The sequence below is a fragment of the Brachionichthys hirsutus genome, chromosome 9 (assembly GCF_040956055.1).
Source record: "Brachionichthys hirsutus isolate HB-005 chromosome 9, CSIRO-AGI_Bhir_v1, whole genome shotgun sequence".
In the NCBI taxonomy this organism is placed as follows: domain Eukaryota; kingdom Metazoa; phylum Chordata; class Actinopteri; order Lophiiformes; family Brachionichthyidae; genus Brachionichthys; species Brachionichthys hirsutus.
Genome location: NC_090905.1, coordinates 2,305,849 through 2,376,152, shown reverse-complemented (window position 1 = coordinate 2,376,152; position 70,304 = coordinate 2,305,849). Strand labels below are relative to the sequence as shown.

The 70,304-nt window shown below is 43.9% G+C and overlaps 5 protein-coding genes and 1 non-coding gene across 7 annotated transcripts in view; 4 read left to right on the top strand and 2 right to left on the bottom strand.

The window, feature by feature from the left end:
* Positions 1-7,210: 7,210 nt before the first annotated feature.
* Positions 7,211-7,284, top strand: trnan-guu (transfer RNA asparagine (anticodon GUU)). Its single transcript has one exon. It is a non-coding gene; the product is annotated as a tRNA-Asn (tRNA).
* Positions 7,285-15,103: 7,819 nt separating this feature from the next.
* On the top strand, positions 15,104-17,399 carry dmrt2b (doublesex and mab-3 related transcription factor 2b). The gene is made up of 3 exons (XM_068743850.1): positions 15,104-15,466; positions 16,053-16,140; positions 16,574-17,399. The coding sequence occupies exons 1-3, from the start codon at positions 15,104-15,106 to the stop codon at positions 17,389-17,391; spliced, it is 1,269 nt and encodes a 422-aa protein (XP_068599951.1). The 3' UTR covers positions 17,392-17,399.
* An 18,396-nt stretch (positions 17,400-35,795) lies between these two features.
* Positions 35,796-36,806, top strand: cfap144 (cilia and flagella associated protein 144). Of its 2 annotated transcripts, XM_068743351.1 has the most exons (5): positions 35,796-35,814; positions 35,900-36,013; positions 36,196-36,255; positions 36,383-36,486; positions 36,556-36,806. In XM_068743351.1, the coding sequence occupies exons 2-5, from the start codon at positions 35,911-35,913 to the stop codon at positions 36,652-36,654; spliced, it is 366 nt and encodes a 121-aa protein (XP_068599452.1). In that variant the 5' UTR covers positions 35,796-35,814; positions 35,900-35,910; the 3' UTR covers positions 36,655-36,806. The 2 variants fall into 2 exon arrangements, with proteins under 2 accessions (XP_068599452.1, XP_068599451.1); XM_068743350.1 differs by lacking the exon at positions 35,796-35,814 and having other exon boundaries at positions 35,872-36,013.
* Positions 36,807-36,937: 131 nt separating this feature from the next.
* Positions 36,938-39,562, bottom strand: ebna1bp2 (EBNA1 binding protein 2). Its single transcript, XM_068743348.1, has 9 exons — positions 39,392-39,562; positions 39,059-39,142; positions 38,627-38,799; positions 38,395-38,518; positions 38,167-38,256; positions 37,845-37,920; positions 37,636-37,726; positions 37,390-37,561; positions 36,938-37,308 (listed from the first exon to the last, which is right to left on the bottom strand). The coding sequence occupies exons 1-9, from the start codon at positions 39,485-39,487 to the stop codon at positions 37,261-37,263; spliced, it is 954 nt and encodes a 317-aa protein (XP_068599449.1). The 5' UTR covers positions 39,488-39,562; the 3' UTR covers positions 36,938-37,260.
* Positions 39,563-55,695: 16,133 nt separating this feature from the next.
* Positions 55,696-56,394, top strand: LOC137899843 (transmembrane protein 125). The gene has a single exon (XM_068743888.1). The coding sequence runs from the start codon at positions 55,696-55,698 to the stop codon at positions 56,392-56,394; it is 699 nt and encodes a 232-aa protein (XP_068599989.1).
* A 2,280-nt stretch (positions 56,395-58,674) lies between these two features.
* ap1m3 (adaptor related protein complex 1 subunit mu 3) overlaps positions 58,675-70,304 on the bottom strand; it is a 16,702-nt gene continuing 5,072 nt past the window's right edge. Inside the window, exons 2-12 of the mRNA XM_068743330.1 lie at positions 69,881-70,037; positions 69,272-69,339; positions 68,881-69,011; positions 65,907-66,054; positions 65,517-65,643; positions 62,696-62,838; positions 62,390-62,461; positions 61,995-62,153; positions 61,507-61,632; positions 61,027-61,102; positions 58,675-59,093 (exon numbers count right to left, since the gene is read on the bottom strand). Of these exons, the coding sequence (XP_068599431.1) occupies positions 59,071-59,093; positions 61,027-61,102; positions 61,507-61,632; positions 61,995-62,153; positions 62,390-62,461; positions 62,696-62,838; positions 65,517-65,643; positions 65,907-66,054; positions 68,881-69,011; positions 69,272-69,339; positions 69,881-70,037 (1,230 nt within the window). The 3' untranslated portion in view covers positions 58,675-59,070. The remainder of the gene's footprint in view (positions 59,094-61,026; positions 61,103-61,506; positions 61,633-61,994; positions 62,154-62,389; positions 62,462-62,695; positions 62,839-65,516; positions 65,644-65,906; positions 66,055-68,880; positions 69,012-69,271; positions 69,340-69,880; positions 70,038-70,304) is intronic.

The following is a 70,304-nucleotide window of genomic DNA, read 5'->3' as shown; positions in this document are numbered from 1 at the left end:
AGGAGACCGAACCCATTTGTTCGGGTCATTCGGTCTGTTTGTGGCCTCTTTCGCAGGTCCAAGAGCTCCGAAGAGCCATCCAAGTCCTGATGAGACGTTTGTGGCGTGTGCCCCCGCTTCCCCGGCTTGCAGGTCATAGGTGTTGCAGCGCCTAGGACAGCTGGCTATGGGTGAGAGGCGGGGTGCACCCTGAACAAGTCGCCAGGGCACCGATACCGGACTGACTACAGATGAGTCCTTGTGGAGACTCTCCTCTGACTTCCCATTCTCTCTCTCAACACAGCCAGTCAGACAGATGGCCGTCCCCATGAGCTTAGGTTCTGTCCAAGGTTTCTGCCTGTTAAAGGGCAGTTTTTCCTTGCCTCCGTTGCCAAAGTGCTTGCTCTTGTGGGTCAAGTTGGGTTCTGTCGTTTCCACGTAATTGCGTCACAAATTCACGAAACACAAATGAATTGAATAAAACATTTAAAGGTTGCTATTATCGTCTCGTCTATTATATTGTTCTGTATCTGTAATAACTACTTGCAGTTCTCTGGTGGTTCTGCTGGATCCTAATGGGCTGTCAAAGTCTCGGCTCGATGATGAAACTATTAGAGGCGGCTACACCCTGGGACAAGCCGCCAGTTCATCGCAGAGTCATTGGCATGTTCTCCCCATGTCTGCGTGGGTTCTCTCCGGGTTCTCCGGGTTCCTCCCACCCCCCAAAACATGCTGAACATAGGAAATAAACACTTTGTTGTGTTAATACTAAACCCGCTCATTAATATTTATTTGAATTAAACAGCTGATGAACTTCAGATTTTTCTAATAAACCTGAAACAATCAAGTGGGTCTGAATAATTCTGCTCCGGAACACACAAGTTGGACTCCAGCCGCCAGAGCGCAACGCTAACAGGCTAGCTTAGCAACGCGCACGACCCGAGCCCGAGCCCATCATCAGCGGGTCCGAACAACGCGGAACTCGGCAGAAGATCAAACGGTGAGGAGGCGTCGGAGAGGTTTAACCGCCTGGGTCCTTCTGTCAGAAGCCATCAGCAGCAGCGGCGCCACACAGCACGTTAGCATTTAGCTGAGCAACTTACCGGAGCGGCTAAATGGGTCGAATCCCAAAAGCAACACTTTCATTAGACAACAACCAAAAGACGAGTGTAGATTCAACGCGTCGGTTCTCAACCTGCACCCCGGTAGTAGCAGTAGCTAGCTATTAGCAGCTTCCTCAGACCGCCAAGGTAGACCACTTCTGTTAGCGTTAGCGTTAGCTAGAGGGCTAGCTGTTAGCGCGCATGAGAAACCAGGGCAGCTTCTGGGCACTTATTCGCCGCCCCACTTTAAATGTTAACGACCCGCGTCAAGTTAACGGAGGGCGCCGCCACCAAACCGGGAAACAAGCCCGCAGCAGCGCGGAGAGAAAAGTGAGAAACGCCCCTTACTGGTTCGATGCGATCCGCTTTTTCGCCGCTTCAACTTTAATTTTTCACTTGTTTTCAGAGCAAAGCCGCGCAGCCTTCCTCCCGGGATCGTCGGGAATGATTCGTCGGGAAGCCTTATCGTGCCAGCCTTGTGAAACGGATGTGAGATCGGTTTATTTGATGCCATTCAGCTTAATGGAGCGTCTTGATGTGACAGTTATGAGGACATGAAGTCCTTCCTTACATCACAGATGCTTTTGGACTTTGTGCTGGCGACATTCTTGATGGTGCTTTTCCTCCTGAGGCCAAAGGACACTTGAAATGCAGACTTATCAGGCCAGAGGACACTTGTACCGTCAGCCCTCGGTACACTTCAGAGGGAATGTGCACCAGTCTGTCATGGCTGAGACATGTCACGGAATGCAATCTAATACATTTGTTCCAGTGTTTGATGACAGTGGATCGTTCTTGAAGCCACGGGCCGTGCACCCACCACGTATCAGTTAACCCTATGTGATGCTTTATATGTGATTAATCTATGTGTGTGTTTATTACAAAGTATGTGGAGATAAAGAAACGAAGCGTGTTCGAGCAACCTGTGTATTGTGAGCGTGCTGCATAACTCAAATATCTAACAGTCCCCCTGCTCAGGTGGCCCGAATGGGTCACCTCACTAACCTATATGTGAATATGAGTTTAAATAAATAAACATGTAACCTGTCATTATTGACTTAAATCTGATCATGGCTCTGTATATATATTGTTTCTTAAGAGAGAGAATTTAGTTTGTTATGATGTGTGCCTTAAGCCGTGGGCCTTCTCACGATTTTATTATGCTCGCATAATGACAATAAAGTATCTTGAATCTTGAATCTTGAAATCTTGAATCTTTCCCCTCACTTCATGACGAAAGGTAGAGAACCCGTTCCACCTGTTCTTATAGAGAATGCCCACATCACTGAAACTCCAGTCCACGTTTTTCCTGTGACCGCGCTAATTGTCGGTACCTGCAGCGTGTTTGAAGCACACAGAGCATCATAGAAGAGCTTTAGGAGAAGAACGTGAACGGATGGATGGAGAAAGGATAAAAGAAAGTTTATAAAGAAAGTAAGTTTATCACTGCTGGTAGTAACATTTAAGCCCTGTGCCACGCCCACAGTCTCCCTGAATCAGGTGCAGAGACCTGCAGAACCTGGAGGAACCTGCAGGTTCACGCACTGAATGGAACTCAGACACAGTGAAAAGAGAGTTACTTTTCTCTTGTGTGGGTAGGATGGCTGGCGAGCTTGAGTTAAGATTCTGCAGTAGATGCAGAGCTAGGATGCAGGTACGCAGGCCCGAATGTGAGAACTTCTTGAGTGGATCACAATTGAATGAACTTCAACACTCCAGCGTGAAAACAGAGGAGGTTCTGGTGGCCTGAAAACAGAGGCTGGATGTTCTCCCAAAGATATATTGTCTGTTCACAACCTCCTTGATTCAGACATGTTTCCCTCTATGAAGGTTCTACCCAAGTTGCCCTAACAGTGCCCGTAAGCAGATGCTCATGTGAAAGGTCCTTTAGTGCCGCAGTCCCCAACCTTTTTCATGCCACGGCCCGGTGGTTGGGGACCACTGCTTTAGTGCACTGCGTCGGATGCACTGCGTCGGTTGCACTGCGTCGGTTGCATTCCTGGCTGCGTCAAACAACGAGCCAGAAAAGACTTCACAGTCTTGCAGTCATGTCAATTGAAAAAGACGAGCTTCAGAATCACAACAGAGTGATCGACTCTTAAAAACAGACGGCGTCCTTTGATGCTTCCATCCACCAAGTAACTTGTAATTTGTGCCATTTTTTATTGTTAATGCTGTAAACATTCTGTTACTGTTTAAACATGTTTGTTGTTGCATTGCGGGGGCGATGGTGGCGCAGGTGGTCGAGCGGGTTGTCCTGTGAGCAAGAGGTTGGGGGTTCGAGTCCTGGCTCTGGCACATGTGTACACTGTCGTTGTGTCCTTGGGCAAGACACTTCACCCACATTGCCTGCGTGAATGTGGTGGTGTTCAGGAGGGCCGATGGCACAAATCGGCAGCCTCGCTCCTGTCGGTCTCCCCCAGGGTAGCTGTGGCTAATGTCTTACCACCACCAAGTATAGAGTGAATGATTAATGCACAATGTAAAGCGTCTTTGGGTGCCCAGAAAGGCACTCTATAAAACCAATGCATTATTATTATTATTATTAAAAAAACAGATTGAAATAATAATAATGTATAATTTCTCAGCCCTTGTTAGCCGTTTGAGGTTTTGTGCTCGTTTGCTACATTTGCTCACATCCTGTGCATCTCCTGGGGGCTAAGCCCCCCCTGTCCTTAAAACCTAGTGACGCCCCTGGCGTGAAGCATCTCATCTGAGGCGGCAACGCGTTGTGAAGTCCGTCAAGGTGACCGCCATCCACGCCGCCGGAGGAAAAAGCAATTAGAAAATAGTATGCGAAGTTCATCTCAGTGCAACAGTGGTGTGTTTGTTTGAGCGCATAAATCACCGTGTTTCAGATTGGTATCTTTTCCCCTTTCTGCCTGAGCAGCGAGCCCCCGGGAGGGGAAATATCTTTAAGCTGAATTCTGAAATGCAATACAAGGTGAACGAAGATTCAAACGGTGTTTCGGTTGCTTGAAACTTTTTGACATCCAATGCTCTTGCAACAAACTCCAAATCTGACATGTTGCACGTGATGTATGAGGTCAGAGGGTCTTTCAAAGCAAATTGGTCGCAGGGGATGGGCCAGACTTTAAGCAGCTCTCACAACCTAATTGAACAGCGATACAATCCAGCTTCTTATTGTTTTTTATTCATAAATATTGAGGGCGCCGCCGCGCATTAAACGATAACACATGGTAATTCAACAAAATTGCTATTCCTCCCTCGAGCTTTGGCACACAGATGGTCGATATCTCCAGAAGCAAGAGACAAGAAGAGGATAGATGCAAATGAGTTCAAAGTCCAACTCAAGATCTGAAGGCAGCTCATGATTTCACTCAGTCACCCATCCCTCCATTGTATGAATTGTTATCCTCTAACTTTTGTCTTCCACAGCAGCTTGTCCCTCCATCCTTTATTCATTTATTTCATTTATTCAGTCACCCACTTCGCCCTTCTCTTTCAGTCTTGCCTTTAATGTGTCCATCCCTTTTTATCCATAACACACACATTCCCTCTTCATCAAGCAGCACCTATCTATACCCTTATTCCGCATTCCCCCCATACTCCCGTCTATCCCTCCCTCCTGCCCAGCTAGCATATGCTATCCCACATGGCCTTATTACCATTTCAAAGATGGACAGTGGGTTCTTACTCAGATCAGCGCTGCCTGGAAGTAACGTGGCTTTGAAATCTGGACTCTCGAGGAGGAGTTGACAGCATCGTAGATGCAACAGGAGAGGATGGAGCAGCAACGAGAGTCTTATTAGGCTTAGTCTGTCCTTTCATAGTCGTTCAACTGAGGAAAGAAAAACCTTTCAATGCCATACTATGAGTAAGGAACATGCCATCACTCATAACTGCTCACTGAGTAGCGATTGCTGCACATTGTTGTCGAGTTCAAGAAGTTTACAGTAAATTGATTTTTAAAATTCAACTTTCTTTAAGCCAACAGGTTAGCACAGGGGTGGGCAAACGTTTTGACTCGCGGGCCACAATAGGTTCTAAAATTTGACAGAGGGGCCGGACCAAGAACAGATGGATGGAGTGTTTGTGTGAGCTAAATGACTAAATGACACATGAAAGCTATTGCATGAAAGGATTTGGCCTTTTACAGGTAGCATTACAGGGAAAAGGTCAAAAAATGAGGTTTAATTATAATACAATTATATTTAATGATATAATTTGGACAAGTTCGGCGGGCCGGATTAAAAAGACCAACGGGCCGCATATGGCCCCCGGGCCTGGGTTTGCCCATGTCTGGGTTAGCATCATGACCTTGACATCGCTGCCATCCCCTGCACACTGTTGGTGTGTGTGCGATTGCATATATGAAATGTGTCATCGTCTATCCGTACACAACTGGAGACATGCCTCAGCTTTGTTTGCCATGGGGGGGAAGCGGCACAAAGTGTTCAGAGATATCCCCAGCATGAAGGCAAGCATTCCAGGAGCGTTTTTCAAATGTGTTTTCCGTTCCTGTTTTCGCTTCGCAAACGTGGGCGAGTGTGTGTGTGTGTGTGTGTGTGGGTGTGGGTGGGTGGGTGTTACTGTGTAAGAAGATGAAAAAACATGTTTCATCTAAAAATACTTCAACGCTGTCATTTCATACCTCAGATAGTAGCACTTCCTGTGCTTAAAAACACGGGGACTTCCTAGAATAAAGTTCTATACGAAATGACAACAACATATCTCTGGAACAGAGATTACTTTCGCCTCTTTTTATAATTGTAAGAAGTTAAAACACCTTACGACTGAAGCAAAATGTAGATAATGGCCAGAGGTGGATGCAAACAGCTTGTGGATCTTGTGTCATTTCAAAGGTTTCTTTATCCACATGTTACACAATGAATTTTGTTTTGCTAAATTCGTGTTTGAAAGGAAGACAAGAAAATGAGAAAATCCATTCCAACGCTTCAGGAAGAAATTGTTTTACCTAAATTTGCATGAGAAGCCGGTATTCAGATTTCAGCCATTAGCTGATTCACAGTAGATTAAAAAAAGGCATTTGCATTGAAAAAGCTCCCTTGCATATTCTTATTATTTTCTTTGTGCCGTGTGGAGTACAGGCGAAGCTGTCGGAGCGTTCTCTGTTCATATTCTAATAGTTGCATCATTTTGTGTCACTTTTTTTTGTCTTCGTAACAATGCATTTAATTAGCCATGCATGAATGATTGGGGGCATGCAAACCTTTCTCGACAAAGTCACACAAATGAGCTTTACACAGCTGCCGTTAGCATAGTAAATGATCAGCAAACAATGATGACAGGTTGGCTGAGATGAGAACACACTTGTCCAACACCTTGTGAAATTATAAAGACAGGCAAACTCACCTTACAGCAGCTAAAAGTTTTGATCCAAGAAGTTTAGGATGCACTCGACGTTTTCATCTGTCAAATGCAAGTTTGCATTTAAATAAAGGAGAGACATCCGAGCCACGTTTGTGTCTCATTTCATGCGTCTCTGTGAGCTTCCCTTTGTTCAATGGGTTGCTGTCCTGGTTAGTCCAACTTAAATCAGGAAGTGCTTCTTCTTCACAGCCTAGTTAACAACATATGCAATCAGGAAATGAAGAGAGCAGGGAGACAGGGACAGCCAATGCAGCGACAGTATTCCTTCGGATGAAACAATGCCATAAACATATATCTCCATCCAATCATAAAGAAGATTGAGCACGTGTAATGAAGTTGCTTTCCTACTGCGAATCCCTGGGCAGGATGGGAGATGTCTGGCTGTTGCTGAATAAATTCATAATGGATTCTCATTTCTGCAAATCCTACTTTAAAAGACTCGTAAAAACCTTTTCTGAATCTTTTCTCATGTATCATAAGATTTTTCTCTGAACACCTTAAGGGCGGTCTTTCAGTCATAAAATATGTTTCACAGAGTCGTCAAATAAAAACCTAAAAAGGAAATTAGTGATAATGCATTTACTTTTTCCGAGCTTCATCGAAACTGATTAGCGATCGTAGTTTTGACAGCTCGGTTCTCGCGTGGCTGTTGCCGTGTGACGGGAATACCAAGAAATCTATTTCCATGTCCAAAAACTCCCCCCAACCAAAAAAAACAAAAAAAACATACAAACATCCAGCCATTGATTGTTGATGAGGTTACCCGTCCATCAGTCTCTGTGGCGCAATAGGTTAGCGCGTTCGGCTGTTAACCGGAAGGTTGGTGGTTCAAGCCCGCCCAGGGACGACAGGATCTCCTTTGGGACTGTCTTCTTATTGTTGTTGTGTATTGCAGGTGTTCACTGCATTGGGAAAGCTTCCGTTGTTGTAGACTTTCACATTGAAGAGATGCTACTGCCCCTCATTTTCTTTTATTCCAAGTCATTCTTCCAGCAACTCCCGTAACCCGCAAGAAAATGGATAGATTGTGTATCCAAAAGGAAATTAAATGTAAACAGCAAATATTGTAAATTGTGGTATTATTTAGTATAATCTGATTGAAGCATGGGGTCATCTGAGTGCAATATTGAAACTTTAATGATCTCTTTCAATGCGAGCAAAGCACTGCTGAGCGAGTTCAGAATACAAATCTAAGATCAAAAACATATGACACATAAAACCTGTCTGATCTCTGCTTGAGTGAAGTCTTCACTTCTAAGGCCATTTAGACTCCTGGTAAATCAATAAAGTTCACCTCAACTACTTCAAACATTATGAAATTGTGATGAAAGTTTTTTTTAATATTTGCCAGAATTTGGCTCATCCCACGTCATCCCGCACCTAGCGGGGGACTTTCATCCCCTTAAGCCAGGCTAAAGTGGGCGGGCTGTAGCCGGGGGAAGAAGGCAGAGGAGCGGGAAGTAAAAGCTACGTTTCAGGAGCAGGTAGCAGGTCAGTGACCCCCATCCGATCAAGGTCGCTTCAATATAGTATATATGCAAACTCAATCTGTTTGTTTGCAATGATTGCATAATGACTTGGAGGAAAATATAATCAGCACTATTCTTTTGTCCACATCGGCATTTGTTCCCAGTAACTGCTGTCTTTAAAATATTCATGCAGATTAGCAACAAATAAGACCCTTCTGTGTGAGCGGTTAAAGAAACACGCAGAGGGAATTAGCCACACCGCTATCCCGCTGACATGAAAGACGCTTTAAAGTCCTTTACAATTTTCGAGTAAAGTATCGGATGTAACTCAAGCTATGATGTCAAAACCATCTTTGCAGTGAAATGCATTGACGATGCATGAAAACCGAAGTGGGTCTCTTTATACACAGCGTTGTTTGGTTCAGTTGCCACCTATCATATATTTATTACTTTATTTCTTTTGAAGTCAAAGGAATTGTAGCCGCTCCGGATGAGTAGCCTCTGTAGTTGCCTTCAAAGTGAAGACCTGTGATGTTCATTCCTCTGTCTCACGCCATGTCTGCGCTCCCTCTCCTACTCATCCACATGAGCCAGGATGAAATGACTTTCAAATGCCCCCCCCCCCCCCCCCCAAAAAAAAGAGAAAGTGCCCATCACAGTAATATTTGTTTATTTGTTGCAGCAAAGGGTTTAATATTACTTAGCAGTGAAGGCCTACTGGTCTTAAAAAACTATATTTGTATTATTTATGATCAGATTTTGACATTTTACATACATTCAATATGTTTGTGTATGATTTGCATTTAAAAGTGTAGTAGAGAAGGATGGACCGAAAGTAGAAAGAGAGAGAATCCACATGAGGCTAAAGTTCTGATGGAGGGAGATGCAAACTAATCGTTTTTCATCCGCGTCTTCTTGCTCTCTTTTTCCTCCCTCTCGCCGCCGACTCGTCCCATATGGAGAACGGCGACGTGGCATCATTTTGACTGGAGAATGCAGCCATCCAGTCAGAGAAATTATCTATTTGGACCCAATAAAGTGGAAAAGCATATTTCTGTATGCTAATAAGCCTTCCTGCTGTTACAGTAGATGCTGATTAGGCTGCCCCACCCTGTTGTTATTATTATTTACTCCATTTACAAAAACTCCATTTATTCATTCCATCGCAGCATTTTGTCAGGGTCACAATGTGGGGTTAGCAGCTTCGGTGGGTTTTGACAGCAAAAAGGACAGAGGAGGAAGGAGAGCTAATTTGATTCATGAGTAGATTTAATGGAGAAACAGTGAAGCATGAGACCATCTATAATGCACCTCCTGCTACTGCGGCATACATTCTCCCCGGCTGTCACAGGCGGTAAGCACAGAGCAGCGATGATGCCATACTTTTTCCAGTTGCTGGGATTGGAGCTAAAATAGTGCAGCTTTTGCAGAGAAAGCTCGCCTCTCCTGCAACGCGTGCTTCAGGATCAAACGCACAAAGCCACCGAGTGAGTTCACAATTAGCATCATCGCTGCTTTCTTACTTGTCAAAAGCAACTTGGAGCCAAATGTCAGTTATCTTTAATTACTTTATGAAGAGAAGAAACAAATCACACCATCTGTTTGGATTACTTTGGTGTATGTCAGGGTTTTATATTTTAAAGCTTGTGATTAACATTATTCATTTTTGTATATTACTGTTGTTTGTGCAAACCCCCAGAATAAAACGACATTAGAATCCATTTAATACAGCTCACTGGTGCCAGCAGACATCCAAGAATCATTTTGCATGTAGTCATAATGATGTGATTTGCATTTCAAAGCATCCGTCAGTCAGAGACCTGAATCTGCCAGGGAACATATCACATAAACTGGAAATCCAGTGACTAACAAATAACAAGTATTTCTGAGTCACTGCGGAGAAGATGGTTTTTCTGCAGCATTCAGAACTTTTAGTTAACTATTAGATGGTGTTCGATAATATCTAATAGTGATGTTTTATTTAAAATGTTGATACTCAAAAAGAAGAAGAAAACCTCAGCAAATTCAAGAAGAGAATTTTGTAATCGTTCAGCCTCATTCTATGTCATTTTTGCATCTGTTGTGCAGAAATGTGTTATTCCTTATGTTGATGCACACAGTGGAGACTCATGATGCTGCAATTACACATTATAGACTGTTTCCTTTTTGCTTTTTGAATGGAAATTGCTCGGTATTCATTAAACCACGCCTTCAGTAGGGACAGACTGAAGCAACCTGAGCGACAAAAGAGCCAATAAACCTGTGAAAACGGATCTGATCTGATAAAGGAGGCAGAGAGAGTGACTAAATTGGGAGACTCTTGTTCTCCTGTTGTTGCAGCCAGGTATCTCATCTCTGGGAGTAAGGCGCGCCTGCGAGTCAGGAAGGAGGACAATGCATCAGTAGCGGCGAGATTGCAAAAAAGGAGGATCGTTTGTGAGGGGACTCTTCCTCAGGCCACCTCTGCGGATGCTATCCACAGGAGAAAAATGATGATGGGAATGGCAACGATAAAGAGCCAGAGGAAGTGACATGGAGAAAGACAACAGGAGAGGAGATTGAGTGAAATGCTCTGTGTAAACACCGTGGTGGCGGCTGCATTATTTAAAAAGCTCTCATTAACCTGAGCCTTAGCAGGACTGAACTGATAGTGAGCACGGAGACACACATCATTTCAGGTTGCTATGCTATCTGCTCCCCGTGCAGACGCCGGGATCACGGTGAGACATGCTGCAAAATCGGAGAGTTAATGAATTTAAATTAGATTTAAAGAAAGCTGCTGTGTGCGGGTCAGAGATCACCTGTCGGGCAGCCGTTTGGCCTGAAGCCAGATATGTTAAATAAAAAAAGAATCAGGTTCTGTGAGTTCCTGCCACGCGTCACCTGATGATTGATAATCCAGGGGAAGTTTAGTTTAAAAGTCATCAGCTTTGTGCTGTGGGTACATTTTCAAGCACAGTGTTACACCAAATATTTTATTTATTCACCGTCCACGGCGGTTTATTTCCCACCACCTCTGTGGATTTCATTACATTTGGGAAGAGTAAACAACACCTTGGCAGCACAATCCATTTTGTCTGAACTAACTGAATAAAAAAGCAGATGGAAGAACTGAAAACTGAGTTGTTCTTGGTCCATGTTTAAATCAAGTCCCAGGCTCAGACATTTCCTTCAGAATTCTCCAGAAGTCGCACAATTTCTCTGAAATGTCGCCCCCTGTTTGTGAAAGTTATTGCCCATTTTAAACAATCAAGAATTGGCTATTGATTTATTGATTTTTACTTCGCTGCAGTTTGCCTGTGTGGCTAATAAAATAAAGGCAGCTGATCATTTAGAAAAAATAGAAAATAAAGAAAGAAGTTCTGGGAGGGGAGGGGCGGGGTGATGCGTTGAAATCAGCTGCTCAAATGAACCATAAGGGAGGGACTTCTGGCTCCTGGAGGATTTTCTTCAGGTCATCAAGCATCACATCACGGAGGCGCAGACGTAACTATGGCTGCAGCTATAGCCGCAGACCAACCACTCTTGTTTCCCTTCTATTTTCCCCATTTGTCTGGTCTGCCAAAATACCACGATTAATTAAAGTGCATCCCCGTTACCATGACTGCACCGACTGACATGTGGTGGAAACTCAAGGGACCAGGCAGAAAAATGTTTGAGTATCCAAATATTCTCTGAAAAATAATATTAAATAACGATAACTACAATAAATTTGCCCTTAGGATGCTCAGACATTGCAGATTATGAGCCGGTATCCAAATCAAAGTACATCATAGATTATCTAAACTTGTTTTACAAGCAAATGTAAATTCTCCAATGACAATTTAAGCAAAGTCCCTGAACTAATCTATTGGATTAATGGATACAGCTGGGAAATGTACCAGAGGTTGAGGATTTACTGAATAAAGCAGCAGATTTAACAATAGGCAGCTAAAACTGGAAATGTAAAATGGGCTTCTCCGACCCGTGACATCATAACCAGCATCAAATTATTCTGCAATAATTATGAAAAGTGAAAAGGAAGAAGCAAAAGGAGGAGAGTAAAAAATATCAAATGAAGACAGCCAGTTTGCTGTCTCTGCATTTGCATCTTTTACTTTGAAATAAACAAATTACAATGTGCAGCATTAGCGCTCCTTCCCTGAGTGTTAGTCAGCTCAGATATTTGCTTTCTCTACATCTGCATACTTCTAAAAGTTTAGAATTTGTATCATTTATTTTAGATGATTTGAAATAACACCGTTTTATCGCGACATCCCACCTATTCTCTGAAATAGGTGGGTGGAATCTAATGTGACGAGGATGCAGGTGCATTTATTCAAGCAAGCATTTGTTCTCTCTTAACAGGCTTGACAAACTGAGAAACTCTCTAAGGCACAGGTTAAAACCTCCCTTGAAAAAGCTGTCAGCTTAATGGCCCCTGGCTTACGCTGATAACCGCCAAGGTGTCTCCGGCTCTGGGAGCAGGTGGGTAAAGATGGGAGAGCCTTTGTGCTGAAGGAAACACAGCCCACTGACTTTTTTTTTTTATCGCTCCCTTTGAAGCAAATTGACATTCAGCTTCAGATTTTGTTTTAAAGCGCACCCCTGTCTCTATTTCTCACCTTCCTTTTTCCAAACTTCAGCACGTTACATAAAGTTGGAGCCACGTTCTTGTCCTTGGTTTAACTTACAGGCTGTTTGCCTTTCCTGTTTTTTCTTGAGTTTCTCTCAGAAGTCGATTTGGGGGCGTCAATCACGGAGGCGGGGCGGCATGGAGTAGGATGTGCTGGCAGGTGCGCGGTGGGAACCGAGAAGTCTGTCAAACTCCATCACTGCTTAGAAAATGGAATCAGATTGGCACAAATCTCTGTTGGACGTGGAAGAGAGTGCAGGGAATAGGTGGCCGTGTGATGGGAATGCGAGAGCAGCATGTCACTGCTGATAAAAGTCAATTTGCCTCTAAGTCAAGGGACTTTTAGAAATGCACTCCGCTGCAGGCCGCTGTGCTTGTGCTGTAAGTGGGCTCTTACATTGTTTCCATGGTAGCGCTGTACAACATGAGTTAAGCTGCTAAAATGAGGTTTTAGCCTTTCTGGTTTTTAATTACATCCAATAAGAGGTTTGTTGGGAACAAAATATATGGCACCACCATTACTTCCTGTCCATATTAAAGTTGGTTTCATTAGAGAAAGAAACAATTAAGTCGTTTTAATCATAATACACTTATTATGACATAAGAGAATTAATAGACATGTTTCAAGTCCTTAAGTCCCCCTTAAGATTTTGGGAATTATTTGCTGACTGTCCTTTAAATCATCACTCGTATTAAATATACAGAAGTCATGATTTACAGTCAGCATGTTTTAGATATTTCAGACTGACTATGAGTTGCTGTGTGCCTTGCTTTTTTGTTGTTGTTGCTGAGAACATTCTGGAGTTGTTGTGAGATGCTACTGTTTATCACCGATTCCGCTTCGTGCTGAAATCCCTGCATTGGGAAAGCTTCCTTTGATGCGGTCTTCCATGCTCCCTTTTTATTCATATGGGGTCACGACGGCTGCTGCTTCTCACCTGACAGACAGGAGTTTATATATCTGCAGATTCTCTTCAGGTCTGTGTTGCCTATGGATGAGACACTTCTGATTCCAGATTATTATAAAGGAGAATGTGTGAAATCCTCATAGTTCAGCCACAGTTTATATCATTTCAGCCCCGGAAAATCGCACAAAAATGTCATAAAAAATCTATTTCTAAGCACCCAATGAGGTTTGAAGGGTTACTTGTTATTTAACATTCATTCAGATTATTACTCTAGGCTTCCTCGTGTCTCTACATCCTGAAGAAGGCATGAGACAACAGGCATTGGTATTTTATAGAATCTAGCCCATAAAAATAGTGGAAAAATGTGGAAAGTAATCAGTCATCATGAGCTACTTGAAGTGGCTGCAGTTGAAAACCACTTGAGCTTTACGCGTCACGTTCTATCCTGGAACTACCCTGGGTGCAATGACGGAATAGAACCAGTAGAGAGCGCGCTTTTCATATACCATCACGGTGCAATTCTGCAGGTTTTCACGATAATCGGTAAAGGATCCAACGCATTGGCTAGACGCGTCCGAGCAGCCGAGCGCAGCGTGTCATTAACCTCCAGTGTAATTCAACATGCATGAAAGTCCACGGGCACGCTTCTGCCACCTAAGAAACACTTATTGCTGTAATGATCAAAGGCATCTTTGAATGGCACAATAACTGACCTGACGCCGTAAAATTGTATGAAATGTATTTTTAAAGAGGAAATTACAATAAATCAGTCCCAGACGAAAACCCAAAACATTAATGTAAAGAAACCGGAATGAATATTTCTGTATTATAATGATGCTGTTTTCTGTTTAAGGGCCTTAAACGGACACTAGAAACACGGAGAGCAACTAAATCACTGAATTATTTAACAAGAGTATGAATAAACTTGAGTGTGAAGATTGTTTAAGAAGAGATGCGGGTCTGGCAATAATCCAGATGTCTGTTGAAAGATGAGAACAACTGTGAAGGTGGGCTAAACAGGGCAGGTACGGGACTTTAAAGGGAGAGGGGGTTGTCTTTGGCTCAGACGGGAATCCCCGAATCTTTGCTGGCGGGACCCGCGCCGGGAATCGGCATTGTGGCCCGGTCTGTACTGTCCGCGTGTTTCAGGAAACGGCGCCAACGAGCAGCTAAGAGAGAAGGTGAAGTTTTATAGAGTGTCCAAAATGGGAACGCCGTCGTGTAGAACCATCTGAACGCTGAAGACGCACGGATCATCAGGACCTGCTTTGTAGCGCAATCTCTCTAAACCCGGGATCCCGCTGTTAATCGCTTTAGATTATGCCTGATGAAAGACAATTCAATTAGGAGAAACTAATCCAGTCTATGTGACGTATGCGTGATTCAGCAGCGCTGGAACTCTATTTCTATAGGGCTAAATTAATGTAACTATCTGTGCGTAATGTGTGCGTAAATCACAGCCGCTGCTATGATTTATCGGTTGTCCAGAGCGTTTAAGAATTTATAGACAATATTTTTTTTAAAAGATTTGGGGTAAGTATAAATCATTAATTAAACATTTAAAGAAAATGTGTTTAATTTAATTTTAAATCTTTTTCCATCAAATGCGCAATGATAACGCTGTGTGGTCAGCATCACGGATTAAAAGTGGGATTCCGGTGTTCTCGGTCACAGATGTCCTCTCATCTGGAAGAATGTCTGCAGCTGGACACCACAGCAAAACGTAATGTCCTAAAATCCGAGGAACTTCTTGACGTGACAAGTCTTGACGGACGCGCCAGGCAACGCAGCTGCCGCGGGACCGGAGGCTTGAACAAAGTGTCCACGTCTTCAGAGCGCAATCAACCGAAACCACGCAAGATGACCCGTAGCCCCAAATGCGCGCGCTGTCGGAACCACGGCGTCGTGTCGTGTTTGAAAGGCCACAAACGCTTCTGCCGCTGGAGGGACTGTCGCTGCGCCTGCTGCCTGCTCGTGGTGGAGCGGCAACGCGTCATGGCAGCGCAGGTTGCGCTGAGGCGGCAGCAAACCGCGGACGTGAAGAAAGCGCACGGCCAGGTCAGTGATGGAGAAATGAAAGGAAACAAAAGGGGAAACCGTGACTTAAAAATAGATGATTTATCAGGGGGGAAAACTAATGCATGAGAAACATCTTAACATGAACGCGCGGGGACGTTGAAGGTCAGAAAGAAACTGTCCATTCAGTCATTTACAGGAGAAAAGTATAAATGTGTAACAATTTAATTGACACATTTTCTACTCCAATCCACATTTTCAACTAATTCATGAAAAAGCAATCTGACCCTCATTGAATTAAGTTCAGAGGTAAACCAGCAGAATTTAAGTGCAAAACTAAATAAGCCCCACAGTAACGTGACTGCATCAGTGAAACTAAAGTAAAGTGATGGAAAGAACCGTGCATTTAAATGCTCCCTTTGAAAAATAAATCAATTCTGTTTAGAAGTTATAGTTTAGTGCCAACAAGATAAAGAGTTAAATCTTTTGAATCACAAGAAGCTCTGCTTGTCTCTTACGTTATGTTTTTATTCCCTGTAATTACCCCAGAGCAATGGTTTCACCGTGAAATGATTATGTCTAATTCCATTTCCCATGTTTCTCCCAGGGTAAGAGGGGAGTCAGGTGTGCAGCTCCGATTCGCAAAGCCGACTACCAGCGTTACACCAGAGCAGCCCAGCCGAGCATCCTGCAAGGTACTGTGTTCTCTCATTAGCTTACTTATTCTCTCAAAATCTTTAATGGAAAGGGCAGCCGAAACTCTGAAAATAATATATAATATTTATAGAGTTTTCTTATTCACTTCGGATCCACACGCTCCCAACTGTAACTGCAGCAGAAGCTGCTTCACTGACCGCGCTTCCTCTCAGAGGGCCCTGCATTACGCAACACTTCATTTATCTCAGCCAATGCGATCATTGTGGCTTCACTGTTGAACAACACCGGGCTATTATTGTAATGCATGCTGTGTTTTAATATCTGCTGCCTTGCAGTCAATTAAAATAGCGACCAACGTACTCAAACACACACACACACAACAATTAATTGTTTGCAACAATTTCATAATGCATAACTGATTCATGTAGATCAATACATAACAGCAGCATGTTGGTTGCCATCCCTTCGCAGGCCTGAAACCGATGGTGTCGCTGAAGGATGACGCCTCCTGCTGGCCGAAGCAGATGCAGCGCAACCAAACGCAACTAACGTGTCCGACCATCAGCGCCCGGATGAGGAAGAGGAGAGCCTTCGCCGACAAGGAGCTGGAGGATGTCATGCTGGAGCGGGAGCTGAGACAAAGAGAGCTGCAAAGTGACCTTTCGTCCTCTGTCCTCTTCCCCGTCCTCCACCCTCCGCCCCTGCCCACCTCCCCCAGCCTCCACTGCTGTCTCCTAAACAAGGACCCCACGGCTGTGGGAGCATCCAGTTATGTCCCTGTGTACAAATACAGGTCACTCTATGATTGCGATTTACACTTCTACCAGTTCTTCCCCCTGAGGAGCAGTCCCGCTGTAGAAGGTGACTCAAATGACTTTCTATACCAAAGCTCAGGGACATCCAGGGAGGAAGAGGAGGGGGAGGAGGAGGAGAAGGATAGCTGGAGAGGCTGTGAGAAGAAAGACAAACCAGAGCCGGTGCCTCGACCACTGCAGACAAAGCATCACGGCAGCACCTTGTTGGATCTGGACCTTATCAAATCCCCGACAGACCTAACAGAATTAATGGACCCTAATGGATCTCCAACCATCACAGACTCTATTTGTGGATCAGGTCAAGGTGACCTGATCATCAGTGCACCCGACAGGACTTTGGAACCCCGACCTCTTACACCAAAAGGCTGGTGCAGACACACTCCTTCCGACCAGGCAGGCCCTCGTGGCAGCTCAGTCAGGACTGCTGCTGTGAGGCCATTACCGTTCTCAGTAGAGGCTCTGCTCAGGGCATGAGAAGCAAATTGAACGTGGTGGAGTGGACTCAGATCTGACGAGTGAACCGATAGAAACATGACTGGGTGCATTAAAGGGTTTGAAACATACCTTGAAATGGCAGCCTGTTATAAAGTAGCCATCAAGAATATCTCTCTGTCTATACTCTTTCCTAGTTTTCATGAAAAATGTATTTTGAGTATAACCAAAGAATATGACAATCAAACATGTATGTACTTAATGTATATTCATTTTCATAGACACACTGAGCATTTTTTGTACAAATACACACTTTATAAGTTGATTAAAGGAAGTTAATAGTAGTAGTCGTACTTGATGAATTCTGTGCTGCTGTCAGGCTTTGTGGCGTCAATCCAAGTCAGAAAAGTCTCCTTCAATACATCAATACATGAAAACTAATTGAAACGGAGGAGCAAGCAAATAGTGACAACTGAAAATGCTTGCCTATGAATGGGAGGGTCTCGGGTTGCCTAGGCGACGCTGTTCTTTATGCGTGCAGAGCTTGAAACTGGGCTTGAGTTTGTTCGAACACGCATCAGATCCGTATCCACTTGCTCTCCTTCCATTCCTTTTCGTTCCATGCAGTAATCTCGCAGAGATGGAGGTCAGATACTTTTTACAACTCTGGACCTCGTGGCGTCAATGCAGGGGCGATAGCGCGCCGCTGGGCGTCTTTGTTTGCCGGCACGCACCGGCATATTAGAATGCCTTTCTCCCCGTCTTTTCACAGATTATCAGATGGGGCGGATTGGTGGAAAGGAAGATTAGGTTATGAGCCTGAAAGTGCTGAATATGTGCTATGGTGTTTTTATTGTGCACTATCTGTCTGGGCTTTACAATATTATGACCTCTTCCTTTGCAGTGAGCTTGGATTGCCATTTTCACTGCAATGGTATAAAGATAAGCATCAGTCACAAAGCAGTGATAATGACTTCCGCGAAGAATAACAGGGAATATAAATCAATCCTCACCCCCTCGGCAAAACTACAGGGAAAAGCTCATTTATCCAGCTGTATGCTGGAGTGTCCTAGACAAGGCGAGTGTGGCTTAATAGGTAGCGACCTAGCTCTGAAATGCTATTCACCTTCCACCCGGTCTCGTTATGACCGTGCCCAGGATGGACACATTAGCTTTATTCTACTGTGCTCTTTAGAAAAGGTGATTCAATCATTCAAGCCCCAGTTTTATTAACATTTTCTTTTGTGGGCAAGGGGAGGAGAAGGGAGAGAAGGGGGGGGGGGGGGGGGGGGAGAAGTTATTGGATTCAGGCCAGTTTGCTGACAAAGCCGTTTTAGCAGGTTGAAACATGTTTTGGCGTTTTCAACAGCCCCAATCCTCCTCTGCCTCTGCCTCTGCCTTTTGTCGCCCACGTCCACCTCTCCCGCTGTTCATTCTCTCATTGCGGCTCATTTCCATTTCAGCGGGATTGATTTCACTCCGCTCGGGGTGGGAAAGCATTGCTTTGGCGTTACCCCGTGACTCTGATCTTCAGATTTTCATCTCACAGACTCCTTCATCAGTTACTGGGAAAACAGAAGAAGGTCAGAAGAGGGCTTCCGTCTGTCCTTCCTATACTTCTCCATCTAGTGGTGTTTACGCCAGCTGTGTACAGCGGCAGACAGGAAGGGAAGCTAAATTGTCATTCAGGTGAGCTTTTCCCCTCCGGGCTCCCTTCAGGACCTGATTAAAGCGGCCAGACGTCTCCAGTTCTTTGGCATGATCTACAACTCAGTCCCCCCCCCCCCTCCTTGAACACATCATCAGCGACATTTAGCATCAAGACCGGGTAGAAAGCCTTTGATGGTCCCGCCAGCTGTCCTCATTACAGAAGGAGAGTGGACTAAAAGCGTGCATTGGCGTGGCAAAGTCATTTCTGTTGGCACTTCAAAGCGCGCTGCTATCAGGATTTAATAGCGTGGTTATGGGATGTTTGAAGAGGGTGAAGAACTCTCCAAGTCGATCGCCGCCGTGTTTCCAATGCAGCGAGTTTGAATGGATAGAAACGGCACGCCTGCTCAAATAGCTTTTTAATGATTAATCTGGTTTGTCCACACAAAAAGACTTCTCTAAAGCTCATATATGAAGATAAATAGTTATAGAAGTCTACCTCATTTGTTTGATGATTGAGCTATTTTAGTTTTTTTGGACTATGTACAGTCCATGTGTTTACTGATATATTATACTGGTGTGTGTGTTCAGGTGTTTGAACCGCCCATCCCAGCTTCTCACCCGTCTCCAAGTCAGAGCCAAGTTAAAATACTTTAAGTTTCTTAAGATTTCTTCTTTAAACCCGGCTATCTGCGGTGCGCTGATGGATGTTGTCATTACACTCCAGGCGAGGTTTTTTATTATTATTGTTATTTCAAAGAAGTATCTGCAGCACTGAATATGAAGGGTCAGGGAGGAGTCTTTGATCTGTCTGCCAGCTCTAAACCAACTTTTGGATTCTCTCCTGTCCCACCCTGCCCTGCAACAGAACAGCCCTGTATGTTCTCTGGTGTTTGGTAGCCCAGCCAGACTCCAGAGATACTGGTTTAGGGTTACGCTACAGCTGTGCAGCCAAGGAGGTTCATCAGAATGACGACTAGAAGCATTTTCAGACCGATTCTTCGTGAATCAGACAGACTTGAGTGTTTCAGGCTACGTAGAGGTTAACAGAAACAACAGGGCTTTAGTAGGGGACGAGCATCTGCGCGGCGCCCTGACTGAGACATTCCTAATTGACTGCAGTTAGGTTTCCAGTCTGACCATCGCCACCCTTCATTTAACAGATGAACAAACACAGCAGCTTTAAAAGCCGGCCCTGTGTGTAAACCCAGCCTTGCCTCGCGTGGGCTAGAAATCGCACAGCTTTAAAAACATCTTTGAAACAGGCAGGGTAGAGTTCTTTCCCGCACCTCCCCACTTAACCCCCATCCTGTACTATTTGGGTTTTTCCATTCACTAACGTGTGGACTTACAGCGTGTGTGTGCTCGCATGTGCGCGGAGTTGCGCCACCGCTACTCGAGCAGCCTTGGGGACGACCCGCGGTGCCCACAAACTGCAGCTGTGTGGCGATCCAGTTACCGTCACACGGTGCCACTTGGCCGCCGAAGAACTACCTCTCCAATATTAGAAACCAAAGCCGACCGCAAGACTGCACTTTCTCTCACCTCTCTCTCGTTAGATGTCTCTCCCTCCAGAAGACATTACAACACCGAAGACACGACGGCTCACGGCAACTTCTCGACACATGTAATACGATCAAATACTCAGTGTTTTTTTGTTGTTGTTTCTTCTTCAATGTATGGTTTAATATCTTTGTTTTAATCTTAACATGCTGGAGTCTGGCCTGAGAGTACTCATGAGCTAAAACCGGGATATACCGCGCAAGTTCAGGAATTTCAGAGAACGAGGGTGGTAGCCATAACAGCAACGCAAAAACAACGCGTATGGCAAATGCATTAAAGCAGTATTTACCCAGATTGTATGGGATTTTATTCTGTAGACATTTATGCAAACCCAAAGTCCAACAATTTCCTTGACCGCATTTTGACTCTGACTAATCTGCTCTGATGTTATTCATGTTCTGATACGTACACCTCCCCGTACGCTAACATATTGGCACCCTCTTACAAGTGATTGATTATCTGAGATTTGAAAAGAGAGTTTAACGACACATAAAACCATGTTTTGATGTCAGTTCACAAACCTTTAGGAATAACAGCCGGGGCAGGCGGGGTGCCGGGAGGGAAAACGAGAGCGTTCAAGGAAACGTGTTGGCAAGTTGAGATGCAGCGATAGGAGGATCCCCGCAGCTTGCAATAACCTGGAACTGTGACGGAACCTGCCAGGATCAACATGCTTTAAAGCGTTTTATTTTTACCCCTTTTTGTCAGGAGACATTACGCTACCAGAGAAACCACCGGGCCAAAACTATAAGATCACAGGTGGGGAGACCAGAAACGTACGTACGGCGCACAATTTTTGTCTAATACAATTTACAATTATAAATAGTGTAAATAAATACATGTTATTATACATCTCAGCTTTCGGTAAAATACATGAAGAAGGTATTTATGGAGAAGGGACTGCCTATTCCGGGTTGGTGTTTTAGCCGGTGTTGGAATAGATGGGAGATGAGGTAAAGCCTGTTGCTCAACTCCGTACATCTTATTTTTGGGATTGGGAATGAACACTTTAATCAAATGAAACACAAATTAGTGTTGTGACGAGGAATGTGCATACAGCATACGCCGACTGGGCTGTCAGCATCACTGCACTCAATTTAAAGCTCCGTATTTGATCTTATTTGAATGTCTCTGCACGCCACTGACCGACCTTTAACTAGCATAGCATGATGCCATGACCCGTGAATCTGTGTTCAACAATGCTTCATGAATAGCTGTTCTAAACAGAGTTCAGTGTGAGGAGGAGGAGGAGGAGGAGGAAGTGAACAGGTGAAGTACTGGAAGCAAAACGGAGTAAGTACTCCCATAAATCTCCAAATATCGAGCTGACGTTTAATTGAAAATGAGACGTTCACCAAATATAAGATGTTCCATTTCAACAGACATCCGAAACATGAATAACGGATGACATAAATGCATAATAAATCTTGTTTTACAGCTCAGAAAGGATCAACAATCAAGAAACAAGACAGGGATCGAACCTGAATTAACCTGTCCCAACAGACGAAGCCTCGGGTGCCGTTTGATCGACAGCGTGTACCCTGATCGATTAGAAGCACGTGTGTTTAGGTTTATCCTGAACACACACACACACACACACACATACACACAAATTGAAAGTTTCTCTCTAAGACAATCAAAGGCGTGGTACATCACAGAAAGAGAAAGTCCTTTAACCAACCAGCTCCATGTCAATATTACTCTATCCCCTTCGGTGATCACAGACACGGCTGTGTTTCCATTTCCTCCCAACACAGTCATATTGCCATTTCATTCTGCCATTAAGCCGAGAGCACAAACGTTGCTGCCCCCCCCCCCCCCACACACACACACACACAACTGCAACCTTCTTCAACCATTCTGCACACAAACCACTGATGGGATTTTCCCCCTCCAAATTTTCACTCTGAAACACAAGCTACTCTGTCTTGTGTTTTCACTTCAAACAAAGCTATTAATCACCTTAATCGCCCTCAATTAACCCCTTACGCCAGATGCTTGCACTGCACATCACACCGGTAACGGCTCGCTCTGTTGCTCATGCGATCACCGCCGCCAAAGCAAGTGATGAATCGCTAGCACAAGGCAAAGCGCCACCACAGGCTAAATTCTCATGGTGTTGCAGTTTCAGGAGACAAAACATTAGCTAAAAAGATGGAAACAGCCACGTTGTTTTGGCCAAAGTTCTTATGACATCTTCCATCGACGGCAGCTTTCGATCAGTCAGGTGATCCGACGGCAACATTTTGGACAAACCTCCAAATATTTTCCACACCTGAAACAGCGTGTTTCATTTTTGTTTTACAGAGATGGACTGACAGCTGACGTTTTCATTTTAAAGAAGAATCTGAATCTTTTTTTAGAGCAAAGTTACTAGTGGAGTCAGCTTTTATCCTCGCTCTGCCAAATGCTCATTGGGGTACTCAGACTGGGTCCACTGCCAAATGTTTGATATTCAAGATGGAGGTATGTCCTTTTGAACGCAGCTTGTGGCACTTTTCCATTCTGGCCTTGCCAGAGCGTATGATGCCAACCGCGCTTCACTACAGCGAGGCAGGACGGCTGCAGATTAAATCCAACACACTGCTAGAAGTTCCCGGGTCATATCTGCATCGTGTGGTGTTGTCGTTCTTTTTCAAACATGACAAAGTCATGTCTGAAAAAGAACGACAACACCACCAAAGTCATGTCGGGTCTTAAGTGGCTGTGGCTCAAGATCAAACTCGGGACACGGGACAAAGAATGTTATAAACTACCAGCGGAGCTATTTACAAGAACTCCAACAGATAATCAGCGACAAATTAAGAACAGATTGAATTAAAAGTGATTCTATTACACTGATGTAGTCATTACATGAACACGAGCCACTGCTTGACGTCTGGCCTCTGACCAAATATGTTTCTGGATACATTTGTGAGATGTTTAGAGCACCTGGGATTTGAAACTGAGAATTTAACAAACAACAAACATCAGCAGTTAATAAAAAGCTGGGATGTCACCGAACAGCTGCTGCAAGGTATCCGGAAAAACAGATGGATGGGCGGATGGTATTGCCTGTTCTCCTTTTTTTACTTTCATTTTGATTGCAGCTAACAGACAAATAACTAATATTTTACATAAAATAATATTTATAATTACTTTGTTTTTTACAGTTTTAAGGAGTTTTACTGGATTGTTGATTCAAATCTCGCAGGATCTTAGGAAAATATGTGCCGTGTTGTGACCGCAGATGCCTGTAATAGAACCAGACTTGCTGTAAGTGCAACTCAAAACGGAACCAGTCGACAGTACATTCAATTGAAACTAATGTACATTTAATTTGGCCTACATTGGCCTGAAATTGAAGTCTGGTTGCCACTATTTTCTAACGATCCATCAAACTAATGCGTCAGCATGGAAAACGACTCAGTGTGGAACAGAAAAGCCTCAGTCATCACCGATTAGGAGCGTGCAGTACTCACAGACAGGGGCCACACTGTTAGACGCAAAAAGAAAGAGACAAGGAAGACAGAGAGACAGCGGACTGAGAGCTCAGTGGAAGGATCTAGTCTTGAGCCAGCCCCCGCTATAACTGTGATTTATCGATCATCGTGCCTTTCCTTCCCTCTGTGAAATTCCAATTGAAGTAGTTGGATCTCTGAGAACTGAATCACTGCCTTTCTCGACACCTGAGTGAGAGTGAGCGGCGGATAAACGAATGGAAGGAAATAGGTTGCCGTTAGCTCACCGAGCCGCATCACTCACACACGAATGTGAAAACACAGCGGTGACGGCGCTGACAAAGGTGGCTACGTTCCTCTCCCAAAATGAGGGGGAATTATGATTTGTGGGTGCACGAGCATCAGAGGAGTCGGAAGTCAGATTCTGTTCAAACGCCGGTTTGAAAGACCAGGTGAGGTTTTTTTATTTAGTTCAACTTATTCTCAGGATTTGAATAAAATGATACAAATAACACAGTGTTATCCTCAGAGGAGCCCAAATGAGTCATCTGATAAGAGATGGTCCCAGAGAGATAAGAGAATGATTTGGCTTCTCCTCTAATCTGATTGCCTTCATGCGATCGGAGAGACCTGGATGTGGAAGGCTCACCATGCGTGTGTGCTGGAACTTGGAACGTCTATCCCAGAATTATTAAAGGTCAGGTTTAGAATCTGGAAACTAGAAATGTCTAACATGATTAAATCGAACAAATTCTATTTAAGGGATTTTCTAGTCAGTGACTTTATAAACTGTCATGGCGCCATTGAACATCACCCAAATAACTGAACACGCTGATGAACACCGACGACGCTGGGACTGCCTCATGACCCACAAAGCCTGCATTCTGGAGCAGATGCTCCCTGACCGTTTGACCTTGACTACGGTTCAGCACACTGAAGAAAATAGCATCACGATAACTTTATGCTTTATGAATTGTACCCATCAAACTAGGAAATTTAATGAAATATAAAGTAAAAATATATATATATATATTATTGAACATTGAATGTGGTCATATTGACCCAAAGGACAGCAGGACGGTTAATAAGAGAAGTTTGGCTGAGTGTACAACAACAGTAAATGTCAGAGAACAATAGACTGAGAAGGAGGAGTAGACAGAGGGGAACCGATGCAGCAGACAAACAGATAGAAAGAAAGAGAATGGAGACTGCAAGGCTGCTGATTGTCAGACTGCATGTCAGACCTGACGCCCTCGTCTCTCCATCTGCTCCATCCCTCAGCCATCACCCAATCTGCCCATCATGACCCGCTCTCATCAGTTCTTTGTGAGTGATACTGAAGTGTGTTTTCTTTTAAAGATATGAACTCTGAAGGAAAAACGTTGAAACTTGTCGCTGCAAACTGGAATATTATTGGATGCTCGCTACGAGTAGCTAAATATCTATTTCAGACCTTTAAATTCTCCCCTTTTTTGGCTTGAATTTCCCCCCCCCTCCAGCACAAAAGAAGTAAACGAGACATGCAACACAAGATTAGATAATCTTCTATCTCAGTCTGTACAATGTAAATCTCTGTCTCAAAGAAATGCTTGCAGCCCGCTGCCTGTTTGTTTTGTTGCTATGATGCTGATAGCATCCAGCCTCTGTGTTCCAATTTGTGTCTGTCTCCAGGCTACAAGCCGGATGGCAAGTCGGTCAATGTTGGCGAGAATGACCTGCGACAGGTAGCAAAAATAATGACAATGCAAAAATAAGATGCGGAAGAATGGAACTTTAAATGGCTGATTTTCTTTCCTCGGGGGGGAGTGAGGGAATGTGTTTGAGTCTAATGAAGAAAGGCATTTGTCAGAGGGAGCCACAAGCTACTGAGCATTGATGCATGAATGTGCGTTTGTTTGTTGCATGCAAAGTTTAACGCGCCAGGAGCGCATATAGTAGTCACACAGAAATTCATGCAGACGGACGCATTTACCTCAGCGACTTCTGCATCGCGCACGCACACACACACACACACAGCTGTGTCAACAGGTGCGTATTTATTTGGTTTTTGTTGAATTGGACTGGAGATGCACGCAAGGGGCAGCTACACGCTGGACATGTGCGTGCGTTTTGAGTGTGTGTTTTTTTGGGCGGTGAGTGTAATGACTGTAATTAATGATCTGGCTCCATTGGCAACGTGTCATGTTGTGTCACCACAACATCCAAATACAGTCACACTTCAGTGAGTGATCACACTCATCTGCACACAGCGGTGAGTGGAAATTAGTGCCCTAATTTGTGATGTTGTTTGTGGGGAGAATTTTACAACACAATGCAAATAATACAATGTCATGTGACACAACCTCTGAATTCCAACGGCTGCTTTTTGTGGGTAAATCACAGCGCGGTGATTTATGTTCTTGTGCAAGAAAGTTTTTTTAATTCCAACACAAACATAGATTTTTCTCTCATGTTTAAGGAAATTCCACCACAGTTTATTTTACTAGATGACGCATCACTATATATTTGAACTCATGAAAATGTCTTGTTTGCCACATACAACACAGTCAAGATCCACGAACCTGCTTCACTTCTGTTTGCAGTCATGACTGCATTTCATTCTCGGCCAATTTATGTCGCATTATATGATTTTGGTTTTACAGCGGCCCGTAAAATATGTTGAAAATACAGAAATGGGAATATTTCTTTGAAGGAGAACGCACATGTGTCTGTGTAATATGGACTTTAGATGAATATGTCGTTTATTTTGCATATGGATCGACTCCCGGGTCTGCAAGCACAAACCTGCACACACACACACACACACACACACACACACACACAAACACACACACACACACACAAATGAACTGAAATACACACAGATATATTGTCTCAGGAAACAAACTTAGCAAGTTATCATACAACGGTCTTCGAGCTGGTTCTCTGCAGATAAGGATTTTAAATAAGATTATATATAAATATAAATTAATGTTCAAAAGCCATTAAAGAAACAAACTGTGCTGCTAAGATTTAAAGTTTGCTCGAATTTACATAATAGGAGGGATTCAGCAGATTTTATGGCAAGAAAAATGACAACGTTTCAGCCACTAAATGCAGAAATGCTGCAGATTGTGCGTTTCTGCTGGTTGTTTAGAACAGATTCCTTGAAAAAAGGTAAGTCTAAAATCAGACGCATAGACCAACAAGCGTGCCACTGAACAGGATTTTGTGTAGTTCCTTTTCCTTTTAACTTTTATTTGGTTTGCTCAATATGTTTTGGAGGAAATATAATGACTGGGTTCAATTCGAGCTTATTAACTTTGCCAAACCGCAAGGAAGTCATCGGAGGGTTCTGCAAGAATTAGTGGTGAACCGCTGGTTCGGTGGGAAACAGGACTGATGTTACAAACTACAGTATAGTCTGCGCCTGTGGAGGGATAGATTACGGCTCTGATTGCATAATCAAAGTAAAATCAATCAATTAGTTGTGTAGGGGGAAATAACCTTTAGTGCATTGTTGCACATGCAGGATATTTAATACCCAGAATTAAAAATACAGCTCATTCCTCAAATCCTCAATCATAAAATCAAACCATGTACTATTTATTAGTCATAGATTAAATCAATGTACCAGAGCCCCTGTTGCTTCGGAATCGTGACTCTCTAAAGTGGTTGTTACACCAGCCCAATGCCACTTGTTGCCAGCTGTAATTCATTACCCTGATTACACAGAAGTCCAGCCACAAAGCCTTTTTTTTTTTTTTTGCCAATCACACCAGCTCCAAAACCTCAACGGCCTCTTTTTCAGCAGCACTAACAGATTCTGAGAATTCTTTGTCTGTGTGTCTTTGCTGTGTTAAGAGGCCAGTCGTGACAGAGCACATACCTGGACAATGGAGGCCTCTTCAGCCGAGTGTGTGCGTGAAGTGGTGGCTGTTGATGTCGGCTGTAACCGGATCCCTGCATGCATTGGTGGTGGTGAGGAGTGACAGACGGCAGGATGAGCGGGCAAGACTTCCCTTTGTCCAAAGATCCCAGGGTAGGAACAGGAAGGAGTAAGAGGAGGAGACTTCATATGTCTGTATTTTTAGGGTCTTCAACAGCTGTAAATGCTGTGATAAATTGTTACTGAATAGAGTTTTAATGTATTGAGCAGTACATCCAATGAATAATTATCCTTAATAAAACAAATTCTACACAATAATTTTAGTGCTGATTTTGATGTCTGATTCTTTAACTAAACCCTAAACCCTTAGCTAAGCACATCTCCTTTTAGTCGGCAGCATAAAAATATCTGAAATTACACGGGAGAAAATATGCAAATCCTCACTTTGTTTCGTTTCTGCTTTCAAAAAATAGCTGTCTGTCAATTTCCCATTCCTTGATCGATGCGTTAATACGCTCGTCATTTAATTAGCTATGTATGATTAATCTTCGCTGTGTTCTCGGCTTCACAACACACATGCATGTGTGGAAAACACACAACACACACACATCACAGGCAGGACACGCTACAGTGGGAATGAATGTAATCAGTTTAAAATGAAACCAATTCCAAGACATAATGAGACTCTGCACGAAAACAGCCTTAACTGTTGTTGAGTTGGTGCATAAAACTCACTTTATTTTCTGACACACAGTTGTATTTGCACACACGCAGACACACACACACACACACACGTATAGGCTGTGTGTATCTGCTGGCATAGTTTCACAGGAGAGCTGTAAAAGGATGGACTGTCGAGACACTGCCAGGTGAAAAGTGTGATGATGGGTTGTTGGCAGCAGCTGCTGGCTGAGGACCAGCCTTTATGGAAGCCCCACAGGTGTGCACAAATGCATGTGTGTGTGTATATGTGTGATGCTATATGCTGTGCATGACCTCCATCTCTGCACTGGGAAGTGCCAGCCAGCAGTTGCAGCCGCTGTGGGAGAGCACAGTTGATCGCTGAACTCAACAGAACGGCGCTCCACCTCTTCCCTCGCTTCACCCGTCCCACCCAACGTGCTGCTGCCGCACGTCATGCAACAACACAGCAAATGCCTGCTCAGTTATTTTACTTGTCAAACCTTAAGTTGGAAGGCGCGTGTTTGTGGAGGTAGAGAAGACGGTTTGTCCTCTCTTTGCAGCCAAGGAGACAGGAAACGTGCGAAAGGGGCCCCTGAAGAATGTCCAAAGTAAATACATGCTTTGCAGAAACGAAGTTAGTGGACCAACATTTGATGAAATGAAAGAGGAATAGTGAATACAAATAAATACACAACGTGCAGTCGCATTGCTCTGATTGCACAAGCACCAAATGGTGGAGTTCTTTTTCATGTATTTGTATTCAATACACTTAAAAGTGAGACGGTATTGAAGCACACGCCACCGCTACTGATTAAACATTACTTTGACAAATACGTCTAATAAAGTCCTCTCTCAAGAACTTTGGCTGACAATTGGAGTCGTCTTCTAGATGGTCCGAAGATTCTTTATGATGGACAAGCTCAATTTCGATAGGCTGCTACACCACTGACCTGCATTGTGAAGGGCTCCAAGCACTGCCTTTTTAATGAGCTGTCTGTCCGGGAATCCGTTCGGATTTAATAAGCTCATTAATCTCTATCTGCTCTCCTCCAGGCACAACCGAATCAGAAAGAGAATGAGGTTCCATCTTTCAATCAGCAGCCAGACGCTGCTATTGATAAACAGTCCATTTGAAGTTCACTTCTGTTTACTTATATTTTCCATTCTCTTACTCAGTCTCGAGGTTTTCTGCTTGGACGGTTTTTGAGACAAGTAGTATCTTAACAGTGGAGTGTGAAAGACGTGATAATTGAGATGCAAAGTGATGCTGGCAGTTGAGAATGGATAAAATGAGAGGCATTGCATCATTGTCGGCCGGCTTTACGGGCTGATGTAATGGCTGAAAACGGGAGGTGATGAAACCATACCTCACTCTGGACATCTGACGGGCCAACATTCAAATAATGATTGGTCAAACGGGCTCTGATAGCGCCTGTCATTCCTGGCATTAAAATGTCTCTTGTGCTGACATATCCTGTATTAGCACAACTTTCCACGGCTCCAGTGAGGAGCATGAACTTCCTCACTTTGAACCTTTGTTCTATATTCCTTTTGGCCAATTTCCTCAGTGGATGCTGATGGTGCCCTGTAGAGGGTTTGACTAGCGGTCCAGAGTAAAGCTTTTATGAAGAGGACCATGTCTCATTTATATCTTTAGAATGGGAACAATGATGCGCATGTATAATGACCATGTGATAGATATTCCTACCGGTCGTTTCACGCCATCTTATAGATAGACTAAACTTGCAGACTGGTCCATTTTGCATTGCCCAGTTGTCCTTAATGATATGGCCTTCATAATGCACTATGGGAATACTGTGTTTCTAAACTGGCCCAGTTTTTAAGCGAGTTGTTCTTTTTGTATGTTTTTTGCACAGTTACGGTTACAGACTTCTCACCCCGCCTCCCTACAGTCATATTTTAAGTTCAATTTGTTTGCCCCCCCCCCCACAAAAAAAACCCCTTCCAACCTCTCATGTGTCAAGCTTCTCCCGGTTCGTAGCAAACGCCGAACCGCAGCGGCAACCTGACCCCTCTTTTGTCGCTACGGGTAAAGTGGCGGCTGATGACAGACTTGACATTTAGCTGGACTGTCAACAGGAGAAAGAGGGACGAGGCAACGATTTAGTGCTGATTTCTCAGGCTTCAAATACGTACCCTGTTCCAGGTGCAGATGCGTAGAAACCATTCAAGGAAAGGAAGTATTCTCAGATGTTAAAAAGCACACCCAGCAATTGAGGAAGCGGCGCTCGAAGCGTCTCGGAAAGGTTGCAGTGAAGGGTTTTTCTACCAGGAGAAGAATCCAACTCACTTGTGATTGATGAAAGTTGGAGCTGTTTGATTGTGACATTCATTATCGCACATCTCGGATGCATTTGAAACAAATCGCTGCCAAATGAATCATATCCATATCTCCACATCCGGCTCCACGGGATGTGGATAAAATAGATCGTTTCTGACTGATGACAGGAGGCTGGATTACGAATGGACATGAATGCGTCTAATTGGCCATGACCTGCGGCAAGTATTGAACAACTACAGAACCGCCTCAGATGAAAAAACCAAATAACCGTACCTTGTTATCTTTCGGGGTCTTGAGCTCCTTTCACTCGAGGAGAACGAGTGTCCGCCAAGCCGTGACAAACCCAGATCCCTTTCCCAAACAAAGTGGCCACTTTGGCAAGGAATTTGACATGAGTGATAACCCTGTTGCTCTCTCCCAACGATCTTCCTGTTCACGAGATCTGAGCCATGGACACTTGGGATTGTGTTATCCCCCCGGCTACAGTGGGTTAATGATCCAAACGGGTGAGGCAGTAAACACCACCAAGGCAGACAGGATGCTACTAATCTGACACGACGCTGACTTTTACTAACCAATCTGATTTACAGCTGCAGTAAAAAGATTAGAACGTAGTTTCCCATTCAGGTGAATGGGAAGGTATGTTCTTCCTTTGAAGTTTATATTCTAATAGCATTTTTTAATTAACTTGAGTGATGATATCGTCCTCGGCGTCGGGCGTATTTCCTGTATCTCTTTCACTGGCAATTATTGACATTGCCTGCATGACGCTGTATCTTGGCCTTAAGGCTGTGATTATTGAGTCTCTCAGAATGGAAACACACTCGATTATTTGGGCCCGAAACCAGTCATTATGGAGATGAATGAACAAGCGAATGCACGAACAGGGATTCACGGCCCGTCTCTCTTTCTCAGGCTACATGTACCGATGTTCTTCAAATTGTTGTCTCACAAAGTGCTTTATTTTGAAAGGGGTTGGAGTTATCGCCTATTCAATCCTTGCTGTTTTTCTCATCTGTTATTTCACAGTGGCATCGAAAATCAATGTATTAAAAATGAATTTGAAAAAATGGCCTTCATGTTGCAGTGAGCATCAAGTGAGCTGGGAGTTTTCTGTGCCACACAGACAAGGTTAAATTAGAAAAACAGCGAAAAGGACTGTTCACTTTTCCGATGCCAATCTCTTTGCTTGATGTGAATCTATCTGAACAAAAGTCTTAGGAAGGTGAGCTATATCTACAAACTGTTTTGGAATGCATTGGAATTTGAATTTCACTCCTCGGGATATCATGACGTTGATTTTCAAGAGCCGTCCATCCTATAACCACAAAAACGACATTGCGACCGCACACGAATCTGTAATGCAACCCGTGGAAGTGTGAGAAGCATGAACAGGACGGGCTGACTCCGGCCACAAATGCTGAAATAGTAAATGTGACGTTTTCTGTACTTCGGAGCTTCAATGCTGCCACTGCTTTTAATTGCAGTTTGTTAAGGCAGTACTCCGGGGTGTCGTCTATTAATGCTAAAACGATGAAGAGAGAATTCGGCACGGCTGAGCGGGCAGCTGAGTGGGACATAAGAGTTCAGGGAAGCCAAGAAGGAGTTTGAATTCAGCCTCCAATTTGTGGAGGATGCTGTGCACTGAGCGACTGGAGCGGAGAGGCGTGAAACGGGGAGGTTTTTTTAAAGACACGGATCATGCAGTGAGGAATGGTTGATACAGAGAATGCAGGCGGAGCACCTTCAAGCCATTAAAGTGCTGAAAATAGTCCATGTCAGTGTTATGTTATTACATGTGGTGCTGTTAGGATGCATAATCGTGCAAAAATGTGTAAGTTGCACAATTTCTTCTCCGGTGAAATTTAACTTTTCAACCACCAGCAGCAAAAAGTGCAAGCCGTTTTTCTCCTATCATTTCCATTGTAAGTCTGATACTGACATCAGCCGTCCCACCTGAGCGGATCTCCCTCCCTGAGACAAAACAGGAGATTCCAGACAGCAGCCGTGGTGACACGGCGCTCCCATCTGATGGGAAGACGGTTTTCCCAGGACCTCGGTGTCTCCAGCGAGACCCAGACACCTACGAGATTATCAAAACAAAACTGGAAAGCACAAGTGTGTGGGGGTGTTTGTACAGGTACCAGTACATGCGGTCCGCTATCACCTGTTGTCTCCACAGCAAGGTGAATAGATAGAACAGTCACACAGCCGTTGGTGTGTGTTCGCATGAGTGTGTCGCCACGTAAAGGTGCCTTTCGTCTCCAAACATGGGATGTTTAAAAAGAGAGGGGAGAGTAAATAACTCCATGATCTGATAAGTAAACACTCACAGTCACTCCTGGGGTCCAAGTCAGCAAAATAAAAAAGCTGATTAAAAGCTGAGATAAATTATTATCTCAGTACGCGAGGAGACAAAGGAATGGGAAAGGTTGTTTTTTACCTGCTGTTAGATTAGAGTTCTGGTTGACTGGCAGCCACAGACAGAGCAGACACGGGGGGGGGGGTCCAGCACCAAAACCACAAAACCACTTTCTCACAGTCCTCTGCCTGAGATCACGGCGCAGCTTAGCACGCTTTCAAACCCTGAACCTTCAAACCGCTATTGTCAGCTGAGAAAGTCAAGCTTTGAATCTCAATTTTAATGTATGCAAAACATTTTCTTTCTTCTTCTCTTTTTCCATGAAGCGCATTTTCAAATGTTAAAACTTGCTAAATTCTTTGAGCGTAGGAGACAAGACAAGATATTACTGGGGGAAACAGAACTGTTCACAGAAGCATTATATTAAGGTTAAAACGCTTTGGCAAACGTTCCAAATGTTTTCTGTTTTCAATCAAATAACAGAATAAAATAGTTATAATAGCTGAAGCTGTGGAAAGCTGCGCCTGACACAAAGTAACAGCTGTTTATGAATAATATAAAAACAACAAGGGATTAAATAAAAAATAGACACACAAAAAAACACAGCTTCCATGACCTTGTCCAAACGTTTTTCTGTCAGCATTCGGAGCATCCGTGCATTTTTGAAAACTTTATTTTCCTCAAGGACCATTCGGTTATTAATAATTCTTCCAAGCCAAGTTAAAGCCAAACAAAATGCTGTCGTGCTACGGGCACCCGGGGGGGGGGGGGGGGGGAGGGTGGCCACGATGAGGCCTCCTCCATTAGCCGGCACTACTCCACGTACAAATGGCTCCTTGTTAAATAGTTTGCTGAAACCTTGTCATATTTGATCATTTCACACACCCCATCTGTACTTTTCCCCAGCATGTGGGTGACACTGGAATTTGAACAAACTCACAAACTGGCCTTTTACCATTCCCAGCCGGAGGAGCTCCGAAGCGGCCTTGATGATAACTCGGCCTGACACTGTGACAGGACCCAGGGAACAAAGCTCGACACCGCAAAGCCTCCCATCCTCCTGAAATACATATAGCTCACTCTGCTTCACGCGCACAACGCAAACACCACGGGCTCCTCATCGCCCCCCCCCCCCCCACCCAACACACACAGCCTCTCCACTGGTAGAGTTATTACCTGTTTCCATTATATTTCTCACACAGTGCCAATAAAGGTCGAATCGCGTCATGGTGTCGGAACCCAGAGCCGAACAGCTCGGCTTATCTGATAGAGGAAGCTCATAAACACACACAAAGGTCACACGAAACAAAAAAGATTACCTTTGAGAAGATGAGATGGAGATGAAGAGGAGGAGGAGATACAGAATGAAAGGACAATGAAATGCGAGTGGACGTGGAGAAGCAGGAATCGTCTTTGCAGCCTTGCAGCGACACAACAACACTATTTAAAAGTTGCAAAAGTGCTGTTATCCATGTGTGTGAGGAGAGCAGGGGAAGTCAAGTGTGCTCTGAGACAATGTGAAGATGTGCCACACACACAATGCACCGTCACAGGGTCACTGGTTAGCTGGGTCGGCTTTGACTTTAAGGTTCCTTTCTCCAAAGTGTGAAACGCCAACAGCTACCAAACCAGCAGACACAAATGCAACTTGTCTCGTTCAGGCATGTGCACGTGTGGCAAAAAAGCATGCAATGTGTGTGTGTGTGTGTGTGTGGAATCCAGACTAACGTGGAGACAGTCAGGGTGAGTGAACCGAGAAAAAATGCTTCGACTGTCATCTGTCGCCCCAAGAGAGCAAAAACAAAAGAGTTCTCAGGCTGGCTACATTTTTCACACAGTCTGGACGTATTCAGCCATTCGCTGCTCATCGACTACATCATGATGGATTTGTTTGCCCGAGGCAAACATTCTCAACACGGCATGAAACAGCAGTGATTTGAAGGATACACAGTTTATATCGGGATGAACAAATGGCTTCTAGAAGTCCGTGGGAAGGAAACTTAAGTTCTAAGAGTCAAACAGTTCACAACGTAGGAAAATCTTGATTTAAGCGTCTGAGAATTTGGATTTATTGCTGAAGTCTCTCTGTAAATAAGACTTATTTATTTAAGTCATACTTAATGTGACATAATGATTCATCCACTTGCAGCATTTTTCATTACTGTAGACATGATGCAACATTTTTAATCCATCTTGCCAATGCACTGAAAACAGCAGTTGAAGGAAACTTAATCCTGACCTGAAGGTTTTATTTTCAATCATTGGCTTAAATTTTGTGCACAAAATTGTAGGCCTACATGTAGATGTCATTATGAGTGACTATTTTAATGCCTAATGAGTACTTTTTAAGTACATCTTAGTGACAATACTTAAGACACAAATGTATAAATAGTGGAGTATTTTATATACGTGTTATTCATATTTTTTAAGTGATTATATATATGAACATTTATTCTAACGCAGCCAGACTTGTATTAAAGTCTAAGGGGCCTTTCTGCAATCAGCCATCATGCCCAGAAGTGAGACCTGAGCGCGCAGCGCCACCCCGAGTTCGAGTCACATTACTACACCGCTAATCACTGTATACTGTTGCCAGGTGACTAAACCCCAACACCCGACCCCGAGTATCTTCAACTCCCTGCTGTCTGCGATAGCTGATCGTTTGTTTTCAAGCATGGCAGGAAACAGGAAAATGGATTTGGTTCATCAAAACGCAATTCACGTGGAAATGATCCGGAAGGAGCAAAGTCACCAGAAACTCCACACAGAGTTCAGCATCAATCCACACCGGAAATGTGAGTCTTAACCCGAACCATCCGAAGAGCCGTGTAAAGCAGCATCACCATGGTTACAAGAGGCCTTAAGCGCATCGCAATGAAGGAGTTTGCTTGTGGAAAAACTCGGCAGAGGTTTAAATTAAAGTGTATATTTACACCATTGTGTATTATTTGTTCTCACGCGGCCCCTCGTCTCTTAGTGCACATCCTGGCTGACAAACCCATGTCAAGGAAACCAAGAGAAGTGATTGCAGAAAACTGTAAGATACCGACACTAAAGAAGCACGTTTTACTCGTCTATTCTGGATAAAAAGTATTTATAAAGAATAAAGGCATCAACTTTCTTCAGAGCATCAGTTGTATGAAATAAGCGTTCCTCTTTTCCAGCGGACTTCATCGAGGCGTTCCATAAGGCCCGGGAGGAACCCACCAAGAAATACACAACGCCCCAGACTGCGAGTCAGGAGGTCGGATGGATTTCAACTCCACTGGTGAGAAACCTCTTTAGCTTTAGCTCTTTAGCTCGTGAGATGTTCCTCAATCCATCATTCTGTCACCAGATTCCATCGAACCGCGGCGACAGAAGGCTCAACTTCAACCGGTTCAGCACCGACGTCACCAAACTCAAAGAATCTGCCCTGCAGCGTCAAAGTAAATGACCCACAGCGAGCACCCGCGTTTCCTTTATTTGTTTGTCATACAATAAAGACGTCATTCGACAAGTTGCCCTTTGCATTTCAGGAAATTACGTAATATACTTGCAAGGGGACATTTTTGCACGGATCTATACAAAGCGCATCGACCGTCTCTTAATCATCATGTTAATGAAAGGGAAAGGGCAAAACTCACAGCTATTCTATTATTATAAAATGTCACGTCACAAGGTCGAGAACGAACGCGTCGGGGAGCCGAGTTAGAAAGAGAAGACGCGATTAGACGGCAAAGAGATGAAGGTTTAATGTCCACAGAACATAACGTGTAAAAACTTAACATTCAAATTCAGTTTTAAAAAAAGGTTTGGCCTGCTTGTAACAAACTCTTTCATTTGCCATTTAATTAAAGTTCTTCACCGGCGATGTCTTTAAAATAGCTTCCGTACCACCATGGCAGGATGTCTCTCTCAATCTGTGGCTTGAAGGATACTCCTCATCGATCCGAGCACATTTTATTAAATGTGCGCAGTACGAAAAGCTGCAGTCCTTCTAAACGCCTCTGGATGTATGGGAAGGAAAATCCTTCCTGGAAGTAAGATCCACGAGAGGATTTTACGAGCGAGACTTCATCTTCTTGCGAACAGACTTCCCAGGGCGTTTCTGGAAGCAATTAGAATTTGTATTGGTAATACGATCTACATTTATCAGGTAAGTGGTCGATGTTTGAAGCGTGCGACTCACAGTTTGTTTTCCTCCTTTGCCTTTCTTCCCGCCTTTGTTGCCCTTAGCATTCGCCACTTTGGCACGGAAGCTGGAGACGTCGTTGAAGCTCTCTTTGGTGTTCCACTTCTTCCCGCGTTTCTTGCCTCCGAAACCGAACTTCTGGTCCTTGTATTTTCTTTTGGTGCTTGGGCTGTCGGAATGGACAGTTCAACTTATACTGTTGTAAAAATGTCACAAGCATCGGAATATCCTGTGAAGCCTTACCTCTTTGCGCTCAACGCTTTCTTAGGGCCTTGACTCGAGTCTTTCCCCGTTTTCTTGTCTCCTTCCAAGAAATCTAGTTTGTCGGTCATTCCTGGGAGAGGGGCGCATCAGAAATCTTATTCTCATTTTGAAGAAATTTATAATGGATTATTTTTGGCACTACTCAAAGGTACAAAAATAGATTATTATACAAATGGATGCAACCATACCTTTCTGGTATTTCTTTACGGCAGACATCATAGCTTTCTTCTCCTTCTGCCTCTTTTGAAGCACTTCTATTTGGACCTGAGAGACATTCAGAAATTGTGTTACCAACAGAGGATTCTTATTTCTTTTAAAGGGGAGGGGGATCGTTCTACTGTATTATGAACATGACATCAACAGAGCCCATCTGCTGCAGTCATTCAATCAAAAGATTCCAACAATGCTTTTTTGATATGCTTGGAGATTGTCCTGTTGTTTAAGCCCCGATCAGTGTCATCTTAGGCCTGACAGGACACTGTAAGCGACCGCATAAAACAAGACACCAACCTTTTTGCCAAATTTCCTTTGCTCACGCAGCTTCTTGGCCTTCTCAGACTTTTCCAGATTCGTCTGCTTTGAGATCAGCTTTTTCCTGATCTGGAAAGAAGAAGAAAACAATATTTTTCTTATTAATAATTTTATTCAAGTCAACTGTGCTGAAAGGTCAAAATGTTCACCTAGACAGCGATGCGGGCATCGTAAAACTCTGTGGTAAAAGATAAGGAAACTACCCACCTTCTGCATCTGCTGGTCTGACTTGGCCATTTCTGCAAAGTAATCCTCCGGCCTCTTGGTGGCGATGCAGTGCTTCTTCAGGAGAGGTAACGCTTCTAGGACCGTGGCTTGAGCTTGGCGGTAGCTGATGAATCAACAAGCAAGGCACCGATTTCAAACCGGTTAATCTAATCTAATCTAATAAAGAATTTCATAACATAAAAAATGAACACATTTAGTTTTGGACACTCACAAATACATTTCCCTTTGGAAATCATCGTCCACATTAACATCTCCGTTGGTCACATTTGGAACCTTCCCTTCAGCTTTTGAAATAATGTCCTCAACTGGCAGGTTGGTCATGTCCAATCGCTCCACCCACGGAAGATCTTTACGCAAGTCAGCAAGGCACTGTTTCATACCCTCCTAAATCACAACAGACATGAGAGACAGTAGATCATCAAACGTATTTATTATTGATCAAGAAGCGTTCTAAGATTATTCAGAATGCCTCATTAATCCCAGAGGGAAATAATAGCAGTATGCTTTTCATATAGTAACTGTAGTAACTTGGACACAAGTCAAAGCCAAACAAACATTCTGACATCTAACCATCTTATAATTCAATTCAATAAACTTTATTTGTCCCCAGGGGGGGCAATTAAGATGATGATAGCTCACTCACCACATTGTTGGACAGCTTTTTGGGTTTTTCAACCAAAACGTTCATCCCTGGTTTCAACAACCCCTTTGAAAAGGCTAATTGAAGCTAAAGAAGAAGAAGAAAAGGTTGTTAAACATTATTATCTTGCACTTATCCTGTAACCAGTGAAATGCTCATTACGTCACTGCCAACGTACAGACTCATCGATTACATGTCAAACTGGAGTATCAGTAATATCAAAAGTTCAGTCATTTTACTTATGGTTCTCAAGAAACACAGTTTCATTGTAAGACGATTGTAAGACCTTTCGTCGGCTAATTCTAGCCGATGCTAGCACGACAACAGTTCACCCACCTCATCGTCGGATAACTCGCTTTTCTCCTCCTCCGACTCCTCTCCGAGCTGCGCCTCCTCTTCCGCTGACTCCATAATCGTGCTATCGTTCATCATAAAATGAGAATCTGTGCGCCAGTTGGCTTCGAACACAGGACGCGCACACTGTTTCAACACATGTACTGCCCGTCTCACGTTTGCAGGAAGTGACGCAACGTGACGGTGTTCAACGTTCTACCAACACATTCAACCGCGGAAAAAAAGGTAATTTTTAAAGGTTCCGGACGGTAAACAATAAAAAAAACCAAATTATTTTATTTTTTGTCGCAATTTAATGGAGTTGATTATTCTTCGTTATATATATATATAAAAAATATAAGTTAACTATTATAATATAAACATAATATGTATTTGACGTCGAATAACACGACAAAAATTGCCTTTTTACTCCGCGATGTAATATATTCTGCTGAAAGACTACTTTAAAATGTTTTAACGCTTAAAGAAAACTTAAAATCAAGTGGAAAAACTCATAGAATTCACGTTTTTAAAGTAACTTCCCAGAACTAGGCTATGCAATGTAAAGATGTTACTCCTGAGGGCGCTGTCGTACACATGAAACGAATGTATTTAAAAAGAAATTCAAATATGTAACTAAGCATAAACGTGCATTTTCCTATCAAGAAAGCTTTTAATATATATTAGTGACGATATTAACATGTTTAATTACATTTGTTTTTCTCGTATATGTTTTATTTACTGGCTGAAAAATTATTATTTCTTATGAAATCGCTTTCCAGGATATCAATCTAAATGAAGGCGTATTTAATAGCCACACAAATGGCCAAACTTGAAGTACAGTGAGAAGGTTACTGTGTTCAATCTGCAGTATTATTGTCCACTGGAGCAAAAGAAGTGATGGACATCACAATCATTCACTTTAATGTTGCATAAAGACAGTTCATATTCATCTTTTGTAGTCACACAGCAGTCGTCTGTAGAGGCCTTGCATTTAGAGCCAGAGGGTACACATGGTGAATGTTAATGGTGTGCTTTGGCCAGTGACCATGAAAGTAACTTGATCTTACTGAAAATGTCACATAAAAGGGACCCAGCTAAAGTGGTCAATCGAAGGCCTGAGCCCATCAAACTATCAACCATGTTAGTGTCTATCGACCAGGCCTACTTCATTACCCCATCGATGTTTGGTGGAGACTTGAATGATCTGTCCTTACTTATTTATTTACGTGTTATCAACAGGATGGCGGAGTCCTTTTCTTTTGATATTACAGCTTGTTCACTAAATGTCCAGTTTATTGTCGGGAGAAGTTACTCTAACACCAGATAAACAGGACTGACTGAAGAGTGGGGTCTTCTGCGATGATTACCATCTCATTTAAGATGTCACCAGTGAGACTGCAGTGGTTTATTCTGCTAGATCTCCTGACAGTGACTTTCACAAATCAATATTTACAACTTGCACATCACCTCTTTTGATTCCTCCAATCTCCACACCGTCAGATACTCCGACTCTGCGATATCCTCATAAAAATGCCACAATTTCCATATCTGTCATTCTAATTGTTTCAGCAGTGAATTTGCATCTGAATATCACATTCATCTCAGAGCAAGAGGATCTTTCCTGACTGCAGAAAGCAGAAGATGGATTTGCACTTGAACTCCTGTCTCTTAGCTGCCCCTTTGCTGGGGGCAAAAAACAGTCATTAAGGCAAACCACCTGCTGATAATCACCTGGATGCATTCACTGAAATACTACTTTAGGTCACTTTGATCACGCCTGTCCTGCCTTTGGTGGCTTTTCATCCTCGTTGCACATTATTATTTTTAAGGGATCTGTTTTTGGTTCTATCAAAGCATGAGGTAAAATTGACCAATTTAATCCAATCATCATTCATGATTTAGCGACCTGATGGTTTCTACTAAAGGTTGTAAAGCTACGTCCATGACAACTGCAAAGATGTGTAAAAGAGACAAGAGTGGAAGGTCACGGTCATTCATGTCGTTGTTCTTAAACATGAAGCCATCATGTCTCCATCACAGAAGACTTCTTCTACTCTCTTATCTTACTGGATCTATTCTAATGTGTGAAAGTGAGGCATCCAATTGAAACATGACTATGTTGCTGCTCCTGCAGTTTGATTTGTCTAGTGTGCATTTTGTTTTCTTTTTCTTTTTCAAAATGTCCGGGATTAAAGAAAAATGAAGGAAGTAGCGGTGCAGAGATGCCCGGACATACTGTCACCTTTGGACAGATTGATAGGATTGGCCCGGGCAGTTACTCCCTTCTTGGAATTTACACAGAGTTCAAGGTTCCACCAACCTTTTACAACTTCCTCCGGCCGGCCTTCAGCCTGCTTGCCAGAAAGTAGCTGTTCACCCAAGAGGTGGCGTGACGCCAAATTATAGAAATGGAAGAGACAAGAAGATTCCACATAGAAAGCTGTTTCAGACTCAGTGCTATCCAAACCCAATACTGTACACCGGTGTGTAGGTGGTAGGGAAGAAAAGTCAATGCAGTCTCTGGGGGGGGGGGGGGGGGGGGGGGAGGAAAATGCATCATAGTGCATGCGACCGACTCACACAGTGTTTGGTATGAAGGGCATGGAAAGGGATCTGACCGTCGCCTCATTTTATGCAGACGCTCCAGTCCTCCCCCGAAAAGGACGTGATAAGACATTCTTAGAATCAATTATGGAAATTTACAAAAAGGCGAGCAACACGTCCATATGAGATTCGCTTTTCCTCGATAACAAGATCAATAGGCTCTGTAGTTCATGGAGATAAGGATTTCAAAACCAGAAACAGTCCCTAAAGACGTTCAAGGATTTACTTGGACCTTTACTTCAGTTTCAAGTAGATCAGCTTTGACCTGCTTGTCCATCCAATTATAATGCAACAATACTTTTTGTCCCTGGATATATTTTTGCATTATTTGAAAATGCCTTCAATCTGTGCATGGTCTTGTTATCCGTGCCACGTAGACCTGCGTCTACTGCCTGAAATGAGCTGTGACATAGTTACACAGAATGAGGAAGAATAGCCTTCATCAGGCTGCATAATTTACTTTCATGGGTTGTTTGATCCTCCAGCCAATCGGTGTGCAGTCTACCCCCATGTGGTCTGGTGTTCTATGGCCCAACTGAGGTGTTTTATGTGTCAGCGATTCTCTGTGTCTTTCTGCACTCGTCCCCCTTGCATCATCTGCTTTCTCCTTGTCTAAGTGAAGAGAAAATTGCACACTTGCAGGCAGTGTGTAGTCCTGGCGTATCGCTGCCCTGGAACACACACAGCATGCAGCGATAACGACGCCCTCTGTGTCGCTGTAATGAGCCCCCTCAGGAACCTACCAACCCTTCTTATTGTCACTAAGTCCCGTAAACATAAATGATAAATTCTTGTAACTCAAATTCTTCGTACATAAGTCTCAACATTTAAAATCATCATAAAAACATTTGTTTCACAAGGTAATGTGGAACACGGATGTGTGTTTTAATTGAGTTTGATTTCTTCTTCTACTGTTTAATATAAGAAATGTCCCAACAAGACAAATTAAAAGAACACAAGTGATGTCTTACAAAGCAGTAAAACTGGGGTATCCACTTCCTGTTTGCTGTGCAGATTATTGATATCCTTGATAGCATCCCTGCTAACTTTAGCACAACTTAGAAATTGGAGTAAAAGTTTACATTTGGCTTTTGGAAAAAGGCAAAATAATGGATTTTTTTTATTTCACTGGAGCTCATCTCCCATCCAAATAAAAAATAAATAAAAAAACATCATTTCTGCTTATGAGACAGTGAGATGTGATTGTAAGATTTGAACCGGTGGCCGCTGAACCGTGACAAAGGTCGCTCCTGTTTGAATTTATCATGGTTTTTTTGTGATTTGATCAAAAGATCTCTCCTGGTGGAGCCGAATCAAATGTGTTAAGGCACTTTCCTTCCCTACCTTTCCCTTTGCGCCCTCCTCTTCTCTCCGGGATCACCATCCATTCAACTTTCTTCCACTCTGACACTGATTATAAGTAAAGATACAGATTAATCAGGGGAGCACCGGGTTGCTAGCGTTCTACATCCACAGAATATTTAAGGAAATACAACATGACCTTCTGTATGTGTATGTGTGTGTGTGTGTGTGCGTGTGCGTGTGTGTAGGAGGAGCACTGGCTCCATGCATAATCACTTTATCATATCCATGTGAATGGAATAGTGAATTGATGGTTGGATGAGAAGAGATGCTGAGGGGAGAGGTCTGGCATTCAGAGCAGCTCCCTTCAAAAGGGAGGGGGGGGGGGGGGGGGGGGTGAAGAAGAGCAAGGTAAGGAAGGAGAAAGAGGAGGAAGGAGTGAGCTCCGCTAAGGGGAGGGATGAAAAATGAGAACTGAAGATGAAACAAGAGATGAGAAAATGGATGAGAATTTAAAGGAAGTAGATATTTGGAGAGGAAGAAGGGAGGAAAGAGAAACACGGAGAAGAGAAGGGCAGTAGTGGATAGTTATATTAATAGTTTCCTATCTTTGCCATTGATCGATAATGTCAGACTCCAGCAACGACCACAGCTGAGTGAGAAACGAGCGAGTGGTTGAGAAACAGGGAATGCTAAATTAACGCCGTCTCAAAACTGATTCATTATGTATGAAGCCCAAAGAGACGAGTCCAGACATCATTTTTCATGAATAAGTTCGACTTACTTCCACTCATTTTATTCCAACCCTCGGAGCAGCATTTAATCTTGTTGACATTTTTTTTGTGTGTTCGGTGGAAAACAACAAATCTGACGGCTTGATCCGTGGCCCGAAGCTTCATATTGGAATGTTCTGCTTATTCCTCCGTTCGGCCCAGACAGATAGTTAAATAGACTTCCACATTGGGAAGATGTGTTGATGATAATTGGGGAGAATGAGGCATGTCGCGTGCTTTGCAGCAGCGCAGCTCGAGTTGAATCAGCTCACAGGCAACGCTCAATTCTAACACAATGAAGTGGAAACATCTGAAGTGTCTTTAACTTTTACCTCTCGAGTTTCTTTTGAACTTCTCTTTAGCTCTTGATCACTGTGCCTCTAGAACACGGAACGACTGGAGCGTGTGACGGAAATTCACTGAGATACTTCGGTGAGTTGTGTTACCATTCGGCGACGGCATGCGTCAACACAAACCCTCGCATAACTTCTCGATCTAAGCATGTCCTATTTCCCTTCCCAAAACTCTGGAATCGCAGACGAGTGTGTGCACACAACACACACCACCCAGTCAGCAATTCTGCAGCAGGCACGGCAGTAGATCATAATTAGAGCCAATCAAAAACAAGCGTGGAGCCTGTTACTTCCTGCCAGCCAGTCGGCCGGTTAGTCCATCTGGCCGTGCGCAGGCCCTTCTGTGCTCGGCTAACTCTCTCACAGCGGCTAATAGATCGCGTTCAGTCACAGGGAATCGCTGGAATTCATATCCTGGCAGTGAATTTAGCTCCACACCAGGACATGACAACACTTTGGATCAACAATCATGAGCTGCGTGGGCAGTAATGTTCTCATTTGCTTCCATTTTCATTCTATTATATTCTGTATTTCCCCACGGGGGGTTGTGAATGCCGAATATACGGAAGTGGGCAACCATCTTTTTCCTGTCTCCCTTCTTTCTCTTGATCTATCCTTTCATTCCCTCCATCTATGTCTCTTTGTTTTCACTCTCACTGCCCTTTCTCCTTTCCCTCTTTCATCCATCCCATCGCTCTTCCCTTCAGTGTGTTCCTACCCCAAATAATTGCCTTCCCCACTGAGTCATTGTCCACTCACTTATCTCCCATCTGCCCATGATTCTGATTACCGCTCTTCATATTTCATGGCTATTTACTGTAACATGTCTAATGTATTTATCATTATGCTGATATGTGTGTGATGATTTTGTAGGTTAGAAACGGTGTGAATGTTAATGTTAAGGCCTGTATTTGTCGTGATAACTAAGAGTATTCACACCTCGACACACATGGATTAGGAAGATTTAGTGACCTCAGCATAATTCCTCCCAACTTCAGTCTGAACTGAGCTTTATTGAAAACACCTGTGTGGCTGTAATTACCAGGTGATCTCGATTCACTCTCTTTGAAATAGCTTCGCCAGCGTTCATATTTGTGCTTTTCAGGCACTTTCATTCATTTTACCCAATTATTACAACCCTGTGGTAATTATACTCACTCAGTGGGGCTGCTGGACTACCACTCCACCAACTTGAATAGATAGAATAGGTGGAAATGAGCTCTCCGGTGCGCCATTGTTGCTTGACTTGACCATTAATGGGTGGGTTTGCCTCTTTTTCCCATCTGCTGACAGATGCACAAAGTTTGAATGAAGTTACGAGAGTCTCTAAGGAAGTTAGCCCTTTCAGTGAGAACCCACGGGTGTACCGAAAATGCATTTGTAACACATTAGGATGAGGAAAATGAATATTTTCATCATTTCCTCCTGTCCTGACCAACCTTCGGAATGAGATTGGAAAAAAATGCAATACCAAAATCATGGGTTTTTTTCTCACTTGCATGATATGGCAGGAATTTGAAACCCTCTAGGAGCTTGAAAGTGGCATATTTAACTATTAATGTCAGAATCACACTGACATTAACTTTGTGCTTTCTGCACTTCAGCGGCCTGAAGACGGACGGCGAGGACCGAAATCTGTCTGACGAGATGAAAGCCGGGCAGAGAAATATCAGACATTCTCTGGGGAGAAGCGTCGGCACCGAAGAAAAAGGTTCCTGAGACGGATCAAACTTTTCATCTCCTGAAGTTCACACACGCTAAACTTATGGACCTTCGTAGAAAGTTTTCTTTGTCATTGCGTGAACCTGCAGGCATTTTTCCTGGAACATAATGGTATGTGCCGTGACATTCAAGGCAATACCTTGAGAAAGAACGCCGGTGGTCTTGGAAAGTTTTACTTCTCGTCTTCCAAAGACGACAGCAAATACAAAATACGCTCGGGATGCAAGTAATTATTATACTCCTAAAAAAAACACATTAAAAAATGTGCCCGGGCGGTGCTCTCATCTCTTCGTATCATCCGATCGTCAATCATATTTGCTTGAGCCTTTCTAAATCTCCATAAAGTCTTCTCCTTGTTTGTGCTCAATGAGGCCTCGTCTCATACATCACTGCGGACAAGGTGACTGAGCTGCAGCTGGGCCGTGAATGATCAAACCGAGTCAGCGCTCAAAGCCAGGCAGAAGCTGAAGCTAATGCGAGGCACTCTTTCCTCCCAACCCCAATGGATGTATTTTCTGCTACTGAAGACTCAAGATGAATGTCAGCTGAAAGCTTCGGCTCGCCGGTCTCACGGCCGCCATCAGGAGAGTCACAGTTTAAGTGTTACATACTATAAAATCCTGCAATCGTGTTAAAATTCATTCATTTTCCAAATTCTGGGTCACGGGATCTACTGGAGCCTATCCCAGCAGTCTACGGGCGAGAGGCGGGGCACACCCTGGACAAGCCGCCAGTTCATCGCAGGGCCACACACACACTCACCTAAGTTGCATGTTTGTGGTGTGACCTTTGGGACCGTCTTGCTGTGACGAAACACCGCTAACCCCCTGTTAAAATTTCAAACAAAAAAAATATATTAAAAACGGCAACTCTATATTCAATGTGCAAACAGAAAGGGGGGAGAGAGAGAAGACAAGGCTTCAAGTTGATTCCTGCATCAATTTAAACAAATACTTTCGCCGATGCGAACATTGTTCCTACTTGTTCTGCAGCTCATTAGCGGCGTGGACTCCCGACCTCGGCTGTTCATTACACGTGTTTTAGCAGTCGGATCCCTGAGAGCAAAGCTCAACGCTGTTTGTCTTTCCTCTTCCTGGAAAGAGCAAGTTCATATTTCACCCCGACAAAAACTTCCCGTGTGTCTGCGGTGATTGTGTAAGTCGGTACCAGAAGGTGAGGTGTGTGTGTGTCTGTGAGTGTGTGTGTGTGTGTGTGTGTGTGTGGGTCACAACCTGTTTTTATCAAGGTGTCAATGCCACAGACGCTGAATACGAACAGATTAGACCGAAACCTAATTGTGTGAAAAAATAACTTTATCTGATTTGAATGCTAAGAGAGAGAATGTCTGTTTCAGAGTTTGTCCATTCATGAATAAAGATTTGTTTTGAGCACAGCAGCAGCAGCTGCTGTTCACACACACTGTCGTCCGATTGGTCTGTGGTTCTCTTTAACTAAAATCCATTTGAACACCACAGCTTACTTTCCTACGCAGGACTCATTTGATCCTGTGATCTAGGTTGATCAATCAGGCGTTATCTCAGACAGACATTTTCAAAGGAGCGACTGAATATTGCACATGCGGGGCTAATATTTCCTTGTTTTGCTTTCGATGTTTAAGATGAGTTATTCTCATTATGAAATGAACGGATTGAAATAACACAGACAGTATGACGAGTGTAAAATGAATGGATGCATGCAGGCACATTTACAATATTCCGATTGCACTTTGTCTGACTGCACATTACCGAGATGTCAGGGGAGTATATGGCTGATTGCTGCTTTCAGTGGAGATTTCATTCATATAGATCACTAAAGAAAAAGGCAGCTGGAATTTTTCAAGGTCGAACGGAGGCACAAGAAGAGACTGCTGAAGATGAAAACACTTTTTCTTACACTGCAGCAGTTCAAAAATCAAAAATACAAAATGGTAAATTATGTCAGGACCTAATAATTACACTGAAAAGTACCAGGATCATGTCAAAAATAATTGTGTTTCCTTTTTCTGTGCGCCTAAAAACTGATAATAAACCCATTTTATCTTCAAATATTTTTTTCCTCTTCCGCTAACGGTGATGATAGATCCTTAGAAAACATCTGTCTGATCATTAGCTTGAACAAAAACAAACTATTATTGATCAGCAGAGCTCCATTTGCTGCTCTTACCGGGCAAGAAAAGCTTCTGCTTGCCTCGTCAGTAGCAATATTGTCCTACTCTCAGTGCCTTTAATTTAAATGGAAATGAGACACTGGTGGGTATAGATCGGGGATCCCTATCTGCACATGAGCTCCCACTTTGAACCGTGCAACGCACACAATCCTGAAGTGTTGACGAGCATCACTATTACAAACCCTTTAGAATGATATTCCAGGATATCAAGCCTTAAAAGTAACGATAATCCAAATTTATAATACTGCTTTATGCAGTGGATTGTCAGACAGGGCAAACAAACAATCAGCATTTGCTGTTCTTTGAATTTATTTTACAGCTAAATTTATATATCAAACATTCCAAACCGTATCAAAGACAGACGTTAAAATAGACGAGACAAACTGTCGTCACATCAAAATGCATAAATCCTGAGAATGAAATGGAACCGGTGGCCTCCAACCTCATCGTCTTTCCACTCCGGAATAATGTATTTGAAGCTACATTAGCTCAGCAAACTAAAAGAGGAGGCGAATACAGTAAATACAAGGTATGCTCAGCACATCCAAACAAAATCAATAACAGCCACTGTATCAGACGCTAAGATCAATGCGTCGCCTCCGTTGGGGGGGTAATTAATACAATAAACCACGAGGGCCTATGTTTTCTTTAAAATGCTGCGATGGTCTCCATGTCAGCTACACACTGTTGTGGTAGTCGTCTCACTCGCATGCACAATCCAACACGAAACGGATCATTCCTGTCCTGTTGGTCTATAAATAACATCTGTTTGTCTGCACATGCCATCCTGTGGTGGCACCGCAACGTGCGAGCGACTAACTGTGAATGAAGCACAATCTAATTTTGGATCACGGCCCTGGTGTGGAGTAAAATACTGAACCTGATGATGATGAGGAGGAGGAGGCTGAGGAAGAAATCCTCAATGTTATCCTGAGTTAGAGAATCAATGAATAGCTGCTTTCCAACACGATTACTTTGACCAGATAAACTGAAGCTGTTTTGATAATTGATCAAAGTGATTTTTCATTCTGTAATATTTACTGAGGTCAGCGAGTCCATTTTGGGGGTTTTCCTGCAAAAATATCTGAAATGAAGAAGATAATCATTAGTTTCTACATAAAAAGGCATTATTAAAATGACATTCTTGTCCTGTTGGTCTATAAATAACATCTGTTTGTCTGCACATGCCATCCTGTGGTGGCACCGCAATGTGCGGAGAGACTAACTGTGAATGAAGCACAATCAATTTTGGACCACGGCCCAATCAATAAGAATTCTGTAATCAATGAGCTCTTATAAAGAGAAAGGTTCGTGATAGTGTCTCTGCTCCTTAAAACAAAAGCGCATTGAGCCCATGGGCGGGTATTGATCATGGCTGTCTCACCTCATCACGTGGCGCGGCGCCGCGTAAAAGCGGCGCGAAGGTAACTCTCCGTGCGTCCCCTCCCTTCGGCGCCCCCTGCCGCCGCGAGCGGCCACACCTGCGTCAAACGGGGGAAGTCCGTCCGGTGGAGAGGCAGAGACCGAAGGGCGACAGCTGAGCGGCAGCGAGGAAGCGGAGCGACCTCCGTCTGGACCCGAAAAGGTTCGAAGGCGTCACGGCGCGCCGCGATCGGTGCGTCCGCGCCCGCGGACGCACGCTGGGTGCGAGGATTAAGGTGAAACAGACCGGCACGGATCCCGAAGAGAAGAGACCGAGCTGAGAGCGCAGGTAAAACCGGATTGTGATAAATACTGGCAGGAAGAAGCTGCACCGTTACAACTTTTTTATTATTATTATTAATCAGACTGCTTTTCCTTTAAAAATAAAATCTATCTATATCTATATCTATATGTATGTGTATGGGTTGGGTGGGATTGAAATGTTAGTGCATCTTGAACTTTGCATTGAGGTTGTAAATCCATTAAAAACAAGGAAGCAACATGTGATATGGTCTCACACCTTTACCTCTGCAGCAGCAGGATGGAAGCCACTGAGTTCACACGGCACACACAGGAGATCAATACGTACAGGGATACTGTTGTCTGACGCGAGTGCTGCTGCATTGTGCACGCTTCCTAAAGGGAAGTGTTGTCAGTGCTTGTTTTTAATCGGAGCGGATCAATGATCAATGCACAGTCCAGGCATGACCCTATTTGAGCCACTTCACTCACATATAGATCAATGATTTGACCAAAGATTAATAAGTGTGGGTCATAAGAAGAAGGACGCACGCTTCCACTTCACGTTGATTCAGAAGTCAATGCAGAGAGTCGAATGGAAGAGCAGGAAGAGGAGGAGAACAATGTAGGTCAATAATTGTCTATCGATGACCATGCAAAGCAGAGGAGTTACATGACAGCTCTCTATTGGCGAGGTGTGTGTTTGCGTCCGTCGACACGTGTGTGTGTGTGTGTGTGTTTTGTCTGAGCACTACGGATGCCAGACACAGAATGGAGCAGAGAACAAGTGAAAATCTTAAATAGTCCCGAGAGGCTGTTTGTTCCACAGTCAGCAGATGTAGATTCACGCATGTCGTGTGTCATCAGTAGCGAAGAAGGTTTTACCGTTAAGAAAAAACAATTATCTTGTAGCCAACGTGCCTCAAAATGCTAATCAATATTTAAAGTCCCTGTCCAAAAGACTTCAGTTTGTCGTCGTAGCAGCTGAGTGTCGTTGCACGCTGCATCCGGCTGCTCTGGTTCTTGGATTGGACAAGAGCAAGAGCGAAGCAGAAAGGGGCCCGGCATGCTAATTGATGATTTGATGAACATTTTAATATTGCAGCTGTGCACGACAGAGAAAAGCAGCTGGTTGTCTCGAGTTTTGTCTTTTTAAATCAACGGTCGCTCCTTGCTTAATGGTTATGCATGTCGTTTCATTAGCATCCTCCGAATTTGCTCTTGGTTGTCATTTGAAGAAGAAATATTGAATTGGGGCCGGCGTTTAGGAGCCCCGTTTGGCTCCTGCCGTATTGAAAGGGGGGAACGGGGCACATGCATCCTGTGTTAAATTCAACTAGACTGGGCTGGGCTGCGTTTTTGTTCACAACGCGAGAGAAGGAAGTGTTTAAAATGAGGGAAATTCCATCTGCCATATTAGGTAACAGACAGGAAATGTAGTTTATTATGAAGCGCCTTTTCTGTTGCCATTTGCGTCGGGTGCTGACAATGCTCTGAATTTTTCCTGAGGTCGACGCTGAGGTGGATTTCTAATCCTTGGAATGACTGAGAGCAGATGCAAGAGGGAATAGATCCGCAATGGTGTAAACACCACAGCATGCTGTCGATGCCACAGGGGCTGAGTCAGGCAGCATTACCTGGAGCCGGAGGGGAATCAGTGCCGAAGACGAGTAATCCCCCCCCCCCACACACACACACACAACCCCACGTCGCTGTGTCCAACAGAACGTCGGCGTAGACAGAAGACGGATGAGATAAGACGTTACCCGCCGAAAGGAGCGTTGGTGGTGAGATAGATGAAGAGTGAGCCAGACACAGAGGGATTTAAGCACATGGGGGGGGGGGGGCTATAGGTCAGTAAAGCGGGGCCAGGTTTACAGTGCAGTGCGGCTGTAAACGGCTTCCCCTTTCATGTCCAGTCTCAGCCTAACCCTCGTGATCCCGAACAAAGTGACAGCCATTGTGTCCTCATTGTTTCTGCGCCTTCATTGTGACTGTAGAGGAAAAAAAGAAAGGTCCGGCTTGTCTGCTCCGCCGGCGACAGCCTTACAACCCCGAGAACAACAATGACCCCTCAGCATTATTCCTAGTCCCCCCCCCCAATCTCTCGACTCACAACCCTCAGCTCCAGCCGAGACCTCTGCCCCATTTGGAAGACCGGATGACAGCTGAGAAACATCCGTTACCCTCCCAGTCCACAGGAGCCTTCTTTTCGCTGCCCCCAGCCCCCGTGGCACTTGGCACCGGTGCCCATCACACAGACAGATGGAGCCAACCCTGACCCTTCGCCCCACCCTCGGGGACGGCAACAGAATCAATGTCTGACCAGAGGAGGGTGGGTTTGAGTCTTAGTACCGGGGGGGGGGGGGGGGGGGGGAAGCATTGCTTCGTCACCACGGAAACACATTGGCTTGTCTCCTGCAGACTTCCCTTCAGCCCAACCCAAGACCCACAAGTAGAGGGGAATTAGCATCAAGACCGGGGTCGCTCAGTAATTGTGCCTAACATATTTTTCCTTTGATTATTTCACAGCTACCTTGTTCCACTTTTTGTTGCATGATTGCAGAGAAATTATGAATAATATTCTAAATGTAGAAGTTCAATGAAAAAATGGAAACCACGAGGAAACTGATCTAAAAACAATGAGGAGGAGAGCCTTCCACGTTTTTACCGAACACAGTAGTTTCATTCTGAGCTTCATGCTTCCCTTCTTTTTTTTCTTTTCCAATTACTTGGATATTTACTTGCAAATCCACACGTGAGTTTTTATTTTAAAGTAAAAAGCAGACTAAGCTTTTCTCGGATTCCAGGTATAACATCCCGCATCACACCTGTGCTAACTGGTCCAGCATCCTCTTATCCCAAGACACTTGCAATTTCATTCATCGGAATAAAAGACTAAAAAAAGAAAAAGAAAAATGTCATTTATTACAAGCGTGATTTTGGGCTACTCCACTTTGTCTGGTTGTCGTCTCAGCATTTAGATTAGCATATGCCTCAAGACAACCAAGTTTAAAAGAACAACAAATGGAGACACTAATGGCCGGTGAAATGAATTCAGCAGGCTGACATAATAGGGGGAATACCGGCGTCCCGAAGTCTCGCAGGTAATTGGAGTGCAGCGTCGTGTTTTTTGTTTTTTACTCCAAATCCCGTCTCCTCTGGTGACCTTGAAGGCCGAAATCTTAGAAGGAGCAGATGCAGAAAGAGAGAGAGTGTGTGATGCATCATCTTTAAGGTTTCCGGTTATATTTAAGATTTTCATTCCTCACTCTCAGAACATTTGCATAACACAGAATGCTAGCACTTTCGGCGTCAGCCCGTCTCCAGTCATTTAATTTCCTGACAGGACTGAACGTCCAGAACACGCTCATTATTCCTCCCACTTAAAAGAAACCCATCCAGAATTTTCTTCAGATATAGAATCTGTTCCAAATAAATGGTCTTAATGATCACCGATCACTGATATCTATTGTTCCCGTCAGATGCTCTATTCGTCCTCTTCTTTTCTTTTATTCGATGGCTAAATGTCACTCAGATTCAGTTGTCATTCTGTAACTCCCTAATTGGGCCAAGTGAAGGTGTAAAGTGGATAATCAATAATGCATTCTGATGGAGGCATATTTCATGAATATGCAAAGATGGCGGGGGGGGATGTGTGAAAACCCGCTCCTAAAGGTGTGAATATTCATCCCTGGATTGACGTAAAGGACATTTTAAGAGTAAAGGTGTAGAGGACGATCCTTGAAAGGAGTTTTTGTTTTTGTCGGTGGTTTTGTAAAGAGTTTTACGAGGCCGGTGCGACACGAGTCTAGAGGTCAAACAAGTCATGAAAGCGGGACGGCAGACACAGTCCGGTGGCTCGCTTTATATAGGAGACTATGGGGATCACAATGTGAGAAAAGCAATATGGAGTAAAGTCCACTCGTGTCATTACGAGTTCGATTTCGTCACATAATCTCTGCTGCGTGGCGGCGACTCTCGCTCCGTCGCCCATTGGGGTCCCAGCTTCGCTTTATCACGAGCCGTCTAATGAAACAGAAAATAATGCTTTATGCTGCACGGAGGAAAGAGACGGGCCGAAAAGAGGAGGCCAGTTGGAGCATCGCGGGTATTTTGTTTTGTTTGTGGTGATCCAGAATCCATACATTTATCATCCCAGTATCGCTTTTAGGTGACGTAACGGGGAAACGGTTTGTACTCCTGGAGTGCTGTGTAGTTTAAAATAGTTCAGTCTTACACCCCCCCTCATCAGATACAGGATGTAAAAAGCTCCAGAACAGCGTGTCGCCAATAAACACCCCCATCCTCCTCCGCTGTAATTACCTCTTCACACGACACCTTGTGCATGAACCTCATATCTTCCTCGTGTCACAGTGATGTTCCTCTACCTCAGCACAAAGCGCTGCCTGTCCACACTGAACAAGCCAAGGGGGGGGGGGGGGGGGCATTTTCTTCTGTCCCAGCATTTTAATTTGATTCTAGAGTTGCAGGAATGTGAAATCGTGTTCCGCTTGTTCAGATTAGCATATTTTCTTAGATTTCTGCATAGCCGTGTTTGTGTTAGCAAAATCCATAGTCATGGGTCGGGGTGGGGGGTCAAACTGGAACTCCTGTCAGCTTGGGGGCGCGTGGCTGACGGGTTTTAAAAGACATGAGGATTTTGTGTTTGTGTGTGAGCTTTGTATGTTAATGGAGGGGGGGGGGGTTATGAGGTCGCACATTCCAATAAAAAGATTAAATATGCCGAGGTCGGGTAAAGCCGGAACAGAAGCCGTGGTTAAAGTTGATTTCTTGAACACATATGTTTTTAAACGTTATAATAGAAGCACAGTGTGGAACGGACGACGCTGGCTTGCTGGTGTGCGTGAAAGGATGAAAGAATGAAAATCTACATTGTGCATTAGCTATTCTGCGCGCGTGTGTGTGTGTGTGTGTGTGTGTGTGGGCAGCTGACGCTTGTTTTCTCTAGTCTAGTCTGCTGTAGTGGCAACTCATTAGCATAGTGATAATGAGAGATAGAAAAGGTTGCTAGTGTCAGCACATCAAGCTTTTACTCCGTCAAAACACCGTTAGAACTGTGTGTGTGTGCGTGCGTGCACATCTCTGCTTTGCTTTCCACCAAGTACCAAAATGTGAGAATTTGAGGTGGACCACCAGAGTGAGGACGGCTGTTTTACTCCCCAGCTGACGTTGCCATAGAACCCGTCAGTTTGGGCCGTCCAGCGCTGTGTGACGCCACATTTGGGCTTTAAGGCGGTGTAAAAGTCGTAAGCGAACCCGCTTCAGCCGAGGTGTCTCACATATGTCGAGTCTACACAGTGACGGCGACAGAGAGGCCACTCCAAAGCACATTACTTACTGTGTATGGCAGCACAAACCCCGTCACATCTCCGTCTATCTTCCTTTGCAGGTCAACCGCTTCCACCGTCAAATCCAGACCGAGAGTTGTGTCGACGTTGGGAAGCATCTCCGTCTCCAGTGGTCAGCTCAAGCCAGCCATCTTCACAGCTTTTGCGTTTGGAATAGAGCAGATAAAGCAAGTGTTTCGATGCCATCGTGGACTTTGCTCATTTCTTCTCATTTTATGTTTGCCTCTCGGACTCCAGCCATCTTTAAAATTCACTTTGAACTTCCTGTTGGTCCTGTCATGCTTGTCGAGCAAAATAAGGACTGAAAAGATCGTCACGTGGTGGCGGTGTTCTTCAGACAAGCATCATCATGCCGGAATTGGACAGCTTTTCCCCCCTGAGGGGGGCTGGAGGTCCGGGATCGGGCCTGAACGGCCCCGCAGACCCGCTCCGGATTCAGAACAACATCCTGGAAGAGCAGGTGGAGCTGTGGTGGTTCAGAGATCCTGAGAAGTCTCTGCTGTGCTATTGTGTGGCTGTGCTTCTCATCGTGGGGTGCGGCCTGGGCGGCGTCGGCCTTCTGTCCACCACCACCAGCGTCTCGAGCGAATGGCGGCTGGGCGCAGGCACGGCCCTCTGCCTTCTCGCCCTGGGAGTCCTGCTCAAGCAGCTGCTCAGCTCGGCCGTGCAGGACATGAACTGCATCCGAAATCGCCAACGGATCGACATGCTCAAGAGCGGCGGTCTATCGGATGTCCTTGTGGTTTTGATCACCGGGACGTCGCTGTTGATCTGCGGAGGCGTCCTACTGCATCTGGCCCTGGCCAACGACATGCCCAAGCCTGGCCAAGCGCTCAATGACATGTACATATCTGGAGTCGTTTTGCTCGCAGGAGGGGGCGCGGCAGTCATAGGCGTTGGGATATACTCGGTTTCTGTGGCCCTGCTTGAAAGGACAAGGCGTGGACGCAGGTTCGTGGACCGGGTTTTCAGTATCTTCACAATTTCTGGACACATGGACCATCAGGCTCGCAGAGAGACGACTTCCAGTCTGGCTAATCTCATATGAGACCCACATCGCGGAACATTTCACCCCCGACTGAATCAGAGTCTTTATGCCCAAATATGAAAGATATTCCATGAAGATGTTAATAAGCAAATCCAACAGCAAAATGAACAATGTGCCCTACGGTGTAAAATAATTACACACACAGAGGCTGAACCCAAAGCAGTCAGGAATGGAACGCTTCCGTTTGTGAAGATCATCTCCACATGCGACGGATTAATGCTTTCGCAGATGAAGAAACCCATCTAGTCAAAGGTGGACAATCTGGTCGGGATTATATATATAATTGGACCATTGCATATTTAAGCTATATAAATTGTTCTTGCACATTTATCTGACCGCTACATCCTCAATTATTGTAAGATATATAGATAAGAGCACATCTAGAAGGCGAACGTGTAACTGGAAGATCCAGAATGACTTTTTGTGTGTGTGATTTATTCACCAGGCTCACTTTACAAAAGGATTCAGGTGGCCAACGTGAAGGATTCAAATGGAGGCTGCTCAAGTTAAATGAATTTGAACGACTTCTCCTTCTGGTTTTTTGTTTTTCCTCAGGAAATACGATTTTAGAACTGTGGTTATTGTGACAGAAACCCGTCAAAAGTTCGCCGTAACATCTGTCTGCGTGTCCGGGAACATACGACACACCACGATTAATGGAGACTGACTTCACAGCACTTTAGAATTGTCTTTGTGCTTCAACTGGTGTTTTCCTGAAACCTGCATTGATCAATGCAGATTTCCCACGACATACCAAGTCGTGGGATTCCCTGATAAGATTCAGCAGTGAAGCTTCATAGATGAAAATGTACATTGAGGGGGGAAAAACAGGTGGGACGGTTTTGTTCAAAAAAAAAAAAAAAAAAAAAGCAGGTTCACGTTTAGGAAAGAGTGAAAGATGGATTCCTTTGACCATTTTATATATATTTTTAATCGGTATGTTTTAAGTAAAAGAAAGAAGGGTGTTCTATGATTTACGTTGATCTGATTCATTTAAGAATCAAGCTCAATAATCTCCATGCTCTGATTATGAAAAATGATTTGTAAAAAATGTCTCATTTTAAACATGTGCCTGTATTTGGGGTGATGATTGTAGTCCTGACACTTATAATGTATTTGTTGCAGCCCCAGTTCTAATAAAAGGCCATTAAAAAAATCCTCACAAAGCAGAAAATTAGAATAAATGCGATGGGAAAAGTCAGCGATCTTAAATCCATTGTGCATAAACTACATGTTACGCAATTTCAATGTACGGTACCAAATTGCCTATATGCTAAATGTTGGGCATCTAAAAGACAGCTCGTTGATACTGAAACATCACCGACTTGCACACAGATGGAGGCCATTCACATTTCCTTAAGCCTGCCATTCATCACTGTGTCTCCTATCTGCGCATATACACAGCCTAGTGCTTTGAGACAGAAGGGGCCGTACAGTTAAACTCTGTTGGAGTGATGGACAGCTAACTGAGGGCACAATGCCCAGTGGAGGCTGGTATAGCCTAGCACCACGCATTAACACACACACACGCACACACACAAAACCAGGGCTGCTTTTTTCCCCACACAAGCCGGAATCCCGTAATCCTTCCTGACATGAATCTTTGCTTTGACCTACAGTATAAAGCAATGGCAGATTGGGTACCCATGCACGTCAGCAACGAGGAGGTCAGATGGAGGAATGTCTAATACTGAGAGGCGAGGATTCACCGCTTTTCTGTCGAGTATGGTGAAAACTATTAGACACAGTTCAAACCAGATAAAATGTGTTCTGATGGATTAGACTAGATATGTTCCTGCAGCTATACATTTGGATTAAGACAGCTCCAAGCTGATCTGTCCACTGATCACTCAAACTGAATGAACTACAATCCAGCTGCGTCTCCTTAAAAATGCTCAGTTACTGTGACTTGTACATAAATCCTCTAACAAACAGAAATAGATTTCCAAAACATACAAAAAACGTTTATTTCCAAATATATCCCTTTGGTCCTATGGACAAATAGCAGATGATAAATAACGACATGATAAAACATACTTTAGTAGCCAACAATCTTCACTGATGACTGAAAAATGGCCTCATACAAGATAATAGGTGATTTTGTATTTCACAGAGCCGCAATAAATCGACAGAGGAGTCTCTTTGTTGCCGTTAGCAGTCCGACTCGTGCTTCAGTGCATGCGCAGCAAGGGGGGGGGGGGGGGGGGGTGCACAGCAAACCGCCTGTGGACATGTTTTCCACACAGGACAAACTATTACAGTATAAACACATTAATCTGCAATATGCTCATTCCTTTACTTCTCACCTGAAACCTCGGATTTAAGACCTTATTAATCTTTGATTTGGTTCTTTCAGTTTATCTTCACAGTGCTAAAGGTAAGAACGAGAGTGATAAAATATCACATTTTAAATGAGGGAATTGAGAGATTTCTAGAAACAGCTAGTCCACGATGTTAAAATATCCTGCGGAACCCTTTAAAAAAAAACAAAAAAATCACAGGTCAGAGGTGAAGCAACAGTTTTTCGAGTTGAGTCGTTTCGAAAACGTAGCCCGTCTTCCTGCGCTCGACCTCTGCCGTCTGCTGCCGATAGGGAGCCGGAGAAAAAGGGAAAGGAGAGAGAGGAAGACGGGCAGAAAGAGAAAATATCCATTCTTCCAACGGCATCTGTGCCTTTTAGTTTGTCCGGAGCTGGTAATCTGCCAAGAGACATAACAGGAGAGCATTAACGCAGCCTTCTTTCCCCTCATCACCTCTGCGCATCACAGCAGTGCCAATATGAGACCTATTGAATCCTAAATAAATCTGCATGGTCAAAAAAACTGTTAGCAAGATAACTCAAAACATTTTGGACGGATCTTGATGAGATTTTCAAGTAGTGTTGGGAATGTTACCAGGAACAGAGGATTACATTTTAGTGATGTTCCAGAAGAGATCCTGGATTATGAATCAGTTTGAGATTTCCATTAACATTGCAGTCAATGGAGCTTCAAAATCTGTTCCTAAATATCTCGGTTGATTATTGACCAATGCTTATGGAATTTGACAAGAGTCATGTAGGGTAGGGACCTCTATTTTAACCAGCAGATTTCATCTGGCTCGGATCCAGAATGGAGCCAGTAAAAAATATTAAATATTTCTTTAGTATGCACATCAGCAAGTGAATGCACCACCTTTGAAATGCACTTCGGTCCGACGGCAGGTGAGTTCCAGACAAACGGAACAAAGAGGGCTAAACCTCGGCTCTGTTGATGGAAAACAACCAAACAACACTGTTCCGGCCTAGACGGAACAGGCGGTGCTTCCGTTTGTGCAAAGGCCGATGACAATAGGAGGGGAGGGGGGGGATAAAGGGAGCAGTCTGAATGGGAGGCATGGTAATCGAGCCCGTGGTATCACATGTAAGGGTTAACATCAGCTGAGAGTTGAAACGCATAGAGACGGATGCAGCGTTCTCGTCGGCAGAAATCCAAAATGGTGTTAAAATTTCAGACACTTAATGCTCGGCATTTGGCTTTTACATTTCCATATCCTCGTCTACCTCAGAGACGTGGAGCGTCATCCTCCCCCGCCATCGCTGCTGTACAGTAGGGCTGTAAAAGCCTGTCCATTACTCATTAATGACTCGGCACCGTCAGTCTAAAGTATCAGGGTATTGTTTAATCAGTGCGAGTGTGTCTGCGTGTAGCGCTGAGTGAAATAGGATCGTTGCCGTCCCCCCCCCCCCCCCCCCTTCCCCGTGCTGCTGATGATGCTAAGAGAAAGGTGATAGGTCTTCTCACCTGGTCCCTCTAACTTTACCGCTCTTCTTTCTCTCAATCTTACTCATTTGCAATCTTAAAAAAGAAAAATCTTTATCTCTCGCCGATGCTTCTTTGCAGAGCGCCACCCTGGAAACAGAGCAGCTCTGAAAGGTTTGTCTCTTTCGGCGTCACCTTAAGCACAACAAACGCGATGCCGTTGGGGTTCATTCGGAGGGCAGCGATCTCATCTATAGATCTCAGGCGCCAGATTTTGCATTCTCTCAAATTTAAGGTAGACCAGTTCCATCTTGGACAACTGAGACAGGAATATTTTTATGCCACAGGCTTGTAACGTTTCTATCTCTGATATGCTGCGTGTTATCAGACCAAGCCCCCGAGGCCATGACTCACGGTGACAGAGCCAGGTAACGCTATGACGGATGCTTTACAGCTGGGTTCACTTCTAGGGCACAAGCTGAGAGACCAATTCTCAAACCTCGTGGCAACCTACGGGTTGCCAATGGGGTTGGACTTTGGTTTTATACATGACATCTTGTTCTTGTGTTATACGAGGCTATGTGAAATAAAATGGAAAAAAGGATGTTCCTTATTATCATATATCTTTAAGAAACCTTTATTCCTTAGTTATAAAATGAACCTGATCAAGTCAAACTTTAGTGCTTCACCGTTGAACACCACAGTCCCTGACCTCACGTTACCGCTGATTAAATAATGATCTCTGCGAGGCCCCCGCGGTCCCTGACCTCATGTGGCCATTCATTAAAACTCAGAAAGACATAAGCACATTTTAAATTGACGAGAAAAGGATTTGAGGCCTCAGAATCGGTAGCGTGTGTGTGTGTGAGTGTTTCAGCATGCTTGTTCTCACCTCCACTTTGTGTGATGTAGCGAACCCATGGCAACGCCTGGTAACCGCTCTTCTCTATGATCTTCAGGTAACGCACCTGGGGAACAAAGACAGGCCAAATACTGGTTTCACTCAGTCACACAAATACACATCAGTGGCTCCCGCACATGACAATCTCCTGCCTCGCCAGCTTTCATCTTTAAACCTTGCTACTACGTGCTGGACTGTTTGAGGGCATTCATGGATGCTCCTTGTTTCATCTTGGGCCTTCACTTCTTCTTACCATCCCTCTTTTCATTGAGAGAGAAAACCTTGACGTTTTCGTTTTTTTTATAAACCAAATAATTTTTCGTTTTTGCCCAGCGCTGGTGACGGCCACAAGCATTCAGTCTGCAGCATGACCATGAGTAAATGTCAAACACTGAATTGTAAAAATAGTTTAAAAAATAAAAGATAAACGATAATCTGTGTAATGAGTATATAAAAAAAAAAGGGTCCAACCTGAATCCCAGAGACGGTGAAATAAGGGATCTCAAAGTTCACTGTGATTGGTATCTTAGCATCCAACTCCTCGCTCTCCACGCTGGGCAGGCCAAAGTGTGCCCGCATCATGTACTCCTTCCCTCCCTGCGCAGAAGAGGAAAGGTCAGAAAAACATGTTAGTAAATCTGGTGAAACTGGTGCAGCTCACAAACTGTTTCAGATGAAACCATTTCATTTTGATTCTCAGGTAATCCGAATAATGAGGTTGTTCTGAAAAGAAAACAAACTTTACATTTGTGACATTAAAAAAAAAAGGTAAGTTAGGTGCTTTATGGGGTTGAGAATCCAGCCATCGTATCTAGGCTATAAACACAAAGCAACATGTTCATCATGCATCATATACCAGCCTGCTAGTGGTGAAGCAAGAGTAACCTCCTGCAGAATCACGAGATAAGAAACTTATTCTAGGTTACCAGCTGTGATATTTGTACTGTTTTGCTGCTAACCGGAAAGGATTTGATGTTCCACTGCACGGCATTCTTCTCGGGCAGCCACTTGGTGTTTCCCGTGCTGGTCTTGAACTTGGGTGAGTCGGCATCGCTGGGCACCGGCACCAGAATAGCCACATTGTTGGCAGTGGACCGGCTCTTGAACTGACTCCGAGCCTGCAGGTCACAGAGGGCAGAGTTCTAATGATATCTGATTGCTTTTTAATAATAAAAAAAAAAACTAATGTTCAAGAGGTCTTTTTGATGAAGCAGGCTGCAGCTTGTTATTTTCCTGTGCAGAAATTACATCCTCAAAACAGACAATAAGATGTACTTCACTGGAGGAGAGATTAGATGCGTGGATTAGGGCATGGCCCTCTTCAGGTGTGTGTGTTTATACGCGCGTCACTTGCCTTCACCTTGATCTCCACACGGCTGTGAGAGAACTTCTCAATCACGCTCTCAATCCATATGAGAGGCTTTACCTGCCAGATGGCGAGAGGGAGGAGACAAGGTCAGAGGGTTCAGCGCAGAATGAGACGACATACATCAGCAGAGTGGCGCGACGGAGGACGGAGAGATTGTGTTTGTCCACGAGAAACGATAACTGTAGCATTCTGTGGTTTAGCAGTAAAAATTAGCATCTACCAAGTGATCTCACGAATACCTGAACATAGAAGGGTGAGATTGTTACACATTCATCGGTGCGCCCCACTCACTGTAGTGTTGAGGCGGTAAGACATGAGCTCGCTCTCGCCGTCAGGAGGGATGAAAGAAATGGTGCGGTCATTCTCGAAGCGTGACAGACGGACACACTGATGGAACTTCACATCCTCCAGCTCCACAGTCTTACTCTTCTCTCCTGACGCAGACACACACACACACACACACACACACAGCAATAGATGGTAAACACACTCAGAAATACACAAAGCCTCAGGGAAATCAAGGTCACGGTCAACATTCACAGCCTGACTCGCTCTCTCTCGCTTAAACACACACACACACACTGTATGCGCAGTATGCTACCAATCCATCTGCCGTCTTTTTATCCCCCACTGAATAGTTATTTAGACGCCACACAAAGGAGTGCTGTACACACACACACACACACACACACACACACACTGCCTGCCTTTAAAACCTGCTGCCATCTTCTCCCCCCACTGAAGCCCATTAAGCCGCCCCACAAATAACTCTTCACCTGCGCTCATACAGCAAAGTAGAAAACAATTGATCATAGCCTCAAAATGGGTACAAGTATTTTATTAAGCTCTTATTTTATAAAATCCACCTGCAAGGATTTGTTGTTTCTAGATAGCAGTGGAACATAGTCATCAGTAGGGGTGTAAAGTAGTTCCCCTTTCTATGTGAATATAAGTAGACTTTAGCAGAAGCTTCCACTCTCGGGAGGGGGAAGTGTGCAGCGCCGCTGCTGGGGGCAGATAAACCCTCAACGGTGGCATCTGTAGTCTGCAGGAGAACCGCTGATGTTCTCCTCCTATGTGGTTAATGGAGGGTGCTGCGCGGTGGAGAACCGAACCGCTGCAATGACTGTGTGCTGTTGGCCTATAGCCCCCCTCAACTGTTCTGAATGCACTGAGCACTGAGGCCCGCTGGAGAGAATGACAATAAGTGTACTGCAGGAAGGTATTCTGTTTCTTTACTATCATGTACACACCCACCTGCAAGCAACCTTATCATGGAGACAAGTCTAAAGGTCATATGGCACAGTCTCTGTCAATGCTAGGATCTCAGGGAGTGGAGGAAGTGATAGGTGTGTGTGTGAGTGTGTGAGAGAGCGCGAGGCAAGAATTCAAGCGTCCCTTGAGATTCCCTCTTAAACCTGCTCTCACTTGTTAATACACAGCAGCAGACAGGAGAGTAAAAAAGGAGACACAGAACCTTTGTGTTGTGACATTCCCTAAATGTTTCTGTCCACAGTCTCATTGTGCTGTGATATCCCCGAGATCACCGGGCAGCTAAAGAAACACTTTTAACAAAGACTTCCTGGCATTTACAGGCTGAAGTGACAGGATATAATTTATTTAAATTAAGAATAAATGTAAATATATTTGGAGTCTGCCTTCTGAAATGTGGAGACTTGATGCAAGAATGAGAAACTGAACATGGCTGCATCTTGAACCCTCTAATATTTATTATTTGATATAGTTTTTAATTATGTGGTTATTTTATATATGTATTTTTATTAATTTTATTTCATATGTGTATATATTTGGGGTGCCTTGGAAGCTCTGTCCAGGGACAACAGATAAAAAATTGCCTTTTGGCTAATTCTGGCACATTTACAGAAATGTTTATTAATGTGCGCTGTCCCTGTTAAATAAACGAATAAACAAATAAAAATAAATAAATAAAATTATATGAAAGAAAAAATAATTATTATTATTGTGAAAATGATTGCTAATTGTTTTCAAAAGTATATTTATGACATTATGAGGGACGTAAGAGCAGGTGAACTGACTGAGGTGTGAAAAATCCTAAAAGTCAATTTATTTTGATTGAATTAGAAAAATAATTACATACACCAATATTAAATGCTGTACATATATAACATACTGTGTGAGACTTCTTCGTGAACATTCTGAATTTCTGCCAGCAGAGGGCAGTGCTACATGATTTATCCACTTCTAGAGTTATCAGAGCTGCAATAAATAAATATAATAATAAAAAGTGCAGATCAGGCAATTATAATAAAACCCTAAACACTGATTTGATATTGATATGATATGATACTGATATGTAAACCACCCGAGGATGAGAATTCCATTTTAATATATATGTAAACAGTCAGTGGGCATGGCCGGATACGTCAGTATGATTGTTTGATCATAATTTCTGATCATCTTTTTTCTGAGGGTTATGGTATTTCCCAGACTGCATCACCCAGCAGGGGTTTGTGGGTTGCACATGCAGGATATTCCACAGACCCTCAACCTTTCATCTGCAGGGCTGTAGCCGGGGGGGGGGGAGGATTAACTCAGAAGGAAAAGAGGCTAGACGGTGACGGAGCCTTTCAGTGAGGAGTGGCAGGGGGTAAGAAATGTAGGCAAGAAGGGAGAGAGAAAGTTGAGGGAGGGAGGGAAGGACAAGAGTGTGCTGGAACAAAGGAGGAAAGATCAAACAGTAGGAGACGTTAATAGGAAAACTGGGAGAAGTAGGAGGAGAGGAAAGGGAAGACGAGAAGAAAGAAAATTTAAGCTGGGTGTGGGATAGACGTGAACGGCTGAAACAGAGAGAAGGGGTGAGGGTGCTCAGTCAGGAGCAACTACACACATACTTTTGCTTTTTAAAGCATTATTTTACACATTTTAATGCAAACGTCTACACAGGGTGAAATATCTGGTACTGAAAATACACTAAAACATTCCCAGCTGACAGTTCACAGGCTCGTTGCGAAACACGTCAAATCTGTGACGGCTTTAGAAACGTGATGCACTGACAAGAAATTAAAAAGAACTGACACAAACACGGAATTCTTTTTAAAGACATTTCCCGTTGAGACTCAGCGATACTCACTGCCAGTGATTTCGAACAGCACTTTGTCATTGAGGCCCAATCTGAGTTCAGGCATCCCCGAAAGAACTACTTTGAGTTTGATGGTGCCCACTATCTCGCTCCGCAGGACGCTGCCGTTGGCGCTCACCTGCAGACATACAGTAAGGCGAAAGCATTGCGTTAAACATGAGAAATATTCACTCGATCCTTGGAGGACAATATAATATAGAAGTAGAAACTGTTGCTGATTGGTTTTTGAAGGCGGCCCGGCGCACACACAAAACACTCCGGCTGTCTAAATAGTCACAAAGCACGGCACCCTGCGTGAAGAAGACCTGATGCTACAATGACGAGACTAAATAATTCATTTATTTGAAAATATAAGAGACCAAAGTCAAAAGCCGTGCTCACCAGTAGATTTACCGACTCGATTACGTCCATGAAAACTTCATTCTTCCTGTACTTGATGCCCTCTGATCGCCATGACACGGCATTGGTGACGGTGGCAGGAGGTCGAGGAGCGCCGATCTCTAATTTATGACCCTCCTGGGTAATGTACCTGAAAGAGACAATAGAAGATGCGACACATCTCAAAGTGTTTCAAAATCAGCTTCAGTTCCTACCGAGAGGATTTCTAGAAACTCCCTCAAGTATGTTCATCAGCGTGCTTTTAAAGCTAAGGCTCACAGCAGACATGGTATTTTGACATTTTTGAAGAAATAACACTCTTAATTTGAAGGAATCCAAAATAGTTTTTGCCTCTTGAGAGTCGTTTTCTTAAATCCTTAAACTTGGATGACTGTAGTTTTGGGAAGTAAAACAACAAGCTGTGCTGCGGTGAATGAACCTGCATATGTCGCCTACGAGCGTGCATCCAAAACGCCCAGCAACGTTTCTCTTTTGTATCCGATGCCAACGAGGGAAGGAAGAGTGAACCGGTAAAAGCTATAAAAGCACAGCTAGTGCATTCATTCAGTAAATTGTAATTATAAAGTACTCAATGGTGCGTCTTTAAAAAGTATTATCCGATTAATAAATAATTCATCCGAGGGCTTTATCGACTTCTTGCCTTGGTTGAGGTCATTAAAAAAACACTTAATCTATTTATACTGTCTGTATAGGTTTTATTCAGCAGGAAAAACCCATTCAATCATCTTCTCACTGCACCACAGGATACGGTATGTGCAAAAGGAGATTTCTTTGGTTTCCAGGGAGAGATAATGACTTCCCATGATAATAGGAGGGAGCTGGAGTCAAATAAACAACATGTGACCGGGCCTGTTTTTACCCAAAACACCTGCCGCCGAGCAACACCTGAGCAATACAAGTATTGAACTCTAAACTTATTGCTTTTCCTCCGCTTCAGATAATACAAAAAATATACCCACCCACCAATCACAGCGCTCTAAGTTAGCACATCAAAAATAATGTTGTTCATCATCACAAAATAAAGTCCTGAAACAACATCAAGCGATCACTTCTAGTCGGTTACAGAGGACGTAGCAGCTAGCAGCTAGCTCATATGTGTCAAACTCAAGGCCACGTCATTTTTTGTGGCCCACAAGAGCTTTGTGCAGACATTTGTTTTTGTAAAATGCTGAAAAGTAAAAGTGAATCAGAGTTGATGTGTATTTGTAACTGATTCTTAATCTGTAAATGGGGTTTTAATGTTAAAATTAAATATTTGCTGCTGACTCCATTCTGGATCCGACCCAGATGATATTCAGTGGTGAGATAGAGCCCCCCCCCCCCCACCCTACATGACTGTGTTAAATTCCCTAAATATCGGTCAATAATCAATGGAGATATTGAAGAACAAATTACAGACAGACGGCGGTGATTACGTAACCACGGCGGATATTTTTACAGCAGTAAGGTATCGATATATTTTTAGAACTATGCAATTGCATATGTAATATTTATAATTTAATTATGTAGTAGTAAATACAGTTATTTAGCAGCATGTTAAGGAGTAGTTACATTTTATTTACATTACATTACATTTAGTCACATTTACAACTGGCCCTTTGAGGGCAACCATAATGCTCGGAGAAAATGAGTTGGACACCCCTGAGCTAAGTGAAGAGTCAACTCTTTGAGTTGATCCTGTGGGGGAGGACAGAGCATCACAGCCAATGAAGCCAAACAACTCATTTAAACAAACACAAACACTGGATGAAAAGTCTCCTTTTCAGCTCAGAGGAATATTAAGTATCCAATGCCGATAACAAAAAGTTCCTGAATGCAAGCTGACAAAACTGCAAAATCTGCAAGTTCTGAGAGATGAAAGGCGGCGACAGGCGGGCTTAGGGGTCGACGTCGGGTTGTTTTGTTGCTTTTCTTGTTTATTCTGTTCTGGCTTCGCCCTGATTCTCCTCAGAAATGCTAATGAAAGGATGTGGAAGGGAGCAAGTTGGCAGCAAACTGCTGGATTAGCATAACAATAGCAATCACAACACACACACTCACACTGAACGCGTTCATATACATGTATTCCCACTTCCCTCGCATCCACACACACACACACACACACACAAGACAAAGAAAGTTTTATAGTTGTTGGGGCATGAAAAGGTCGGAGAGAGAGCGTGTGTTTGTGTGTGTGTGTGTGTGTGGGGGGGGGGGGGGTCTTGCGTGTGTCCACCTAACAATATCATTGTGTTTGAGTGCAAATAGGAGCCTGGTAATTATCTCCCTATTCAGACACCATATACACACACAGTCGTGAACACACACACACAACATCAATCACATCTAACACACAGACTGACCTGTGTAAATTAAAACAGTTCAAATATTAAGTTCACCATTAATCTAAAGCCGAGCCGGTCCCGGTCACACAGAACCTGCGGTACTGTTGAGTATACATCACGCTTCTCCCTCGAAACAAACGCCCCTCTCTCTCTCTGAGGAGCCGGGAGGAGACAGAAAACTAAACAGCCCTGTGATGACAAAACAGCCCAAGAATAGCAGCCGCTTCACTTCAGTTCTCTCAGAGGACGAAGGCCTGCCAGACACTACAGCGTTAGTCACCGGCTGTACTTGAATGAAATAAAAATAAACTAATGATACTCGAAACGCAATGATTGCAATACTCTGATCTCCGCTGGTCAGGCATGGAATACGTTTTTACTTCCGTGAATAATGGTCCTATTTGGTTCCCTGAAGGGCGATACATGATACTCATGCTGCTTTACAGCCATTACGTGTTTGAGCCTTTACAACTTCAAGCTATCTGTCTGATTAATGTGACACAAAGAAAAAAAGGCCACAGCGCCAATCCAAATACTTTGCTCCACACCGGTAAATTCTCCTGTCAGGCTTCGTTATGTCTCACGTCTTACAAGCGAACGCATGCATGGAGGATGCGGCGTCGTGTTCTTACTCTTGTAGGATCTTGCTGTCGGTTGTCTGAGGGAAACCGAAGTCCATCACTTCGTCCATCAGCTCGTACACCGTCACAAAGTTGTCACGGATACTCTCCTCCTCGAGCTCCTTGAAGTACTGCTTAAATACCTGCAGAAGAAAGGAAAGACGGTTCAACAAACTGAGCCGAGGCTGTACTTTTGCTTTCTTCATCACGTATTAGTGGAGGAAAAAGTGACGCAATCTACCGGCTGCATTTAAGAAGCAAACGCCTGGTTAATAGTGAGCAAAGCAGCCAATGAGTTGCGGTGTAGTTGTTGGCGAATCATGTGCATATACTCATTATAAACAAACTGCAGGTGATCAGTTAGCATTCATGCTAACTAAATTACAAGGAAAAACAGACACACCTGGACTATTTTATAAAGGAAGGAGTAGACCAGGGCGGCGTTGCAGTTCTTCTTCGTCATCGCCACCACTGAGGAGAAGACTTTAAGGAAATGCCTACAAATGCAATGAGACACAAAGGGACAAGAGCGGGACGCGTCACGAACGCCTGAACACCGTGGGCGGTTGAGAGACGAATGCAATGACACGCAAAAGTTAACAGAACGCACGAGAACACGGCCAAAGGGAGGCGAAGCAGCTCAGCCGTCTCCGGCGCTGCACTCGGAAAAGCTCCCGCAACTGCAGTATCACGCAGAATTAATAATGGGAAAGGAAGTACTAAGAAAGGAGGATATACGGCTGCATAATCACAGCGAAGCTCAATGTTTCGACTGGCTGTGAGACGTGGTGCGATGAAACAGAATCTGAGGCGGTGACTGCAGACGAGATCCATAGAACCAGCCTCCTTATGGAGCTGGAGACAGCTGAGGGGAAGACCTATAGGTCCGCACGTCAGCGTTAAATCTACGCTGTGAGGAACTCACAAGAACCTCAGCAGTCGATAGATTTGTGTTCGTAAATGTCGCTGTAAAGGCCGAGGCTTTTCCAGAAACAAAACGCTGTTTGGATACGGTACAAGTTGCTGTGTCTGATCCACAGGAAGTGCGACGAGCCGTGGCTGACCAGCGGCGTCGTCTCGGCCTCGTCTTCCCTCTTCATCAGGATGGGCATAAAGTGGTCGATTTCGTTCATGTCCATGTTCCCCATGTAGTTACGGCAGATCAGCACCTGAATGCAGAAAGGTAAGATCAAAATACGAGTCGGGGGAGCGGTGCGTTACTATGGCGACAAACATGGAACACTAGAATGCTTAGTTAGCGAGACTCACTCCGGACAAAGTGACCCCACCCCACCCCCACCCCCTCCTTCAGACTCGTCTCTGACAGCATAAATTACAACATCCTAAAACGCTAAATGTCAAAAGACACAACCAGGTAATATGTTTAATATATGAGCAAAGTTCCGTGAAGCTAGAATTTATAGTTTGTGAGATAT

What these genes read in the sequence shown, in the direction of transcription:
- dmrt2b (XM_068743850.1), top strand. Translation starts at nt 15,104, where the DNA reads ATGTCCTCTCATCTGGAAGAATGTCTGCAGCTGGACACCACAGCAAAA. An exon ending in GGCGGCAGCAAACCGCGGAC is followed by an intron (nt 15,467 to 16,052) that starts GTGAAGAAAGCG and finishes TGTTTCTCCCAG; the next exon opens with GGTAAGAGGGGAGTCAGGTG. An exon ending in CCAGCCGAGCATCCTGCAAG is followed by an intron (nt 16,141 to 16,573) that starts GTACTGTGTTCT and finishes ATCCCTTCGCAG; the next exon opens with GCCTGAAACCGATGGTGTCG.
- cfap144 (XM_068743350.1), top strand. Translation starts at nt 35,893, where the DNA reads ATGGCAGGAAACAGGAAAATGGATTTGGTTCATCAAAACGCAATTCAC. An exon ending in CATCAATCCACACCGGAAAT is followed by an intron (nt 36,014 to 36,195) that starts GTGAGTCTTAAC and finishes CTCGTCTCTTAG; the next exon opens with TGCACATCCTGGCTGACAAA. An exon ending in GATGGATTTCAACTCCACTG is followed by an intron (nt 36,487 to 36,555) that starts GTGAGAAACCTC and finishes TTCTGTCACCAG; the next exon opens with ATTCCATCGAACCGCGGCGA.
- ebna1bp2 (XM_068743348.1), bottom strand. Translation starts at nt 39,487, where the DNA reads ATGATGAACGATAGCACGATTATGGAGTCAGCGGAAGAGGAGGCGCAG. An exon ending in AAAGGAAATTTGGCAAAAAG is followed by an intron (nt 37,921 to 38,166) that starts GTTGGTGTCTTG and finishes AATGTCTCTCAG; the next exon opens with GTCCAAATAGAAGTGCTTCA. An exon ending in AAAGCGTTGAGCGCAAAGAG is followed by an intron (nt 37,562 to 37,635) that starts GTAAGGCTTCAC and finishes CCATTCCGACAG; the next exon opens with CCCAAGCACCAAAAGAAAAT.
- LOC137899843 (XM_068743888.1), top strand. Translation starts at nt 55,696, where the DNA reads ATGCCGGAATTGGACAGCTTTTCCCCCCTGAGGGGGGCTGGAGGTCCG.